The following is a 72,089-nucleotide window of genomic DNA, read 5'->3' as shown; positions in this document are numbered from 1 at the left end:
ACTATTATAGTATCATTTTATAAAAAGAGGTACGGTTCCACTGCCAGCGGCCAAGGCAGGGGGATGGGTTTAAATCACTTCAGACAACCATGATACGTTTAACAAGTGAAACTCCTGTGATACAAGTGTAATGCCTGGCTTACTGATTTTAATTTGCTCATAGAGTCTATTAGTCTGAGGCTATAAGTGATTATTCTCCCTAAGTTATTCCCAGTTGATGTTTGTTCTATCACATTCTTCGTCAGTACAAAGGCCATTACATACCTTAGCTGAATGATGAATCATTATAGAGCATATATGGCGATATCTCCTCGAGGGTTCAAAAAGTACATCCATGTAGTTTTATTATCCAGAAGTTTCTGTACTGAGTGACCAGATTTTCCACTTAAGAGCCTATGGGGCCTATTTAACAAAGGTCTGTTGGACCTGATCCGACGATGCAGATCAGGCCCGACAGACCTCGCTGAATGTGGAGAGCAATACGTTTTCCGTATTCAGCATTGTACCAGCAGCTCTTGTGAACTGCTGGTGCAACGCCACCCCCTGCAGATTCGCAGCCAATCGGCCGCCAGCAGGGGGGTGTCAATCAACCCGATCGTACTTGATCGGGTTGAATTGTGGCGATATCTGTTTGCCTCCTCAGAGCAGGCGGACAGGTTATGGAGCAGCGGTCTTTAGACCGCTGCTTCATAACTGCTGTTTCTGGCGAGCCTATCCGGAGCTTGATAAATGGGCCCCTATGAGTGTTTTTGTGTTCTATTACAGAACTATTATTTATTTTTTAATTGATATAGTTACGTTTGTGTATTAGTTTCAATCTATGCATATCTGTTTCTAGATACGTTAAAGTTGTTTATATAACGTTTAGAGAGGTCCATAATCATTAGTAAATAAATAATTACATACTGTACTTTGAGTCCAAAAGTGGTTATTTCTTTCTTTTTTGTTTTCAGCTTCCCCTAAAATCCCCCAATGTGTTATATTTAAACTTTGGGAGGTCCAAAGAGAGGCCTCTATATATCTCCAGGGTTATGTCACATTATTTTAAAAATATTTGTGACAGGGATTTATTATATTTGAAAAACTGAGGTTTATTTTTTATTTGGAACTGTGGGCGATGTTTGTCAATTAAAATATTCTAGGATATTGTCTTAATTTGTTCAATAATTTGAAACTGTGTCAGTTTAGTATTATATATATTTAAATGTATATTTTTCAATGCCTTGATATATTCTGCCTGTTAGAGTTTAATTTTAAAATCTCAATAATAAAAATAAAATGCTATAATGTGCATGTTCTAGGCTAGATTTCCCGTTAGCGCATGTTGCGATAACCAATATCACGCTAACTTGCACGGGTATTACAAGCTGAAAGTAAACACATTTCCTTGAGCGTAAAATAAATTAGCGTGCAGTGGGTTTGCGTGAGTGAAGACCTCGCTTAAAGGGTAAGAGTTAAAAAAAACTGTGTACCAAAAACAACATAATTACGTTAAAATAAAGTGTTACACTCATTTAAACACTATCTGATAAATTGTATTCATAGAAATATTAATAAAACTTTTAGGGCTAGATTACAAGTGGAGTGCAAAATTGAGCAGGTGTTCGCATTGCCTGGAATCATTGCGCTCACAATAGTGCGCTTCCATAGGCTCCAATGGTAGCCTCGTTCTGAAGCCATGAGACACAGCAAAGAACATTTTCTTCTATGTGAAGAACATTGGAATGTTAAATATTAATAGCTCCCTTTGGCTTTAGCACTGTTGGTCTAACGTGGTGTCAGGTTAGCACTAGTGATAAGTGTTTTTTTTTCTTATAGCATTCTCTATTGAAGTCTATGGGGCCTATTTATCAAATGTCTGTCCGACATGATCCTATCAGTTGATCATGTCCGACAGACATCGCTGAATGCGGACAGCATTATGCTCTCCGCATTCAGCATTGTTCTTGTGAACTGCTGGTGCAACGCCGCCCCCTGCAGATTCGGGTGTCAATCAACCCGATCGTATTCGATCGGGTTGATTTCTGGCGTTCACTGTCCGCCTCCTCAGAGCAGGCGGACAGGTTATGGAGTCTTTAGACAGCTGCTTCATAACTTGTGTTTCTGGCCAGCCTGAAGGCTCGCCAAAAACACGGGGCTTCAAGCTTCACACGGAGCTTGATAAATAGGCCCCTATGGGGCAAATGCATTAACGTAGTCGCGATATCCCTAGTCTTGATGTAAGCGCAAGTTGGGTTTCGCTTGCACGCAAACAATTTACTTTCAACATGTAATGCGTTAAAAGTTTATTTCCAGTGGTGTTTGCGTATGAGCGAAATCGCTAAATAGCACTCCACTTGTAATCTGGCCCTCTATGTTTAACCCATGCAAAGTGGTTAAATACAAAGTAAAATCACCCATAGAGCAGCAATGTTCTGTCAATATTGAGCTGAACATGGCTAGTAATTGGTGACTACTCACATATGGTGCTCCTGGTTGGCTCAGAAGCCGCGTTAAACTCCCAGATCAGTAGACCATTGCCAGTCTAGAGCTGAGTTTAACTATGTGCTTGAGTCCTTTGCAGGGGTTAAAAACACGTATAGCTAGATTACAAGTGGAGCGCTAATTTATTGTGTTTTGCAAACGGGCAAATACAAGTGACTGGCTATTGCTACGCAAGTTTACGTTTGCATTGCGAATTACTTGTAATACCAGCACACATTATCGTGCGCTGGTATTAGAAACTGTGCACTGAGTATGCTGTCGGCATTTATCGATGTGCGGCGGACATGATATGCTACATTGTATCATGTCCGTCCGCACTTTAATAAACCGACCCCTTAGGGGCCTATTTAACAAATGTCTGTCCGACATCATCCGATCAGTGGATCATGTCCGACAGACATCGCTGAATGTGAAGAGCAATATGCGCTCCGCATTCAATATTGCACCAGCAGCTCTTGTGAACTGCTGGTGCAACACCGCCCCCTGCAGATTCGCGGCCAATTGGCCACCAGCAGGGGGTGTCAATTAACCCGATCGTATTTGATCGGGTTGATTTCACGCAATCTCTGTCCGGCTCCTCAGAGCAGGTGGACAGGTTATGGAGCAGCGGTCTTTAGACTTGATAAATGAGCCCCTTAGTCTTTTCAGTTCTTATGCATAAAATTTCCTATAGTCTCTCACAGCGTTCAGATAGTTATATCTATGTACTGGTGGCCCTCGTTTTACAACGGTTCAATTTACACTGTTTCAGAATAACAACCTTTTTTTTCCAGTCATGTGACTGCTATTGAAAAGCATTGAGAAGCAGTGCATTTATTAAAATAGCCAGTAGGTGGAGCTGTCCGCTTGTGTTGCAGCAAAGCCAAGCAAGCGGAAATTAATCAGTTTAACCAGACCTGAGCTATCAAGCAGATTTCAAAGGAACAAGATCTTCCTTTCTATAAATCAGTCCAGATTGGAATGCATAGAAAGAACTGTTTGCTGAAAAATGCAAGTGAAGTCTGTGTTGTGTGATTATTTTATTAGGTTTATAATGCTGTTTGGCAAATGTTTTTGTTCATTTAACTTAGTTTAATTATATATTCTGTGTTGTGTGATTACTTTATTAGGTTTATAATGTTGTTTAGCATTTAAAGTCTTCATTTCAAAGCTTTAAAAATAATGTTTTAGGTGTAACTTATGACAATTTTGAGAGGGGCCTGGAACCTATCTCCCTCACGTCCCATTGACTTACATTATAAACTGGGTTTCAATTTACAACAGTTTTGATTTACAACCATTCCTTCTGGAACCTAACCCCGGCGTAAACTGAGGGCTCCCTGTATTGCTATTTGCTGGTAAATTATCCATTTTGAAGAGAGAGTTGCTATTCTTTCATTTGTATGATAGATAAAGTGAGGGTTCAATCTCCAGGTATTTCTTAAAGGGACAGTCTACACCAGAATTTTTTATTGTTTAAAAAGATAGATAATCCCTTTATTACCCATTCCCTAGTTTTGCATAACCAACACAGTTATATAAATACACATTTTACCTCTGTGATTACCTTGTATCTAAGCCTCTGCAAACTGCCCCCTTATTTTAGTTCTTTTGACAGACATCCATTTTAGCCAATAAGACAAAAAGGAAGAAAAGAGCGCAAGCCCGCTCTAAGAGTAACATTTTTAATAACACACAATATAGTGCAAGTAAAAACAAACGTACACAATAATAAATAAAAATGAGCACAAAAGTGAATCACCACAGATCCTCGACATCAAGTACAATGTGTTGCAGTCTGTGTCCGCTTGTTGCAGCCTGTGTGTTCCGTAAATCGTTGTACTTGACGTAGAGGATCTGTGATGATTCACTTTTGTGCTCATTTTTATTTATTATGAAGTGTGCTTTGCCCTCATTGACAGTCTGTACATTCTAAGAGGCTTAGACCTGAAGGGGGACGCTCTGGTTCCTGAATCTTCAGTGACGTCGGACGCCGGCTTCTGTTCGGCGGTCCTATTCAAACTTGGACAGATCTGCCTGATGATCGGGACTTAGATTGCTACTGCCACTGCCTTTGAACTTTCATTTGGTGATCGATTGTGCTTACTTTGATGTAAGTGTTTATGTTATTTTATTTATGTGCTTTAACATTAAATAACTCAAGTCTTTTTGCGCTTCTTGCACCTTTTTGTCCTAGTTCTGTCTCTATACTGGTGATCACAGGAATTATCACAAAAAAGAAGCGGCATCTGCTTGAGTTTCTCCCTAGGATCATCTTACAAGAATTCTGAAATTACCTCATTTGTTTATGGGACTCTTTTACTGAAATACATTTGGATTCTAGGTTTGAAATATATGTGTTAATGATTATATGTTTGTTTTTTCTTGTCCTTATCTTTAGATGTAATTTTTGTATGTGTATTTCTTCTATGCTTGTACACATTTCTTTTAATATTTTCATCTATATATATATATATTTATTTATGCTGACTTTGAACTGACATATTATCCTCACATTTTAGAAAATAGATTAGTATCAATACAGGTGATTTAGATTAGTTCAGTTGATTAGCGCTGATATTTTCTTTGTGTGTTATTTATTATCGTGTCCGTTTGTTTTTACTTGCGCTATATTGTGTGTTATTAAACATTTTACTCTTAGAGTGGGTTTGCGCTCTTTTCTTCATTTTTGTCTTATCAGCTCTCCTTGGGAGGTAAACCACAGCTCTCCCCGTGTTATTGGAGCAGCACACACTGACATCGCAATTTGAGGCTTTTTCCTGGATCCATCATTACCAACACCTGAGTGAAAAAAAGAAACCTAAAGTGGAAAGATATACTGGACAGCATACCTTACCCAGAAACTCACAAACACTCAGGTGTGACTGTTCTATGATCTGGTTTACAATATTTGTGGCCAGTTTTTTCACAATTGGTGATCTTATTTGTCATTTGTATTTTTAGGCACGGTCTTGTATTCACAAAATTAGACCTTTCTATTATTGTATTATTATTATTATTATTTTATACAGTAATCGGGAAGCACAGCTTATACAGGCTTTCTTTAGTTATCCATTTTAGCTAATCAGAGCTGGCTCACCTGAACTCCACGTGCGTGAGCACAGTATTATCTATATGACACACATGAACTAACACCCTCTAGTGGAGAAAAACTGTCAAAATGCCCTGAGAGAAGAGGCGGCCTTCAAGGGCTTAGAAATTAGCATATGAACCTCTTAGGTTTAGCTTTCAACTAAGACTACCAAGAGAACAAAACAAAATTGGTTATAAAAGTAAATTGGAAAATTGTTTAAAATTACATTCTCTACCTGAATCATGAAAGTTTATTTTGGACTAGACTGTCCCTTTAAAAAAAGGAAGCAATGTTTCAAACTGAGCAGGAATAGTGTAATTTTGTAGAAGAGGTGGTTACATTAAAATATACTTTTATTGGCTTTTTAGAGTGTACATCATAATACAATATTTTGGACAGATTTGCCGTAAATAATGATATGATTAAAGGGACAGTGTACTGTAATTGTTTTCTTCTTTTTAATGTGCTCCCAATTACCCCTTTTTACCTGCAGGTGTGCATAAAGTGTTTACAAATAACTGCTTTACCTTTATTTTGTCTGTGGGGTTTTCTGTTGAAACCACCACCTATAATTAACATTTCATTAGTGGAGTAATGTCTACAGAAAAGCTATGTAAACAAGATGCATTAGAAGAAATTAATCTCACAATGTATGTGGGGAGAGAGTTGGAAAGTCCAGCCCCTTTAAAAGTGTGTTCCTGCACCAGCTTTAAATACAAAAACCTCTTATCTGCTGTTTGCCTCAGTACACACTTTTTTAAGGGCATCTGTGTGCACAAAACTTTGTATTATATTGTAAGACCCAAAAAGCCAAGTTAATTTTGATTAAATTAGCCCTGCTCTATATTGCTGAGTTTATCTAAGAATAGGTCTAACAGTTGCCACCTGTACAGGAATGATCCGGACAGTTCGAGTTTCCATTTGTGACTCCAGGTTTGAAGCTGAGAAAGGCCCAGTGCAAACGTCAGGGTTTGGTCGCATTGTGCATTTGCAACATATTGCACATGCCTACAATTATTTCTATCCTGAGTATGTGTGTGAGAGAGTGCGTGTCTTTGTGTTTGTCACTGTCTTTGTGTGTTTGTGTAAGTCTGTGGGGTAGATTTACCAATGTCTGTCTGACATGATACGCTGTAGCGTATTATGTCCGACAGACATCACTGAATGCAGACAGCGTATGCTGTCGGCATTTATCATTACACAAGCAGTTCACTAGAACTGCTTGTGCAATGCTGCCCCCTGCAGATTTGCGGCCAATTGGCCGCTAGCAGGGGGTGTCAATCAACCCGATCGTATAGGTTGAAGACCGCAGCCTCAGAGGCAGCGGACAAGTTATGGAGCATTGGTCTTTAGGCTGCTGCTTCATAACTGCTGTTTCCAGCGAGCCTGAAGGTTCGCGCGGAAATAAGGGGAACACAGGCCATTTGGCTCTTGTTAAATCTACCCCTATGTGTGAAAGAGTGAGCGTATTTGAGTGTGTGTGAGAGAGAGTGTGTATGTGTATGAGAGCGTTAGTGTCTTTGTGTGTTTGTGAGTGTCTTTGGGTGTTACTGTGTTAGAATCTGTGTGAAAGTGTTAGTGTATAAGAGTGTGAGATAAAGAGTGTGTGAGAGTGTCAATATCTGTGTGCGACACTATATTTATGTGCAATTATACATAGAGGCCGAATTATCAAATGTCTGTCGGACCTGATCCGACAGTGCAGATCAGGTCCGACAGACATCGCTGAATGCGGAGAGCAATACGCTCTCCGTATTCAGCATTGCACCAGCAGCTCACAAGAGCTGCTGGTGCAGCGCCGCCCCCTGCTGACTTGCGGCCAATCGGCCGCCAGCAGGGGGTGTCAATCAACCCGATCGTACTCGATCAGGTTGAATTGTGGCAATTCCTGTCCGCCTGCTCAGAGCAGGCGGACAGGGTTATGGAACAGCGCCTTTAGACCGCTGCTTCATAACTGCTGTTTCTGGCGAGTCTGAAAACTCGCCAGAAACACGGGCCCTCAAGCTCCATTCGGAGCTTGATAAATGGGCCTCATAGTGTCTACTCTGCAAAAACATTGCTTTGCTGTTCACAGATCAAGAGTGTTTGGGTTTAGCCTGAACTAAAGGTGGCAAGTCAACCCTACAGCTTCAACTTGAAACTAAGGTGCTCTAAAAAGGACATAAAGTCAAAACTAAAATTTCATGATTCAGATAGCTTGTTTGGACTTCCATGTCCTTTTGTATATTCCTTTACCACGCAACAACCCATGGGAGTAAATGTGAGATCAGATTAGAATGCTAAAACCATTTTATTGAAAGCTTGTTGACAAGCACATCAGCTACTACAAGATTTACAGCACATCAACAAACACTAACAATAAATCCCAGCATCCCTAAGGTCTGCCAGAAGTTCCACTCATACTGCAGTAAAGTAAAGAGACATATTTGATGCAGCTGGCTGTATTCTCTCTCCCAGGGCATTGAGTTTAGCTGCTCTCCCCCAGGGTGTGCTTGTCGAACAGGTACTCGCCCATGCCGTTCTGGGGCACCCCCAGGCGCTTCAGGTTAGTGATGTAGTCTCCAAGCTTTTTAATGGACTTCACCTGCTCCTCCAGGTACTCAGACTCCAGAAAGTCACAGAGCTGCAAATAGGAATGAAATAAAATAAATGATTCATCTCTAGGCAGAAACAAATAAGACAAAGACAAAACACTTACGGCTAGATTTAGAGTTTTGTCGGTAAGGACCCGCATATCTAACGCTGGCTTTTTCCTGGCCGCACCTTTAAAATAACTCTGGTATTGAGAGTCCACAGAATGGCTGCGTTAGGCTCCAAAAAAGGAGCGTAGAGCATTTTTAACGCAACTGCAACTCTCGATACCAGAGTTGCTTACGGACGCGGCCAGCCTCAAAAACGTGCTTGTGCACGATTCCCCCATAGAAAACAATGGGGCTGTTTGAGCTGAAAAAAAAACTAACACCTGCAAAAAAGCAGCGTTCAGCTCCTAACGCAGCCCCATTGTTTGCTATGGGGAAACACTTCCTACGTCTGCACCTAACACCCTAACATGTACCCCGAGTCTAAACACCCCTAACCTTACACTTATTAACCCCTAATCTGCCGGCCCCGCTATCGCTGACACCTGCATATTATTTTTAACCCCTAATCTGCCGCTCCGTAAACCGCCGCTACTTACATTATCCTTATGTACCCCTAATCTGCTGCCCCTAACACCGCCGACCCCTATATTATATTTATTAACCCCTAATCTGCCCCCCACAACGTCGCCTCCACCTGCCTACACTTATTAACCCCTAATCTGCCGAGCGGACCGCACCGCTACTATAATAAAGTTATTAACCCCTAATCCGCCTCACTAACCCTATAATAAATAGTATTAACCCCTAATCTGCCCTCCCTAACATCGCCGACACCTAACTTCAATTATTAACCCCTAATCTGCCGACCGGAGCTCACCGCTATTCTAATAAATGTATTAACCCCTAAAGCTAAGTCTAACCCTAACACTAACACCCCCCTAAATTAAATATAATTTTAATCTAACGAAATTAATTAACTCTTATTAAATAAATTATTCCTATTTAAAGCTAAATACTTACCTGTAAAATAAACCCTAATATAGCTACAATATAAATTATAATTACATTGTAGCTATTTTAGGATTAATATTTATTTTACAGGCAACTTTGTAATTATTTTAACCAGGTACAATAGCTATTAAATAGTTAAGAACTATTTAATAGTTACCTAGTTAAAATAATTACAAAATTACCTGTAAAATAAATCCTAACCTAAGTTACAATTAAACCTAACACTATACTATCATTAAATTAATTAAATAAAATACCTACAATTACCTACAATTAAACCTAACACTACACTATCAATAAATAAATTAAATACAATTCCTACAAATAACTTCAATGAAATAAACTAACTAAAATACAAAAAATAAAAAAGAACTAAGTTACAAAAAATAAAAAAATATTTACAAACATAAGAAAAATATTACAACAATTTTAAACTAATTACACCTACTCTAAGCCCCCTAATAAAATAACAAAGCCACCCAAAATAACAAAATGCCCTACCCTATTCTAAATTACTAAAGTTCAAAGCTCTTTTACCTTACCAGCCCTGAACAGGGCCCTTTGCGGGGCATGACCCAAGAAGTTCAGCTCTTTTGCCTGTAAAAAAAACCATACAATACCCCCCCCAACATTACAACCCACCACCCACATACCCCTAATCTAACCCAAACCCCCCTTAAATAAACCTAACACTAAGCCCCTGAAGATCTTCCTACCTTATCTTCACCATACCAGGTTCACCGATCCGTCCTGAAGAGCTCCTCCGATGTCCTGATCCAAGCCCAAGCGGGGGGCTGAAGAGGTCCATGATCCGGCTGAAGTCTTCATCCAAGCGGGAGCTGAAGAGGTCCATGATCCGGATGAAGTCTTCATCCAAGCGGTAGCTGAAGAGGTCCATGATCCGGATGAAGTCTTCTATCAACGGCATCTTCAATCTTCTTTCTTCGGGAGCCATTATCTTCCATCCGACGCGGAACATCCAATCAGATTGAGCTCGCATTCTATTGGCTGTTCTGATCAGCCAATAGAATGCGAGCTTAATCTGATTGGCTGATCGGATTGAACTTGATTCTGATTGGCTAATTCCATCAGCCAATAAGAATATTCCTACCTTAATTCCGATTGGCTGATAGAATCCTATCAGCCAATCGGAATTCGAGGGACGCCATCTTGGATGACGTCATTTAAAGGAACCGTCATTCAGCTAGTAGGCGTCGGGAGAAGAGGATGTTCCGCGTCGGATGGAAGATAATGGCTCCCGAAGAAAGAAGATTGAAGATGCTGTTGATAGAAGACTTCATCCGGATCATGGACCTCTTCAGCTCCCGCTTGGATGAAGACTTCATCCGGATCATGGACCTCTTCAGCTCCCGCTTGGATGAAGACTTCAGCCGGATCATGGACCTCTTCAGCCCCCCGCTTGGGCTTGGATCAGGACATCGGAGGAGCTCTTCAGGACGGATCGGTGAACCTGGTATGGTGAAGATAAGGTAGGAAGATCTTCAGGGGCTTAGTGTTAGGTTTATTTAAGGGGGGTTTGGGTTAGATTAGGGGTATGTGGGTGGTGGGTTGTAATGTTGTAAAGTATTTAGCTTTAAATAGGAATAATTTATTTAATAAGAGTTAATTAATTTCGTTAGATTAAAATTATATTTAATTTAGGGGGGTGTTAGTGTTAGGGTTAGACTTAGCTTTAGGGGTTAATACATTTATTAGAATAGCGGTGAGCTCCGGTCGGCAGATTAGGGGTTAATAATTGAAGTTAGGTGTCGGCGATGTTAGGGAGGGCAGATTAGGGGTTAATACTATTTATTATAGGGTTAGTGAGGTGGATTAGGGGTTAATAACTTTATTATAGTAGCGGTGCGGTCCGCTCGGCAGATTAGGGGTTAATAAGTGTAGGCAGGTGGAGGCGACGTTGTGGGGGGCAGATTAGGGGTTAATAAATATAATATAGGGGTCGGCGGTGTTAGGGGCAGCAGATTAGGGGTACATAAGGATAACTTAAGTAGCGGCGCTTTGCGGTCGGCAGATTAGGGGTTAATTATTGTAGGTAGTTGGCGGCGACGTTGTGGGGGGCAGATTAGGGGTTAATAAATATAATACAGGGGTCGGCGGTGTTAGGGGCAGCAGATTAGGGGTACATAAGTATAACGTAGGTGGCGGTCGGCAGATTAGGGGTTAAAAAAATGTAATCGAGTGGCGGTGATGTGGGGGGACCTCGGTTTAGGGGTACATAGGTAGTTTATGGGTGTTAGTGTACTTTAGAGTACAGTAGTTAAGAGCTTTATGAACCGGCGTTAGCCCAAAAAGCTCTTAACTACTGACTTTTTTCTGCGGCTGGAGTTTTGTTGTTAGATTTCTAACGCTCACTTCAGCCACGACTCTAAATACCGGAGTTAGAAAGATCCCATTGAAAAGATAGGATACGTAATTTACGTAAGGGGATCTGCGGTATGGAAAAGTCGCGGCTGAAAAGTGAGCGTTAGATCCTTTTTTGAGTGACTCCAAATACCGGCGGTAGCCTAAAACCAGCGTTAGGAGCCTCTAACTCTGGTTTTCACGGCTACCGCCAAACTCCAAATCTAGGCCTTAGATATTACAATGGGGACCTTTAATAAAAAAAGAACTGAGCTTGCTTTAAACAAAATATGCTTTAACAGATTGTGCAATTGTTCATTACTCAATGTTATGTCTAAAAATAGAAGCTTGTATTACAGGAAGTGAAAGTCATGTGTTAGGGGGAAATTCCCACACTTGTCTTACCATTGCAAAATGTTATATTTTAAAGGGACAATGTACTGTAAAGTGTTACCCCCCCCCCTTTATTTGTTCCCAATTATCCATTTTACCTGCTTCAGTGTATTACATTTTTACAAATAGCTAATTTACCTTTATATTGGCATTTTAAATGGCTGTTTTTGTCTGTAGTGTCCCAACCTATACTGACAATTTTTATACTTAAAGGGACAGTCAAGTAAGAATTAAACTTTTATGATTCAGATAGGGAGGGCAATTTTAAACAACTTTCCAGTTTATTTTTAACACTACATTTTCTTTGTTTCTTTTGGTATTCTTTGTTGAAAGCTTAACCTAGCTCATATGCTAATTTCTAAGCCCTTAAAGACAGCCTCTTATCTAAGTGCATTTTCACAGTTTTTCACAGCTAGACAGCACTAGTTCACGTGTGTCATATAGATAACATTGTACTCACTTCCGTGGGGTTATTTATGAGTCAGCACTGATTGGCTAAAATGCCAGTCAGGCAGAAGAACTGAGATAATGGGGCAGTCTGCAGAGACTTAGATACAAGATAATCACAGAGGTAAAATGTGTATTAATATAACAGTATTGGTTATAAAAACTGTGTAATAAAGGGATTATCTATCTTTTTAAACAATACAAATTTTCAAGTAGACTGTCCCTTTAAGTATTGGCTAGTGGGAGGTAGGCAAGATACAGATACATTGTTCTCTCTATTAAGTATGGGCTTTGGTATACAGGCAGATATATAAGATAAAGAAGCAGGTGTGTGTATAGAAAGTGATAAGAGATCCAGTTTCCCTGCAAATTTAGACCATTTTAACTGGTTGTGGTGTCAAATAACAACACCAGCTATTTCATATACAAAAATAAATCTTAAAGGGACATGAAACCCAAAAATGTTCTTTCATGATAATTTGTTGAAGGAACAGCAATGCACTACTGGTTTCTAACACATGGGTGAGCCAGTGACAATCGGTGTGTGTATATATATATATATATATATATATATATATATATATATATGTGCAGCCACCAATCAGCAGCTAGAACCTAGGTTCTTTGCTGCTCCTGAACTTACGTAGATAAACCTTTCAGCAAAGGATAACAAGAGAAGGAAGCAAATTAAATAATAGAAGTAAATTGGAAAGTTGTATGCTCTGTCTAAATCATGCATGTCTAATTATGATTTTATTTTCCCTTTAATGAACATTTTACATATATTTTACACTCTGATTCTGACATAACAAGTCATTGGAAACACATTAAGAGAAAACAAATTTGACAGTACATTGTCCCTTTAAAGGGACAGTCTAGTATAAACTAAACTTTCATTATTCAGATAGGACTTTTAATTTTAATCAACTTTCCAATTTACTTTTATCATCAAATTTGCTTTTTTCTCTTGGTATTCTTAGTTTAAACTAAACATAGGTAGGCTCATGTGCTAATTTCTAAGCCTTTGAGGGCTGCCTCTTATCACAGGCTTTTTAAATCTCTTTTCAACACAAAGAGACAGAAAGTACACGTGGGCCATATAGATAACACTGTGTTCAGGCACAGGGGGTTATTTAAGATCTAGCACAATACAATGCTAAATTTAAGACAATAGATAATAAATAGTCACAGTCATGTGATCAGGGGGCTGGAAGAAGGTTCCCAGATACAAGGTAATCACAGAGGTAAAAAGTACATTAATATAACTGTGTTGGTTATGCAAAACTGGGGAATGGGTAATAAAGGGATTATCTATCTTTTAAAACAATAACAATTCTATGGTAGACTGTCCCTTTAAGGGATTATCTATCTTTTAAAACAATAACAATTCTATGGTAGACTGTCCCTTTAAGGGATTATCTATCTTTTAAAACAATAACAATTCTATGGTAGACTGTCCCTTTAAGCTCTGTCACTCCAAGGAGGGAAGAATATAATTAAGTCCATAGTACAGCTTTGGTTCCTTGAACAGGACAGTTTTTTCTTGCCCTTTTATGATATTTATACTACCAGGACAACAAGACATAGATAAGATCAGTCTGGAGCTATATTACTTTGCTGCTATCATGAGATAAGACTTTAGTTTTTATATTACACGTCTGTTTTATTGAAGACTTTCTCTAACCCCATATTTCTAACATCTAAAATAAAATCTGCTGTTTTGTAACTGCATTTCCTTCCTAAGCTATATTAACTTTTAACATTTTTATCCATTTTGCAAATTGTGTATTTCAGTAACAATATTAAGCTAATTAATGAGGGTTTTCCTATAGTAAGAAGCCTTTGTTACTATGGGTTATACATTATGCTGTTGTATTATTTTGCCTAAAATATATTTAAAGGAACATTAAATGCCACGTTCTTTTGTGTAAAAGTGGTCCTGGTCCCACGCTCCCTAGAGAGGCAATAAAACAAATACACTGTCCACATACAGATACATGCCCCAAAAATGTCTGGAAGGTAATTGCAAATTTGCAACATTGGATGAGGAAGAGAACTGCAGCCTGTGTTTTAAGAGTACAGTACAGTGAGTTCTTTCACTTCCTCAAGTCACAAAACCTCACTACATGCGTCACTATAGCAGTGACATCCAGGAAATTGTAGTCCACAGGTTCACAGACCTCGAGTCCCAACTGTTCCTCTTTGAGAGGGACCGTCCCTAATTCTGAGCTCTGTCCTGCTGTTCCTCTAAGACAGCCATATGTCCCTAATTGCAGAATTTCCTTTAGTTCCACCCATAGACAGCCACAATATGTTCACAAACTGCCCAGGCACACCCATAATCCCATCCACAACCTCTAAAGTCCCTTATATCTAGATTTTATTACTGATGGTGGCCCTGGGGAAAATTGCCACCCTGGCTCAGTCCACACCTGAAGTATGTGTTTGCTCTCTTTGTGGGGTTTAAACACCTAGTAACCAAATAACATCTGCGTAAATTAAAATGTCTCTAATATGGTAATTGCGTAAACATGTCTACTTAAATCTTATATAAATACATTATAATTAAATTATATTTAATATTCCAATGTTCTTCACATACAGGAATGTTATTTTTTTTATTTAATTCCATATATATCTGTATATACCGATACCTATATATCTATTCCTAGATATATATGTATAAATATCTATTTTACATTAATATTATCAGATATCTATGTAGAAATATACATTTAATAATAATAAAAACATTTTCTATGTGAATAACATAGGAATATAAAAAATGCGTAACTAATTCTTCATGTGCGCTAACCCGACACTGCGTTAGAACTAAAGCACGAATCACGTTATGCATATTTTACACTCCTATGTTCTTCACATAGACATTTTTTATCATATATATATATATATATATATATATATATATATATATATATATATATATATATATATATATTATAATAATGTTAATGTAAAATGGATATCTATTTGAATAACTCCTGTAAGTGTTAGGTTTTTTCTTCTGTATTATATATATATATATATATATCAGGAACGTGCACTCAAAAGAGGCAGGTGAGGAAGTGCTTACCCTTCCATATGTTTCCAAAGCTTAATTAAATTTTAATTAAAACAAAAAAAAAAAAGAAAAAAATAATATTTTCCACCCATGTAATGCTATGGAGAGGCAGGTACAGGAACGCTTCTCTCCATTGCAGTACATGGGTCAAAGGAAAAGCTGTGCTGCAGCGCCACCGGTGTTCTGTCAATATATTAGCATCAAAAATTGGGACCAATAGGAGGCACCCCTCTTGATGCCTCCTAGCAAGTGAAGGATATATAGATTAATCAGGAGGAGGATGCAGTGAGCAGGGTCATGCGACACAACTGGAAACTGAGGTAACCTAAGAACAGTTGACACCAAGCAGAAGAGTAAAGTAGTATTCTACATCTCTTGTGATTCACAAATTGTGTTCAGATGCAGCTCATTAACAGGGGGACAGTAAGTGAGCATAACCCAATACTGACAGGAAGTCAAAGGGTCAATTCAAATTTAAATCTATAATTTAAAACCCAGAGTTTGAAGTTAAGTGTGCAGTGTCCACATTATTTAAATTAAAGTTTTTGACATTGAATATTGCTAAGCCTCCCTTTTTCATGGTTATTTGATTTAATTAAATATAAATGTTATGTCTGTTCAGTCAGAGGATGCAGTATTTATTTTTATTTTTCTCTCTGTCTCCATTTATTTAAAGACTGCTGTTAACTTTTAATTCACAAATCAATTGAAAGCTGTTGCATTGTGTTTTTAATATGTGCTACTTTTATACAAGTTTATATTAATAAAAAGGAGAAAATTAGTAATTTAAAAAATATATGTAATTATTGCAGTTAAATATTTTTAGAAATAATGCCACTGTAAAGTAACTGGTTAAACACATAGTCAAAGGGAGACATTTAAAATTAAACTTTCATGATTGAGGTAGAGCATGCTATTTTAATAGACTTTTCTAGTTATTTATATTTTGAGAATTAGCATCAACTGTTACTGGCCCCATGTCAGCAAATCAAATTAGTTTTTGAAAGGAACATGAAAGTCATAATTACATTTCCATCATTCAGATAGAAATTACACACAAAAAATAAATAAATAAATAAACTTTCTATTTTACTTTTATTATTATGTACTTCATTCTTTTGGTATCCTTTGGTGTCCTTTGTTGAAGAGCATACCTAAGTGGGATGTGCACGTGCGTTTCTTGAACAACATATTGCAGCAGCAGCTGTGTTGGCAGTATTGATAACTTGTCCTTTGTGTAAAATTTGTATGGTAAATTATTTCTATTTTTACAATACAGTAGTGAGTAGAGAAGAGATTGTGTATTATTCTAATTGCTTAGTAACTGGCACTGTGCCACAGAATTGTGTGAGTGTGTCAGTGAGCAGAGTGTGTGGGTGTCAGTGAGCAGAGTATGTGTGTTTTATTCTCCAGGTAATCAATACATTTCCGATGAGCTGGTGCTTTAGTGCAGTGTTTCTAAACAATGGTCCTCAAGTACCCCCAATAGGCCAGGTTTTCATTATAGCTGAATCAGTGCACAGGTGAAGTAATCAGCTGATCAGTAACTCAGTGATTACTAACTTGCTCTCACCCATCACCTGATTATGTCACCTGTGCACTGGTTTAGCTATCATTTAAACCTGCCCTGTTGGGGGTACTTGCAGCCCTCTTTACATGTGTTTCTCCATCGTATCATATCTAGTGCCTCACCAGCCTCTGACCTCACTGCACGTCACTGAGTATATATATATATATATATATATATATATATATATATATATATATATATATATATATATATATATATATATATATACATACAGTATATATACTCACATGTGGGTCGACTTTGTCAGTTGCCAGTTTGTGCAGGTCCAGAAGAGCCTGGTTCACAGTCTTCTCCAGCTGGATGGCAGCTTGCATAGCTTCCAGGGTGTTGGACCACTCATCTTTCTCTGGTTTCTGAATAAAAATAAATTAATTGGTAAATAAGGAATTTCAGACACCCCTAGAGCTATAAAAAAGCTAAACCTTTGTTCTTATTTTTATAATTTTAATGCAAAGCTCACATTGCAACAAAGTTAGACTGGTTATCTGCAGACTATAATAGCGCATATATTAAAGGAGATATTTACAACCATTTATGTTCTCAAACTCTTCCAATGAATATTCCATGAATATTATACAATGCAAATGTAAAGTGACTGCATTATTTAAAGAACAATACAAACTATCATGTGTATGAAAGAGCACTATGTAAACATACTAAACATATTTTTGCACAAAGAAAAGTTAATGTTAAAGCTTCTTATTTTAAATTTCAGGAAGTGCATGTCTGTGAAAAAGTAATTGAAAAATGACATGCTCTGATCAGTTAGACTCTAGTCTAGAGCATGTGATTTTAAGACTATCGACCAGGGGCGAAACTACAGGGGGTGCAGAGGTTCGCAATTGCGACTGGGCCCCCAAGGGTGGGGGCCCAGCTTCAATTTTTTTTTAATAAAAAACGTTGACCTGCCACTGCATGCACTGGTATCATGTGAGTGTGACGTGATGCTTCACTAGTGTCTCTGACTACAGGGGTTAGTCTTTCTGTTTTACCCATTGGTGTTTATGTGTGTGTGTGTGTATGTTTGTGACTGTGTGTGTATTTATGCATGTATGTGTGTGTGTGTGTGTATGTTTGTGACTGTGTGGGTATTTATGCATGTATGTGTATGTTTGTGACTGTGTGTGTGTGTGTGTATGTTTGTGACTGTGTGGGTATTTATGCATGTATGTGTGTGCGTGTGTGTATGTTTGTGACTGTGTGTGTATTTATGCATGTGTGTGTCTGTGTGTGTGTTTGTGACTGTGTGTGTATTTATGCATGTATGTGTGTGTGTGTGTGTGTGTGTATGTTTGTGACTGTGTGGGTATTTATGCATGTATGTGTGTGTATGTATGCATGTGACTGTGTGTGTGTGTGTGTGTATTTTTGTGACTGTGTGGGTATTTATGCATGTATGTGTGTGCGTGTGTGTATGTTTGTGACTGTGTGTGTATTTATGCATGTGTGTGTCTGTGTGTGTGTTTGTGACTGTGTGTGTATTTATGCATGTATGTGTGTGTGTGTGTGTATGTTTGTGACTGTGTGGGTATTTATGCATGTATGTGTATGTTTGTGACTGTGTGTGTGTGTGTGTGTATGTTTGTGACTGTGTGGGTATTTATGCATGTATGTGTGTGTGTGTGTGTATGTTTGTGACTGTGTGTGTATTTATGCATGTGTGTGTCTGTGTGTGTGTTTGTGACTGTGTATGTATTTATGCATGTATGTGTGTGTGTGTGACTGTGTGTATTTATGCATGTATGTGTGTGTGTTTGTGACTGTGTGTGTATTAATGCATGTATGTGTGTGTGTGTGTGTGTGTGTGTTTGTGACTGTGTGTGTATTTATGCATGTATGTGTGTGTATGTTTGTGACTGTGTGTGTATTTATGCATGTATGTGTGACTGTGTGTGTATTTATATTTGTGACTGTGTGTGTATTTATGCATGTATGTGTGTGTGTGTGTTTGTGGAACCAGCAAATTACAGACATTGTTACTACAGCATGGGGGAGGGCGTAAACAGTGTCACTATACAGTACCACTATATACAGTATGGGGGGCTGGACTATGTCACAGACTACTGTGTTCACTTTATAAAGTACTGGGACGGGTAGTGTCAGTTAAAACAAGCAGAAATGGATACAGCACCCTCTACTCACAAGAGCACGGAGGGGGCTTACCAAGCCCAAGTAGATCAAATGAAAAGATAATCTCCAGCTGTAGTGAGCAAAGTGACTTTTTTTATTTTTCATACAAGGTCAAACACAGCAACGTTGCGGGCTTACAATAAGCCCTTTTTCAAGCTTGAAAAAGGGCTTATTGTTAGCCCGAAACGTAACGGGTAGTGTCAGGCCAGCCATCTCACCGGCAGATTACAGACTGTGTCACTAACTCACTATATACAGTACTGGTGGGTTAAACAGTGTCAATATATACAGTAATAGAAAGTCAGACCATCTCACAGATTGTGGGCACAGGGTACCTCCTTTTGCAGACATGTAATCGGATTCACATTTTTTTTCTGTGTTAAATGTTAAAAAAAAGATATGTATCAAATTCACTTTTTTGGGGGGGGGCTTCTTAAATTCTTGCACCTGGGCCCTGTGGTTTCTAGTTACGCCTCTGCTATCGACCCTGCTCTACTGTGTGTTTAACCCACGAACAGAACCCACCGCTTATCCAAACAGCAGCGCTAGTCGCTTTAAATAGGGAGATTAAACTATTTCTGGTTAACTAAACAACCTTTAATAAGGGGCAGATTTATCATTCTCTGGTTGGACAATTTTTGCAGTCTAGTTTGCTGCTTCTTAAAGGGACAGTGAAGTCATAATTAGACAATTATGATTTAGACAGAGCATACAATTTTAAACAACTTTCCAATTTACTTCTATTATTTAATTTGCTTCCTTCTCTTGTTATCCTTTGCTGAAAGGTTTATCTAGGAAAGCTCAGGAGCAGCAAAGAACCTAGGTTTTAGCTGCCGATTGGTGGCTGCATATATATACTGATTGTCATTGGCTCACCCATGTGTTCAGTTAGAAACCAGTAGTTCATTGCTGCTCCTTCAACAGATGATACCAAGAGAATAAAGGATTTTTTTAATAGAAGTAAACTGGAAAGTTGTTTAAAATCGTATGTTCTACCTAAAGCATAAATATAGACAGAGTGGCAGCGCTGTATCACCCTCCAGGGATTGAAGCTGACCACGTCCTCAGAGTTTTCTCGCTCTTCTCACCTCCAAAAACAATGTCTCACAATAGTTCAAACAATATGATAACAGCTTGTTTTATATTGTTCTTAATTTTTGCTCTTGAAAAAGGCTATTGCTATAGCCGAAACGCTGTTTAATGGTTTTAATAAAGGCTGATTTTTAACTGACAGCCTTTAGTATGCACTGATTTTGCGCCACCATATTGTTTGAATTTGCTACACTATTGTAAGCCTTTGATTTTGGAGGTGAGAAGAGCGAGGAAACTCTGAGGACATGGTCAGCTTCAATCCCTGGAGGGTGATACAGCGCCGCCACTCTGTCTACATTTGTTTCTTCTACATACGGTGTGGGAGAACCGGGGCTGGCAGCGAGCACCTTACAGGAAGTGCTAACACTGCTTTTACTTCATCTACTACCTAAATCATGAAATAAATTTTTTTTGGTTTCATGTCTCCTTAAATTAGAATACAGATTCGCATTAATCTGCAACTTAACAGTCATTCTCAGTTTGATACATTTTCCCGTAATTATATTTTTTCCACAATTTAGCCATATGTCAACTAATAACAAATTTGCAAATTTATTTTGTAATATATTATTTCTAAAATGTATAGCAAAACTGTAATAAACTATACATATTTACAGGTCAGTGCTCCTTGTTTGGGGTGTAGATACCTCATGTTTCACTCACCTTGATATCCTGCAGGACAACACGCCCACCGCGCTTGTTCTGGTATTTGAGGAACTTCTCTGCGTGCTCCCTCTCTTCATGACTTTGTTCCTTGTAGAACTTGGCCACGTTATGAAGGGCAACATCATCACGGTCAAAGTAGTAAGACTGGAGCAAGAGGAATTATTAACAAGTTAGATACAGTAAGTGGAAGACAGATGCTTTATTACAAAAGCATAGGATATCTGTATAGAGTCTGCCATTAAAAATGTATCAAGGAGGACTGGTCTACTAAAGTGCTGTCAAATTTGTGGTACAATAATATTGCATTTAACCATTTCTCTATATCTCTTTCTCTCTCTTTCTCTCTCTTTCTCTCTCTCTCTCTCTCTCTCTCTCTCTTTCTCTGGGGAATGAGTAGTAAAGGCGTAATCTATCTGTTTAAACAATTAAAAAAAAAAACAATTAGACTGTCCCTTTAAGACAGGACACTTCCCATAAGCTATTCATATGTAAAGGAACAGGAAACCTATTTTTTTATCAGCAAATAGCACCCAGGTGATGAGCCTACTTATCTATGCTTTTCAAAAAGGATACCTAAATAACAAAGCAAATTAGATAATAGAAGTAAATTGGAAAGTTGTTTAAAAATGTATGCTCTATCTGAATCATGAAAGTAAAATTTGTGTTTCCTGACCCTTTAAATACATTATAAATGTACAAATACAAATATACTTACCATGGATAAATAGACGTAGGACGCATACATCTCCATGTTCACCATGCGGTTGATGGCAGCTTCACAGTCACGGTGGAAGTTCTGGCGCACCTGGGAGTCCATTATGATGTTTTTGTGGTTGCGGGTGGCGCAAAAGAGTTACAAAGTAAATAGTAGAGAGAGAAAGGTTTTAAGAACAACGGGGACTGAGAGAGGGTTCCGTTCAAACACTGTTGAAGCAAGAACTCTACTCTGAGCCAAACGTGCTTTGAGAACTGTACAAAAGAGCTCTGTATTTATAGCCAGCAAACCCAGAAAACTGTGAGTAGCTGCTCCTCCCTCCACTTACAGTGTGTGCAAGCACCCAATCAGTGCTGTGCATGTAACCTCATCTTCTGCTTGTGTAATATGAGCAAGATTTTCTACAAGTCACTTGTGTCATATATTATTAAGCAGGTCACATGTTCTTGTTATTAAAGGGACAGTCTAGTCAAAACTAAACTTTCATGATTCAGATAGGGCATGCAATTTTAAACAACTTTCCAATTTACTTTTATCATCAAATTTGCTTTGCTCCCTTGGTGGTATTTTTGAAAAGCTAAACCTAGCTAGGCTCAAACTGATTTCTAAACAGTTGAAAACCGCCTCCTAGCTCAGAGCATTTTGAAAGTTTTTCACAGTTAGACTGTGCTAGTTCACATGTGTCATATAGATAACATTGTGCTCACTCCCGTGAAGTTATTTAGGAGTCTTCACTGATTGACTACACTGCATGTCAGTCAAAGGCACTTAGATAAGGAGGATGTCTGCAAAGGCTTAGATACAAGGTAATCACAGAGGTAAAAAGTGTATTAATATAACTGTGTTTGTTATGGTAAACTGGGGAATGGGTAATAAAGGGATTATCTATCTTTTTAAATAAGAAAAATTTTGGTGTAGACTGTCCCTTTAAGGCAATACAGTTACAAAATCTGTCAGGTTTATATTTACTTATGTAAGCAAATCATTCACACTACAAAATTACAGAGAAAGCGCTGCTAAAGGGATCATGTAACAGAAATCTTAATCTGTTTAACAAGTTAGCTGCAATTTAATCCATAGCATTTTTATTATATATAAAAAAAACAAGAGAGAAAAGGTCATGAACTAAACATTAAAGGGATATGAAACTCACACATTTTCTTTTGTGATTCAGTCAGAGCATATTATTTTATAAAAGTTTCCAATTTACTTCTATTATCAAATGTGCTTCATTCCCATGATATTCTGGGTTATAGAGATACCTAGGTAGGCATCTACAGCACTACATGGCAGGAAATAGTGCTGCAATCTAGTGCTCTTGCAAAACTGCTGTCATATATGGCTCCAAAAATGGTGCGGCTCCTAAACTTACAATTCTGCCTTTCAACAAAAGATACCAAGAGAATGAAGAAAATTGATAATAGAAGTAAATTAGAAGTTTTTTCTTTACATCATATGCTCTTTCTCAATCATGAAAGAAATAATTTGGGTTTCATATCCCTTTAAGGAAGAGTTTTTAGTGATAATTTGTAACATCTATTTCTGCAGACTGGGCAGTACATTGGGGGAATCTTTCTAGTGGATACAATTAAGTATATACCAATAAAGCTAAAAATGTTTTCCCTTGGTAGAGGCTCAGCAAAGCTGTGTAATGTGCTAAATGTCACCCCCTAGACAAAGAGTTAAAGGGCTAGATTACAAGTGGAGCGCTAAATATTTCTTGTGCCCAAGCGATACTAGGTCTCCACTAAGCAAACGCTAATGTGTGCTGCTATTGCAAGTTAAGCGTAATGCGAATGTGAGCTTGCGCTTGCTTTGCTAGGAAGCATGGCGCTCACGAGAGTACTATTCCATAGGCTCCAATGGGACCTAAGCGCAGCAAATATAAATATATATGTATATAAGCATATACATATATATTTACTGGGAACACACAGTTCCCATAGACCGCAATGTAAAGCACATCCGACAACTTTAAAGCCCCAAAACTGCCCAGTGCAGTTGTTTTTTATTTTTTAAAAAAAAGCTATTTTTTTTTATTAAAATCTATAATGCCCTATATTTTGATGGCTTTTAGAAAATTTACCAGAGATTTTGGGCAAGATTACATATGCAGCGTTGCCCCGCACTGCATATAAATGCGGCGCATATTTTTTTACCCGTCGCCTGCAATTTTTATAGAACCGCGTTGCAAATCGGTATCACATTCAGTGGAAGGAGTTACAGGGCGAAAATGGAGATATTTTACTCCATTTTCACCTCGCCACACATAGGCAGGAGCAGCAAGACTTGCGCTGAGTATGTGGATACCGTAACCCCCTGAAAATAATAACTAACACCTAATGCATGTGCAATATCTATCTACCTGTCAACCGCCAATCCCCACCGCAATAACTAAATAAATGTATTAACCCCTAATCTGCCAACCCCCACATCGCAATCTAACCTTATAAATCTATTAACCCCTAATCCGCCAAACCTACACAATGGTTTGGCGGTTTAGGGGTTAATAGTATTATTAGGATTATTGCGTTGTGTGGGTTTGGCAGATTAAATTCCGTAGCGCTGGGTACAATGATAGGGGTATACAATGACAAGTATTTGTGCTAAAATACAAAACATAACAAAACTAAACAAATCTAGTACAGGAGGAAGAGGGCCCTGCTCCGGAGAGCTCACAGTCTACAGGTTTAGGATGCAGCGACATAAGGTTTGGGGTAGCTTGTCACATCGGTTGTAGTTGCAGCAGTGAGTCAGGTAGTTCATGTATTAGTTTGGTTTGGATGAGGGATGGAGGAGAGATGGTAAGCCTTTCTGAATAGGTGGGTTTTCAAGGAGCGTCTGAAGCTGTACAAGGTTGGAGACAGTCTTATGGAGTGTGGTAGAGAGTTCCAGAGGACAGGAGCAGCACATGCGAAGTCTGGGGAGAGAGGAGAGTGTATTCATTTTTCTGTGTGCACAAACACAGTTGGATACATTTGCTTTCAATAATTTGAAATAAAACAAACAATACTGATTGCCCGAGGGTAAGTGCGAAGTAATGCTCTGTTTACAATTTGTATTGTTCATATTGAAATCTAGGCCTTTCTTAAAACTAAGGCTTTTAATCCTGCCCCTCACAGAGGCTGTTTTATTTAAACACAACACAGAGCAAGTGTACAGCTGCACTTTTATTTTTTAACCAATAAGGGTTTTAGACAATGCTAAAAAGCATAACATTTGTAACTCAACGAACCTCAAAGATGCTAATAGCTTTTAATTTGAATCCTGTTCACGGTTCTGCCTACCTCTTTAACTTCTTGTTTACAGTACTACGTAGCTGTGCTTTTCAGACAGTGAGACAAGAAACAGCAGCAACAGCAATATGGCAAATTCTAATGGATTAGAATGGGGGCCTGCTGCTAAAATCATTGGATAAAATAATATCACATACTTCACCTTTATTACAACTGAAAAATACGCAAAAATAGTGTTTGAATACGTCTGTAACAGCTTTTTAGAGAGTGAAGGTCTTAGCATTATGGGTAAATTTTCTGACTTTCAATGAATATTTTTAACTGTAGCACAGAAGTTAACAAATCCCTCTGTCACTGACACTGAGATTTATTACATTATTGTTCTGAAGAAAAACAAGATGCAGGACAGAAATAAACATGACTCAGCAAGTGCAACAATTTGAAGCTAACATGACTTAGCATAATTAGAAAACACAAAGAAACAAAGGTGTAAACGAGAGAATGACCGTGACAGCACATTGTTGCCTTGGAGAGCCTGAGAGGTCTCACAGGAAATGCTGTATGTAATATATATGTCACATACTGAATTATTTACATTAATGGCAGGTGTTAAGTTCCCCGCTAATAAAAGAATGAGTATTATTAAGGTTTTTGGTTTTGCCTAAAGGTTACACCAGACTGTGACAAACTGATATCAGATATGTTTTTTTTTTTTTTTTTTAAATATCCAGTTTTACTGAATGACAGTGGAGGGCCCTCTAATGGGACTGTAACAAAACTAAGGGTTAACAATTTAGAAGTCTGGAGTTTGCAGGGGAAATGTGTTACTTTGTTGCAATATGAGGGGCGGAGAGTGTGCTTACCTTTATAGGTCCATGCTGCAGTGATCCCGGCCTCTTTTCCTGCTTCCAGACTTCGAGAGGATTTTCTGTCTGAGATGGAGCGTGCTAGGAGAACTTCAGCTAGGCCCAGGAGGTTCAGGGAGGAAGAATCAGGTCCAGTAGAGGTCCGGAGGCCTGCAGGAGAGAGCAGGGACAGTTCTGAGGAGGTTGTACCGCCTACCCCCTAATCCAGGTCCCCAGTTTCCCACATCATTAATGCTAAGGGTGGAAGAGGGAAAGGCAAGGGTCCTGCAAGGCCCAAAAAAGTTAATTCCCCATCTGTCCTAGAGGCGGGGGGCTGTCAAGGGTCTAATAGGGCTGAGGAGGTAGAGCGGGGCAGTAGTTTAGGCCCCAGTCAGGTTTCAGGGGCTGTGGAACTTTCAGGACCCAGTAGGGCTGGCACCGAGGGGAGTGGGGCCTGTACGGGCCTTGCTCGCACCTCGAGGGCATTAGACATGCCAGTGCCACAGGTGGGGGTCGTTGTTACCCCACAGCAGTTGCCGGAGGAGTCCGACCTGGCGCGTTTGGCTGCGCTACCCCCCGACACTATTACCGCGCTTCTGGCACTGGCTCGGTCACTGTCGCCTCAGGCGGTGGGGGCTGGGCCCGTTCCGGAGGGCCGTGGTTGCGGGGCTGAGGCACGAGGGCTTGAAGGCCTAAGGGCACGTAGGCCCGATCCGGGGCACGCCTCCTTTGATGACGCGTCACACACGACGTCATCATCGGAGGCGGACTCGGATGTTGCTAGAGGGAGGCGCAGGACTAGAAGCAGGAGCGCTTACCAGCATGGAGCCCCCAGTAAGTTGGGGAGGCTCCGGGGGGAGGATGCGGCCTCAGGAAGGTCACCGGGTGGGCCTGTGGATAGCGGTGTGTGCTTGAGTGGCAGAGCGGAGGTTCCGGTGGGGTCACAGCAGATGCTTGGCACAGGCATTGTTACAAACACAATCGGGAGGTCATCGGGTGGGCCAGGGCGCAGCGGGGTGTGCTTAAGTGGCAGATCAGTGGTTCCGGGGGGGTCACAGCAGGCGCATAACGCGGGCCTAGGCCTAAGCAGTAGCATTCAACAGCAGCAGGCTATGGGACAGGGTGCGAGCGCAGCTGCGCAGCGATCCTCTGAGTATGTGAATGAATGGCAGCAGAGGGGGCACAATGCTAGTGTGAGTGTGGCTAATTTTGCAGGGCCTCATATGGCTGCTAATCAAACGGGGGCACAGTATGTGGCACAAGGGGGGGCATAGTCTCCTCGAGCCAGATTGGAGTGACATCTTCCCCAATTATGTCAGTGGGAGGTATGACAAGCACAGTTCCTATAGAACAGCATGGGCAGACATCCTTTTCTATTCCCCTGGGGGCTGGGGGGGCAGGTTTAACCCCTAGTGATCCAGTGAGGGGTGTTCAAACTGAGAATGTGAACTGGCAGAGGGTGGTCTCCACGGCGCTAGGCGTTAGCCTGGGTGGGAGCACAGGGATGAATGACAGGGGGGGCCTCACTGGGGCTCCATCCTTTTCCCAGAGTACTCCCCATCTTTCTGTTTCTTCACAGGGAACTATGGCAGCCCAGGGCCTCCAGCTCTGCAGGGAGGTAAGGTGCATCACAACCGCAGGTGGCTAATCTGCAGGCTCCAGTAACAGCAGAAGCGCAGGTCGAGATGCCATCAACTTCAGCGGCAGGAGTGCAGCAAACAGGAATAGGTGAGCCCTTATTTCCTGTACACACACATGCTGATTTAGGTTCTTCATCCAGTGGGTCTGACTCAGATAGTGGGAAAGCTTTAGGACTAGTGGGTAAAGGACAGCAGCGTATGTTTAGGATGATCAAGAAGATGTTTGCTGCGCAGGAGAAGGCAAAGCTGGGGGTGGTAGAGATGCCGGTGGTGCTGGCTAACAACCAGCTGCCTATGTTGGACGCGGGGCAGCCGGGTCTCCCTATGTCGCGTAAAGTGGCTATGCAAGGGGATACTTACCCTTGCTTAGTACACTCCCTCTATGGACACTTGAAAACTAAGGTTATCAAGAAGATCCAGGAAGGGAGATATGTTAATATTTTCGAGCTATCTGCTGAGGCATATAGGGAGAAAGAGAAGGCGGAGGACGGTACCGGACCAAAAAGGGTTCGGCGGCCCGAGACCTTCGAGGAGTGGCAGAAGTGTTTTAGGGTCTTAGCCACTTGTTATGTGGATAAGTGGCCGGCCCAGGGGCATAACTTGTTTAAGTATGCCGATACCATTCAGTACGTGCATGAGCACTTTAAGGAAGGAGCATGGAGGGAGTATGATATGGCCTTCCGAAGAAAAATGGTTGGTAACCCGCTGCTGCACTTTGGCACGCAGGAGATGCACTTGTGGTCTAAGTTGCTGGCGGATAGATCTCCATCCCCACCTGCTGGTAGTAGGTCAAGGAGTGGAAGGTCAGTACAGAGGGCAAGGAAACGAGGCAGGGAATGCTGGAAGTTTCAAGATAAGCAGTGTGACAAGGGGGCAAGTTGCTCCTTTCGTCACGTCTGCAAGTTTTGCGGTGGACCACACTCAGGGATTGATTGCGCAAAGCGAAAGGAGCATGGGGGTGACAAGGGAGCCCCTAGAGATGGCACTGGTGGAAAGGGCCCCAACGCCTCTTAAGGCGGGGGCTATCATCCCGTGGCTGGGGCGCTATCCTAACCAGGAAGCAGCTGGGGTGCTGCGGGAGGGGCTGACTCAGGGGTTCAGAATACCTGTACAACAGTTTGTGAGGGGTTCTACAGTGCATCGCAACCTTAAGTCAGCATACGAATTCCCAGAGGTAGTGCGAGAGAAGCTAAATAAAGAGGTGGCTTTAGGGAGGGTGGTTGGCCCATTTTTGCGCCAACCTTTCACTCATATGGTGGTCTCCCCATTGGGGGTAGTCCCCAAAAAAGAAGCTGGGAAATATAGACTGATACACCACCTTTCGTATCCGAAAGGGGGATCAGTTAATGATGCAATAGACCCAGGAATGAGCTCCGTACATTATCAGTCATTTGATGATGCGGTGGAGCTTGTTAAGGCGGCAGGGAGAGGGGCAAGTTTGGCAAAACTGGATATCGAATCCGCTTTCAGGCTGCTCCCTCTGCACCCGTCTGCCTTCAAGCTGATGGGCTTGAAGTTTGATGGGGGATTTTATGTTGATCGATGCCTGCCCATGGGCTGCTCTCTGTCCTGCGCATTGTTTGAATGCTTTAGCTCCTTCTTACACTAGGTGGTGCAAGAGGCTGCGGGCACGGGTAGGATTGCCCACTACCTGGATGATTTCTTGCTGATAGGACGTGCAGGGTCAGGGGAATGCGAGCACCTCATGAGAGTTATGCGAGCGGTGACTTCAGAATTTGGTGTCCCGCTTGCCGAGGACAAAACTCAAGGCCCATGTACATGCTTAACTTTTCTGGGAATTGAGATCGACACCGTAGCAGCGGAATGTCAGCTTCCACAGGAGAAAGTTGTCAACTTGCTGGCAATAGTCAGGACAGTTGCCAGCTCATTTAGCATTACTCTGAAGCAATTGCAATTGCTCTTAGGTCTGCTTAACTTTGCAGGAAGGGCGATCCCTATGGGCCGCGTCTTCAATAGAAAATTGGAGGAGCAGTTAAGCGGTCAGGGGGCAAAAGCAAAGAGGTTTAAAGTAACCAGTGAGATGAGGGACGATCTCAAGGTTTGGGAGGAGTTCCTTTCTCATTTCAATGGAGTCTGCTTATGGAGAAGAGAACCTTTGTCGAACCTCGCACTGCATCTCTTTACAGACGCAGCTGGGGGCTTTGGTTACGGGGCGTACCTTGATGGGGAATGGAGCGCGGGTGCGTGGCCTGTTTCGTGGGTTGAGACTGGACTCACAAAAAACTTGACTTTATTGGAATTATTTCCAATTGTTGTGGCGGTTGAATTGTGGGGGAACAAGCTAGCAAACAGGGAGGTAGTGTTCTGGACTGACAACATGAGCGTTGTGTACGCTATCAACAGGTTGTCTGCTGCTTCACCTGTGGTGGTCAGGTACCTGAGGTACCTTGTACTACGTTGTTTGCGGCTTTACGTGGTTTTTACGGCTCGCCATGTGCCGGGAGTAAACAATAGCTTGGCTGACGCATTGTCTAGATTCAAGTGGGTGGAGTTTAGGAGGCTGGCGCCGAGGGCAGCATCCCAGGGTTTAATTTGCCCATTGTTTCTCTGGCAGCTTGCAACAAGTGGGCATCAATCATTCAGTTGCTGAAGGTGTCCTTAGCACCAAAGACCTGGTTGGCATATGAGAATCATTGGAAGGCTTGGGTGGCATTCTGCACCGAGAAGGGCTTTGGGCCACATCAGGCCAATCAGGTACATGTGTTGGAATGGCTGGGTTGCTTGAAGGAAAGAGGGTTGTCCCGGCCAGCTGCACAAAGCCGCTTGGCGGCAGTGGCATTTTTTAGTAAAACCTTGACATTGCCGGAGTTTTCCAACTCCTTTTTGGTGAGGCAGGTGTTGAAAGGATGGGGCAGGTCTGAGCCCAAGACGATGGATAAAAGGGAACCTATCACGCCTCAGCGTTTGAGGCTATTGGTTGGGGCACTCGAGGGCGTGTGCACAGGCACCTATGAGGTGTTACTGTTTAGGGCAGCGTTTGCGCTGGCTTTTGCGGGTGCGTTAAGAGTAAGCGAGCTAGTATCTTCGGCGAGATTTAATGGAATGGGAGGTGTTCGAGTAGAACATGTAAGATGGGCGGAAGGAAGCTTGTTGCTGTTCATTCCGTGATCAAAGACGGATCAGGCAGCCAGAGGGGCCTGGCTTCCTTTGAAAAGCTGTGACATACCGGAATGTTGCCCAGTAGTTAATGTAGGGAACTACATGAAAGTGCGACCGTCGGGTGCTGCGCTGTTTCTAGTGCACGAAGACTCGTCCGCTCTGTCAATCTACCAGTTTCAGAAAGTGCTTGCTGCTGCAGCTGCCGCGTGCGGTTTAGATCCAGCTAGGATCGCGTCACATTCCTTTAGGATTTAGGCTGCGACAAGCGCGGTATCGCAAGGGGCACAAGTTGAAGAGGTTAAGCGTTTGGGGCGTTGGAAATCCAATAGGTACAAACTGTACGTAAGGCCGTTGAAGGCTCCTAAGTAGGTTTGGTTAAGTTGATGGAAATGAAAGGGACGGGGGGCAATGGTCTATTGGGGTTGTGTGCATTGATTTCGATATAGTTCTGTGTTTTTCCTGTGCTGAATGTCCACATGCTGTTGTTTTAGGTAAGGGAAAGGCACCGGTGCGCATTTGGATTGTGGGGCACTCATTTGTGCATTGGGCGGCTATCAGGGCTCTACGCTCACCAGGAGGCCAGCAGTTGGGCTTTGCGGCATCGAGGGCCAGTGTTCGCTGGCTCGGCCGTCGAGGTTTATCCTGGAACGACCTACCCTCCCTTTTGCAGGATGCCTACAGGAGGTGGGGTTTGCCAAAAATAGTGGTTCTGCATGTAGGGGGGAATGACCTGGGCTCTGTACCTGCCTTAGACCTGATCAGGCGTATGGTTTCCGATGTGAATTGGTTGTGTGCTTGGCTGCAAGGCATCAAAGTGGGGTGGTCATTTGTGGTCGCACGACTGCAGTGGAGATTTATGGTGTCGCAAAGAGCGGCCTATAATGTCAGGAAAAAAGTGAACAGAGAGTTGGGAAGAGCGGTCATGGCAGCGTCAGGGTTTGTGATCAGACATGAGAGCATTACGGCTGACAGGAAGGAACTATATCGCCCAGACGGGGTGCATTTAACGGATGAAGGGCTGGATATATTCTTAGCAGACATTAGGAGAGCATTGTTGGCTCAAATGTAAAATTTAAAATAAATAAATAAAATTTGGTTAGGTTAATGCAAGTTTGTTTAACAATCTTGTGGTTGGGGGGTCTGTTATGTCAGTTGGGTTGGCGGCAAGAGTGTTTGTTCTCTTGTGGCGGTCGGTCATTGCCCTGGAGCGAGCAGTCCGAATGATGAGTGACGGCCTAGGGGAATGGGGAGGGGTTACGCCCGCTAGGTGCCGGCCTAGGGGTTCCCCTCCTCAAAGTTCGGCCGAAGAGCTCAAATATTACATCCATTCCATGCAAATGAGCGTCAGCAATCCGTGCTACGCTGTAGGTACCGTATGGGGCTTTGACCGGCTGTTGGTAGGGGATAGTTAGTTAGGGATATATGCCGCCAAGAGTTATGGAACTTTTACAAAGTTCAGGTTTTAAAGTTGCTATGAAACTATAGAATAGTTTCATAAAGTTTTACGTTTTAATAAACGTGACCGTGACCGGTCTTTTTCCCAACTCAGTTGTTGTGTCTTTATTGGGGAAAGGGGGGGGGAGGGGGGGGGGGAGGGTATGGGATATGCTTGAAAACTAGATGACGGATTAAGAAGTTTAACCCCTTATGACAGTGGAGGGCCCTCTAATGGGACTGTAACAAAACTAAGGGTTAACAATTTAGAAGTCTGGAGTTTGCAGGGGAAATGTGTTACTTTGTTGCAATATGAGGGGCGGAGAGTGTGCTTACCTTTATAGGTCCATGCTGCAGTGATCCCGGCCTCTTTTCCTGCTTCCAGACTTCGAGAGGATTTTCCCCGCCCACCCGTCCCTGTTGAAGTAGTGGTTGGCGGCAGGTGAGTACTGGTGGCAGAGAGTAGGGCTCTTCCCCTGGCCTGGGTTGGTTTAGTTGAATTAGCTCTGTAAGCCCAGGTTGTAATTTAGTCCATCACCCTTTACCGGCGGGTTGTATGACAAGCTGGTGGGGGTCGCCCCTTTTGGGCTGATGGTGGTGCCCCAGCTGGCGGTCAGTCATTGCCCTGGAGCGAGCAGTCCGAATGATGAGTGACGGCCTAGGGGAATGGGGAGGGGTGACGCCCGCTAGGTGCCGGCCTAGGGGTTCCCCTCCTCAAAGTTCGGCCGAAGAGCTCAAATATTACATCCATTCCATGCAAATGAGCGTCAGCAATCCGTGCTACGCTGTAGGTACCGTATGGGGCTTTGACCGGCTGTTGGTAGGGGATAGTTAGTAAGGGATATATGCCGCCAAGAGTTATGGAACTTTTACAAAGTTCAGGTTTTAAAGTTGCTATGAAACTATAGAATAGTTTCATAAAGTTTTACGTTTTAATAAACGTGACCGTGACCGGTCTTTTTCCCAACTCAGTTGTTGTGTCTTTATTGGGGAAAAGGGGGGGGGGGGGGGGGGGGGAGGGTATGGGATATGCTTGAAAACTAGATGACGGATTAAGAAGTTTAACCCCTTATGCAAATGAAACAAATCTTTGGAAATATTAAAGCAACAAATAATAAAGAAAGTCACTTATAGAGGAAACACCCACCACACATATAGTTATTTAATATTATGCCACTTTAATAAAAAACTATAATATAGGGCTAGATTCGGGTCAGACGTAGCATGCGTATTACAGGTTGAAAGTAATGCGCAATTGAATTTGATGTGCGTCAGCATAGCGCAACCTCAGAGCTTTGATTAACTGTTACACTCAACAAAAATGTTTCATAGAACACATCAAAATTATATTTAAAAGTACAGTTACACTCATAATAAGACTATCTAATACAAATATTTAAAAAATATTCCACAAAAAAGTTTAATGTATAAAAGATATGAGATCCCAGACGTTAGAAAATAAAAGGGTTACAAAGGACTTTAACATAGCTACATACATATATACACGTATGTCAAAATATGTGTGTGTGTATATATACATACATATATACATATTTGTACATATGTATTTACAGACATATATACACATATAAATACATAAGTATACGCATATATAGAATTATATAAAAGTGCATTGGAGCCCTTTGCAGTCAAGTAGCTGAAAACATGAAAAATCATATTTCTGCAATATTCATATTTAATAACGTGTTTAACTGTGCATTTCTTGTAAATATTTCAGATTCCAATGATCAATATATTCTATGCTTTTATAAATAGATATCCCTGTATATCTGTATATATAGATAGATAGATAGATAGATAGATATAGGTATAGATATATATTTTACAAAAAAAACATCATATTTAATACTTCATGTTGAGTTAGCGTACTTGAGAAAACATGATCAGGTTTTGTAATATTAGATTTTTTTTATTTTCATGTAATCTTATGTGTTTTTTATTTTACTGTAATTTTAGGATTTTTTATTTTAATGTGAAGTTAGGATTTTTTTATTTTGGTAATTTTTTATTAATTTGTTAGGGAGATAGTCTACTTTTATTTTATGTAATGGTAGTTTAATTGGGGTTAACTTAGGGGGTGTTAGGTTAGGGGGCCTAGTTATTAGATTGATACTTTGCGTTGTGGGAGTTGGCGGTTTAGGGGTTAATGGTTAGTTAGGTATTTTGAGTTGTGGGGAGTTGGTGGTTTATGGCAGTGTTTCCCAACCGCGGTCCTCAACTACCCCCAACAGGCCTTGTTTTCATTATGAAAGTGATTGAGGAGCACAGGTGAGAATGAGTTGCAACAAAAAGGTTTATTTGAAACGGCTTGCAATGTTACAACGCAAATGAGTGAAACAAAAAACAAACAGTGTGAGGGGAGAAAAACATGCTCCCCGGGGCTAATACATGACAAACAGAATCTACTGTAGGAAAGCAGACTACAAAAAAGACAGCAGAATGCCTTACTCATTACCTGGTTAAAAGTAAATGTGTGTGCTCTTTAAAAAGACTAGTAGGCAGCTTCCTATTGGTTACTAGGGACCCACCCCCTTGTTGCTAGGTGTAAACAACAAACCAATTACGAAGTTCAGTAGATACACAGAAAATCACTACCAGTGTTAACATTGAAACTCCTAAAGTATTATGTGATAATCTGAAGAACAAACAAACTAACAAACTTATCATTACTGCATAAATTAAATAAAATAAAGGGGCACCAATTTATCCAAGTTATTTTAACTATCTGGGTAAGGGTGACCTAATGCAGGAAAATACAGATGAGGGTTTGAAATCTAACTATGTCATGTGTTTCATGGGTAATATGCAGTTCATCATTTTTTTCTCTTTGATTTAAAGTGGAGCTTCTGCTTCCATACACTCTGAAACATAATACAGAAAATTATATGAGAATAGTTATTCAAGACATTATACAGATTATCATTTGAATTCTAAATTCTAAATATTTTAAATGCACAGTCGGTGAACAACACTAATTAGTCCTAGATAATGTTCCTGGAAGGGAGGGTAAAATTTAGGTTATTCTAGTGTGAACAAGTATCCACTAGCAAAATAATGGTATTGCATCAATAGCAATTGTTGTCTAGATAACCTTGCTAATGAGGTTTACCGGGAACAGGGGCCAAGAAGATGGTGAGAATATGTGGGCAGTAAACTATAGTTCCACTTACGTGAAGCTAGCCCGAGATGTTGCTTACTCGGTTTTGGATGAAGAGGCATAGAGAGGTGAGCAGGACCTCGGGCTGGGAGAGAAATAAGTAACAAAGGGGAGAAAAAATTCTCACCAAAAGTTTATTAGGTCATATTCAGAATTGAGACCTTCAGGAACTCTTGTCCTGAGTTTGAAAATCCAAAATACTTCTCTCTCCCCCAGCCTTCGGTCCCTATCTTGTCCCCTCTTCAGTGGGGGGACCTTTTCTATGACGGTCCAAGAGAAGTTAGAGGTATCTTTAGCATGTATACCTGCAAAATGTTGTACCAGAGGGGTGGATAATACTCCCGCCCTAATATCTGCTAAGTGTTCTTTTATTCGGACCCTGACTTCCCTGGTCGTGAGACCCACATATTGAAGTGAACAATTCCTACAGCTAATGAGATATATCACATAGGTGGATCTACAATTTAGACATGTGTCTATTTCAAAAGCTTGGCCAGTTGTTAGTGAATTGAACTGATTTCCTGTTGTCACTTTCTCGCATGCCACGCAAGTTCGATGGTGGCAGCGGAAAGTGCCCTTACAGCTCAACCATGATGACACATTTTGGCCTTGTGTTTTCAATCTAGTAGGTGCTATTAGGTTGCCTATGGTTTTATTCTTCTTATAGGATACTCTCAAGCCTCTCTCTACTACCTCCTTCAATCTGTCATCAGCAGACAGCATGCAGAAGTTTCTCTTGATGATTTGACAAATATCATCATATTGTTTAGAGTATTCTGTTAGGAAAATGATCTTGTCATCTGTCCTTTGTTGCGGACTCAGTCTTTCCCTCGAAGCCCTAGATGGTCCAAGGAGTTTGTCCCTAGGTATACTCTCTACAATTTTCCTAGCCTTGGAGATGACCGAATCCCTATAGCCTCTCTCCCTAAGCCTTCTCTCTAGGTCATCCGCCTGTTTATTGTAAACTGCTGCATCGCTGCAGTTTCTCTTCAGGCGGATGAACTGTCCCTTTGCAACCCCCTTGAATACTCCTTGCGGGTGACAACTTTTTGCATGTAAAAGGGAATTTCCCGAGATTGGCTTCCGATAGGTTTCTGAGGCTATTGTCTGTCCTGGCTCACCTACCAATGTTACATCTAGAAAGTTGATACTCCTACTTTGTACTTCATGGGTAAAGTGGATTCCCATGGCGTCATCATCAAGGCTGTCCAAAAAGATCTGTAGGTCAGACCTATTGCCCCTCCATATGAACAAGAGGTCATCTATAAAACGGCCATACCAAATAATACATCCTTTGTGGGGATTGCCATCTCCAAAGACGTGGGACAGCTCCCACCAACCCATGAATAGGTTGGCATATGAGGGGGCAAACTTTGCCCCCATCGCTGTCCCACGCCTTTGGAGAAAGAAATCCCCTCCAAATTCAAAATAATTGTGGCTCAATAAAAAATGTGTTACCTCTACTACATAGTCCACAAAGGCAGAGTCTGACCCCCAGTATCTTTCCATAAAGAAGCGTATGGCCTCCAATCCCCTCTCATGTGGAATGGAGGTATAGAGTGACCTTACGTCAGCTGTTACCCATAAGAAATCTTCAGCCCACTTCACACGTGAGAGGAGATTGAGGACATGCTTAGTGTCTGAAAGGAAGCTCCAGAGTGAGCTCACCATTGGTTGTAGCACCTGATCAAGCCACTCTGACAGATGCTCCAGGAGGGAGCCAATTCCACTTACAATTGGCCTCCCCTGCACATTCTGGACAGACTTGTGTACTTTGGGCAAGTGATTGAAGGTAGGTATTGCTGGGTTGGACACCAACAGGTAATCCCTTGTATTGTCATCAATAATGCCCATCTCTACTCCATTATCGACAAGGGAGGCCAACTGCCGCCGATAGAGCCTTGTAGGGTCACCTGCCAGAGTGGCATAATCATCCTGATTCCTCAGTTGTCTATAAGCCTCATCCTTAAACTCCTCTATACCAAGTACTACTATAGTACCCCCCTTATCCGCGGCCCTCACCACAATATTAGCATTGTTAGCCAAGCTATCCAGCGCTTTCTTGTGGTTAACAGAAATGTTCGGTTTTTGGCCTCTTGTGGAGCTATAATATAACCTGGTGAGGTCTTGCTCTACCCTTTGCTGGAATTTCTCAAGAATTGATCCCCTGTTATGTAGGGGATAAAAAGTTGACTTACATTTAAAGGATGGTGCTCGAATAGACATCCCAGTGGTGTGATCACCCCCTGTTGCCCCCAATGTTTCCAGGGCTCTAATATCACAATACTCCTGGAACTCAAGGTCCCCTCCATCCCCATCCCCCCTGATTTCAGGAGGCCTAAATGTAGGAATGGATTCGGGACTCTCACAATCTCCAGCCTGTTGGGAGTGGTAGAACTTTTTTAATGTTAACTTCCTTATTAACTTGTTCACATCAAGCAAAGTTCTAAATAGATCAAAGTCCACGTCTGGTGTGAATGATAGTCCCAGACTGAGTACCTCTAATTCGTACTTGTTTAGTACCTGGTCTGACAGATTCAGAACATTCTGTAGTTGCCCCTTCGTCGGCCCTTCCTCTGGGGGTATCTCCTCTGCTCTTTGAACTGGACGCTTGGTTCCATTCTTTCTCCTCCCCCCCCGTCTGGTGTTCTTTGGGGGGCCCGAAAAACCTGTTCCAATTGGGCATTTTCCGTCTCTCTGGTATCCCTTGAGGTTGCTCCTACACATTCTTGTTCTTCTCTGTAGTGTGAATGTGACTGGACTGTATGGGTCTTGAGTATAGGTGGTGGGAGCGCCGTTGCTATTGTGCTCTCTTTGGGTCTTGTTACCTGTTCCCTTGGTGGTAGCTCTTCCCCACCAGATCCAGAACCCTCGTCATATGACTCCCCCTCACTCTCATAGAAATTGACCCTTCTTCCTCTGTTTCGCCTTTGCTTATTCCTTCCCCTCTGTTGGTTTGGAAAGTAAGAATTTTTATTATGGTCCTTTTTCAAAAGGTACCTATCCCTCTTGTTCCAAATATATACCCGGTTCAAATCATAATCTGATTGATCACGCAGGTATTTATTGTGTTTCACTTCTAGAAGTAAGGTTTTAGCCTCCGCTATCACTTGTTGTAGTGTCGTATCAAACTTAATATAGCTTGCCTCCTTGCTTCTGTTATTGAGTTCCCTTTGGATTTCCTTTATTTTGGTTGCTAGTTCATCCAATGATTTCCTCTTGAACTCACATATTAAGTCCATTAATTTGAGTGAGCAAGTGGTCAAATGGCCATTCCAGAGCTCAATAAATACCTTATCATCCGTTACGAATGTGGGGAACTTGTTCAGACGTAACCCCCTAGGTATAATACCCAGTTTGATGTTTTCATTATAGCTGAACCAGTGCACAGGTGAAGTAATCAGCTGATCAGTAACCAACCTGCTCCCATCCATCAGCTGATTATTTCACCTGTGCTCTAGTTCAGTTATAATGAAAACCAGGACTGTTGGGGGGACTTAAAGACCGCGGTTGGGAAACACTGGTTTAGGGGTTAATAGTGTTAATAGGTAGTTTGCAATGTGTGGGGTTGGCGGTTTATGGGTTAATAGTGTGATTAGGTACTTTGCGTTGTGGGTGGATGGCGGATTAGGGGTTAATAACTTTATTAGGTGGATTGTGATGTGGGGGGCTGGCAGTTTACTGGTTAATACTTTTAATAGTCGATGCAATGTTGGGGGGTGGCAGATATAGGGGGTTTGACGTGTCGGGTTGCTTTTTTTAGGACGGGTTAGATTTTTATGTGGTATTTTTTTTTTTTTTACTTATGCACCAGCAGTTCATATACGGCAATAAGTCACTGGTGACTGCAGAAATGTGTATTTCCACTTATTTCTTTACCTCGCCAGTTTATCTGACTAATGGCCATATATGATCTGCCGGCGCCGTATATGTGATTCACCCGATGTGCGAGGTGAACTTACGGGCAGCATAGGTTTCAGCAGTTGCGCTGAAACCTGCGCCGCATATGTAATCTCGCCCCTTATGGTCGATTCCAATCAATTGGCCACTTAATTTTATCAGGTTTTTGGCTGCAAAGGGGCACTTTTTCTTTTCGACATGATCACAAACTGGCCTTTTGACATCTTTACAAGTATTCCAAGACAATTTGGAATGATTCTATTATGTTACAAATGTGCAATACACTCTGAAATGGCCCAAGGCAACATTTTAGAGTTGTTTTTGCATACATGATCTAGATTCATTAAAGCTGTATTCATTGCTATTGTATAGTCCGTCTGCAGTGGGCAGGACAAAAATTTAAATATTATTTAATACGTTATATCGTACAGCTAAGGTGGTCTTCAGGACCCCAACATCTAGAAATAAAGTGTAGCAATCACTTTCTGTAAATGTTTGTTTCTAATTCACACTTACATTGTTGTGATTGTCACTTTCATTACAGGAAGCTTTATAAATGGGCTTTCAAACTGGATTGCTCCCTCATGATCGAAAAGAGAATATTTATTCAAGACGGTGCAGTTTCAGGTTTTTGGAGCTACATTATTGAAATCCATTGTCTTGTATTGCTATTCTACTCTGTGTAACTCAAGTTTGGTATGTGATTGTAAGCTGTTAAATAATTGTTGTACTCACTGTGATGCTATTCTGTTTTTAAATATCTTGTCAATTGCTATGTGATGCTGAAGCCTTGTCAGTACTTGTTACAATTCCCAAATTTTCCAGTTGATTAATGGTATAAATTCAACCTCCTCCAAATTCTATTGTCTGTTTATCTCGCTCTGATCTGGCCTGAATAAAACATTCCCATTTGGCCTTTGACAATCTGTGATCCTGTCACTAACTAATTTAGTGGACCCAGCTTACTGCACTGCCCTATAAATGTAACACTTGTATATGGAAGCATAGCAAGGGGTTAGCATAGCAAAGGCAGTTAGAATTATCTTAATATGCTCACATTTCTTAAAGGGACACTCAAGTCAAAATTAAACTTTAATCATTCAGATAGAGCAGGCATTTTTAAACAACTTTCCAATTTATTTCCATTAACAAAATGTGCACAGTTGTTTTATATTTACACTTTGTGAGTCACCAGCTGCTACTGAGCATGTGCAAGAATTCACAGACTATACGTATATGCGTTTGTGATTCGCTGATGGAGGAGGAGTGGAAATACACAAAACTTTTAAATTTGTCAGAAAAAAAATTGCTACTCAGACTAAGTACTATTGCATAGTCTTTTTATTATGTATGTGTTGATTATGCAAATCTACTGTATTTACTGGTCCTTTAAGTGAACATTTTATAATCTTATGTCACTCTCCCTCATGCTTATACTAGCTGATAGTGATATCTGCCCTAGTCCTGGTCCTTCACAACTTCCTTATCTCGTCCACCCATGTATGCCTTTCCATAGACCTAGAAACCAGAACTATAGAAACCTAATTTACTTGTATATCTAAAGCCAACACCCCCTTTATTTGTGCACACTGGAACTCTTGCTTTGTTTGTAACAAGCTCACTTTCATGCATGACCTCTTCATTACCTATTCCCTCAACCTTCTGGCTCTCACAGAAACCTGACCTCAGACACAGCCTCCCCTGCTGCCTTGTCACATGGGGGTCTCCACTTCAGCCACACCCCTAGGCCTGGAAACAGACAAGGAAGTGGTGTAGGTATTTTACTTTACTCTTGCTGCACATTTTAACAAATACACCCCATTTCTTCCCTCACATTCTCTTCCTTTGGAACCCACATAGTTAGTCTATTTTCTCCTATCTCTCTACATGTTGCAGTTATATTTTGCCCCCTGGCTCTCCAACCCAATTTATTGATCATTTTGCTGCCTGGCTGCCTTATTTCCTTTTCTCAGACACCTCTGCCTTCATTGTTAGTGATTTCAACCTTCCTGTTGACAATTACACTTCTCCTGGAGCAAATAAACCTCTCCAGCCCACTTGATCTTATGGTCTGTCACAATGGACTGATTCTCCCACTCACAAAAATGGACACTCCTTGGTCTGATTTTCAGCTGTGGATGCACTATCCCACAGTTCACAAATTCCCCTTTTCTACTTTCTGACCACCACCTTCTCAGTTGCAGTACCACAGCACTCCTTACCACTTTTCCACCATATAAACCTCTGGGCTATAAACAAGTCCCTAGCACCCCAAAATAAGGACTACAGAGGGACAAGTGACACCCTCTTTTTAAAAAGAAGAGGCCTCTCTTTTAAAAGATGGGGTCACATGCCCAGGTGGCTATAAGTTGATGACCATGGCATATGGAACAGCATCAGACGGTAGGCCCTAAGTTGCTCCCCTTAATATATAGACAACCTTAAGACCCCTTATTTGAAAACAGCAACCCTGCTCTTTCAAATTAATGGTCCTGTGTCTGTCACGCAGCAATTTTTAAGAAGCCTTTATTACCCTTTCACTTTAGAAATATACCTTTAGACTTTTAATTTAAAAGAGTATGGTCCCACAATTCAAAAAAGGGGTTTCATATCCTTATAGATATGAAGTTATTGTAATAATGATAACCTGGCAGTAGCTGCTAGCCTCATTTTGTTGTATTGTTGATGTTAGGACTCATAAACCCATGTTTTCTCTGAACTAATAAACACTTTGAAGAATCGGGAGAAATGGGAGAACTTGGAGAATGTAAAAATGTGACATTTAGTGAAATTCTATTTAGGATAACTTTTAGTACAGCTATTTTATGTCTTTTGTTTTTAAATATTTTTGCTTCACTGATTGAGTTTGGACCGGGATAACAGCATGCATAAATTGTCCCACCACTCTGGAAAATCAGATTATTGTGAAAGTTATTTTCTAAAAATGCTAGATCTGCTGAAGAAAACCCCCAAAAATGAAGTATAATTTATGTGGGTCCCTCTTAGAAAAAAAAAAGTTTAAATTTATATGTAATTGACGAGGACCAAACAACTAAAAACAACTCCAGCACATAGGTGTGAAATGGTTAAGGAGTGAAGATGTTAGCAATATAAGTAGATTTTCTGACCTTTTTTATATATACTGTGTATTCAGCTATCACATTGAAGGTAACAAACCTATAAGATATCTCTCTATCAGTGAGATTTATTATATACTCTGAAATAAAGCAATATAGAGGGAATAAAACATGACTCAACAAGTTCCCATAAGGGAGAAGGGAAAAATCTGAAGCTAGCATGACTTAGCACAAATAGGAACTGTAATGACAGAATGGCGTGTAAGTCTTGCCTTGGAGGTTGTTGGAGTCAGATTTCTGCTAGAAGAATGCAATAAGTGTCTCATCTGATGTAAGTTGTTTGTAAGTGTCTGCTATATGACAAATAGCCTGTAGGTCCCAATAGCATACAAATAAATAAATATATAAATAAGTATTCTGCCGAGCTCTGCATACACATTTAATGCGCCAGCTGCCTGGGATTTGTTCCATACAGCCACATAAGCAGGTCCATCAACAAAGCACTCACCGGGAATTAAACCAATTTTCTTGAATAAATAAAGTGACATTTCAGGGATTTAACCCCATCGTCCACCATAAAAACATAAAGTGCACATACCTTAATATAGCCTTATCCTCACAACAACACCCGTGTCGCATCCAGAAGTCCCGTGGGGCGTCACCGTACCACTGCGCAGGTCTGGTAGCTGCCATGGGAACTTGAAGCAGTGTCTGTTAAAAGTTTTCTTAAAACAAATAAAGTTTTCTTAAAACAAATACAATTTTTTTAACCAAAGTTTCTTTAAAGGGAAGGTCTACTTGAAATTTGTTATTGTTTAAAAAGATAGACCATCCCTTTATTACCCATTCCCCGGTTTTGCATAACCAACACTGTTATATTAATACACTTTTTAGCTCTGTGATTACCTTGTATGTAAGCCTCTGCAGACTGCCCCCTTATCTCAGGTCTTTTCACAGACTTGCATTTTAGCCAATCAGTGTTGACCCATAAATAACTCCACGAGAGTAAGCACAATTTTTCTATATGACACACATGAACTAGCAGTGTCTAACTGTGAAAAACTGTCAAAATGCACTGAGATAAGAGGCGGCCTTCAACGGCAAAGAAATCAGTTTATGAGCCTACCTAGATTTTGTTTTTAACAAAGAATACCAAGAGAACAAAGCAAATATGATGATACAAGAAAACTGGAAAGTTGTTTAAAATCGCATGCCCTATCTAAATCATGAAAGTTTAATTTTGACCTGACTGTCATCAAGATCCTAACATAAACACAGCCTAGGTAAATACTACAGTATTATATATAACACCTCCTGCATATGTATCCTACATGTTTAATAATTACAAATCCTGTCTCATAAGAAACAGTGCCAATCTAGGTGGGTATTTAGACCCTTGAGTACCAGGGTATCAACACAAAAATCCACCGAGATTCTCGCTGTATGAGTAATTTACCCTTGTCTTCTACCCCCCCCCCCGAGGTAGAAGAGGCACATGACACGTTTACACACCCATGGACTAATAAAAAAATACTATATTTATCACCAAGTATGTAGTTTATGTGGTATACTGTCCATGTGGTTTGTTTTATGTAGGAAAAACGATAGATGACCTTTGAACTAGAATGGCTAGAATGACTTACCCAATGCTAAGAACAGCAATTAGAACAGCAATTAAAAATAGTGACTCCAACCCAGTTGCTAGGCATTTTGCTAAGGTTGACCACTCTGTCTTAGATTTAAGATATATCATCATTGATCATGTGACTCCTCTACCTGGGGGGGGGGATAATTGCTCATACAGCAAGAATCTAGGTGGCTCTTAAAGGAAGTGTAATACATAATACTGTAGTATTTACTTAGAATATGTATATGTTAGGATCTTGATGAGACTTGTACTTATGCCACGGTGTTTAAAGACACTTTGGCTAAAAAAAAACAACATTATTTGTTTTAAAAAAAAACAAACCCTATGTTTCAGATGCTGCTTCCGGTTCCTATCGCAGTGACTGGGCCTGCACAGTGGTGCGATGAAGACACCAAGGGACTTCCAGATGCAACGTGCTGGTGTGGGGATATTGCTATAAGGGATATATTTTATCATTACAGCATACTGTAGTCACATATATAATCATTAAATGGTCCAATACCTTGTGCTGTTGCTTTTGTGCAGTTTTGCCGCTATCCTGCCTGCAATTTTGGCCCCTTTCCAAACCCATTGTGAGGCTAATTTGCATTAGCCAATCATGGGGGGCAACCTGAATGCTCTCTATTATACAAACTCCTTTGAGTAGGTGTTCTTTCGAAAACTCCAATACATCAAAACCTCCAATATGACATCACTTCTGGTAAATTAAATTTTTCACTATTTGTTTTGCCTCTGTCTGGGGGTCGCACCGCCGATCCTCTGGCATCCACCCCAAGTGAACCTTGGAGAATGAGGTTTACTAGGGGGGCTTTGCCCCCCCTTGAACCCCTGCAGACGGAGGCAAAATAGATAGTGAAATAGGCTATTACAGTGCCCATCTGATTGGTCTGTATGTCCATGAGTGACAGGATGCACAACCAATCAGATGTATGGAATCACCGGAAGTGACATCATATTGGAGGTTTCAATGTATTGGAGTTTTCAACAGAACACAAGCACATACCTGCGCATGTGCTGAAAGTGCCGAATCTACCACGCATGCACATTTGGAAGAGATTGTCAACCCTGGAAATCTTTGCTGACTTCACCATTCTTGCGGTTTCTGCAGAGCTGGAGACTCAGTATCAACAGCAGTGCAGGCAGAAAAGGGAGAGATTCAGGATATTTGTCGTACATACAGGGAGTGCAGAATTATTAGGCAAGTTGTATTTTTGAGGATTAATTTTATTATTGAACAACAACCATGTTCTCAATGAACCCAAAAAACTCATTAATATCAAAGCTGAATAGTTTTGGAAGTAGTTTTTAGTTTGTTTTTAATTATAGCTATTTTAGGGGGATATCTGTGTGTGCAGGTGACTATTACTGTGCATAATTATTAGGCAACTTAACAAAAAACAAATATATACCCATTTCAATTATTTATTTTTACCAGTGAAACCAATATAACATCTCAACATTCACAAATATACATTTCTGACATTCAAAAACAAAACAAAAACAAATCAATGACCAATATAGCCACCTTTCTTTGCAAGGACACTCAAAAGCCTGCCATCCATGGATTCTGACAGTGTTTTGATCTGTTCACCATCAACATTGCGTGCAGCAGCAACCACAGCCTCCCAGACACTGTTCAGAGAGGTGTACTGTTTTCCCTCCTTGTAAATCTCACATTTGATGATGGACCACAGGTTCTCAATGGGGTTCAGATCAGGTAAACAAGGAGGCCATGTCATTAGATTTTCTTCTTTTATACCCTTTCTTGCCAGCCACGCTGTGGAGTACTTGGACGCGTGTGATGGAGCATTGTCCTGCATGAAAATCATGTTTTTCTTGAAGGATGCAGACTTCTTCCTGTACCACTGCTTGAAGAAGGTGTCTTCCAGAAACTGGCAGTAGGACTGGGAGTTGAGCTTGACTCCATCCTCAACCTGAAAAGGCCCCACAAGCTCATCTTTGATGATACCAGTCCAAACCAGTACTCCACCTCCACCTTGCTGGCGTCTGAGTCGGACTGGAGCCAATCCAGCCACGGGCCCATCCATCTGGCCCATCAAGACTCACTCTCATTTCATCAATCCATAAAACCTTAGAAAAATCAGTCTTGAGATATTTCTTGGCCCAGTCTTGACGTTTCAGCTTGTGTGTCTTGTTCAGTGGTGGTCGTCTTTCAGCCTTTCTTACCTTGGCCATGTCTCTGAGTATTGCACACCTTGTGCTTTTGGGCACTCCAGTGATGTTGCAGCTCTGAAATATGGCCAAACTGGTGGCAAGTGGCATCTTGGCAGCTGCACGCTTGACTTTTCTCAGTTCATGGGCAGTTATTTTGCGCCTTGGTTTTTCCACACGCTTCTTGCGACCCTGTTGACTATTTTGAATGAAACGCTTGATTGTTCGATGATCACGCTTCAGAAGCTTTGCAATTTTAAGAGTGCTGCATCCCTCTGCAAGATATCTCACTATTTTTGACTTTTCTGAGCCTGTCAAGTCCTTCTTTTGACCCATTTTGCCAAAGGAAAGGAAGTTGCCTAATAATTATGCACACCTGATATAGGGTGTTGATGTCATTAGACCACACCCCTTCTCATTACAGAGATGCACATCACCTAATATGCTTAATTGGTAGTAGGCTTTCGAGCCTATACAGCTTGGAGTAAGACAACATGCATAAAGAGGATGATGTGGTCAAAATACTCATTTGCCTAATAATTCTGCACTCCCTGTATATATGGATCAACCCTAGAGAAACGAGCATAAGCATTTCATATCTTTCATTCTAAATATAATATGTAAATATTTATTCTGCACAGTATTGCCTTCTCATGACAACAGGCTACACTTTATGTACTGTACATCGCTTCGCTCAGCAAATTTAACAAGGAGCTGGTTCTGGCATATTTCCAATATGGCAGCAACAACTGCGCATGCATCAGGGAGCATGCATTGTATGCAAATATTTCTGCAATTGTGGGTGTGATAATCGTTGTGTTGGACAGTCCATAAATGTGGACTCTCGTTTAATACGTCATACTCTAAATAATAATTATTATTTAAAATATCTTACAGGCTTCATTTTTTAAAAATAGTAAATGGGAAATGTTTGATATATTTAGTTTATATAACTGACGCTTCTAATCCTTTAGGTACAGTGGGTATTAAAAAGAATCACCCCCCTTGAAAATAATCACATTTTGTTGCTTTGCAGCCTGAAATAAAGACAGACACAGTTTTTGTTTATCCAGTTGTAATTACTTAGTGCAACTTATAACATCCCAGTGAAAGATATAACACCAACATGTCAGGCAAAAAAGACAATTCAAAAACAGAATCACTGAGTTGGAAAAAGGATCACCCCAAGTGTCAGTATTTTATTGAACCACCTTTTGCTTTAATTACAGCCTTTAGTCTGTTGGGATATGTCTCTACTAACTTTGCATATCTAGACTATGCAATATCTGCCCATTTATCTTTGCAGAACTGCTCCAGTTCCGTTACATTTGATGGTGACCGTTTGTGGACTGAAGTCTTCAAGTCATGCCACAGATATTCAATGAGTTTAAAGGGACAGTCAACACCAGAATTTTTGTTGTTTAAAAAGATAGATAATCCCTTTATTACCCATTCCCCAGTTTTGCAAAACCAACACTGTTATATTAATACACTTTTTACTTCTGTGACTAACTTGTATCTAAGCATCTTCTGACCGCCCCTACTCACATGACTTTTAGTTATTATCTATTGACTTGCATTTTAGCCAATAAGTGCAGTGTCTGCCACTAGCCACGGGCGTGATTACAATGCTATCTATATGGCCTACAAGAGCTAGCTCTCCCCTGCTGTGAAAAGTAAATAAAATAGAGGCGGCCTTCAAGGGTTTAGAAATTATCATATGAGCCTTCCTAGGTTTGCTTTCAACTAGAATACCAAGAGAACAAAGCAAAATTGTTGATAAAAGTAAATTGGAACGTTGTTTAAAATTGCATGCCATATTTGAAAAATGAAAGTTTTTTTTGGACTTGACTGTCCTTTTAAGTCTGGGATCTGACTAGGCTATGCAAAGACATTTCAAGATAAATGAGAAACAGGAGCACCGGTAGATGTACAAGTAGCGTTTATTCTCCACAATATCGCTACATATAAAAAAGCTATACGCTCATGCTGTAGGAATGTCAAATATCAGCGTATACATACAATGCTTTTGAAACATTGACAGCAGCTGGTTGGTCAATAATGTGAGGAAGGATTTAACAGCTGATGCGTTTCTGCTTCCCAGCCGTAGTCCTAGCTAAATAAAAAGTTAAAAGCAGGCACCCTTTTTCAAGGGCTATCCTTCTTCTTATTGGTCAACCAGTTAAGCCAATCATTACACTTTAAGCAAATGCAAGCCTCTAATTCATTTATAACAATCCACCTGATAGATACGCATGTTTGAATATAAAGTAATATTACAAGAATTCAAACACATGCAGTTAAATTTCTTTACTATAATCAGGTTTCTATCTGCAAAACCCTTAAGTGTGCTTCTACTCCTAACAACCTTAATGCATAGAAAAAATATATAGGAGACAGAAGAAAAGAAAAAAGGAAAGAAACATGTGGACCTATTTATATTTATTAGTACCTAATTTACTCAAAAATAGATACTGTTAATAACGGTCTGAATTTCTACAGATATTACATATCCTATTATGGTATGGTGCCCTAGCATACTAGATCAAATGCAGCTTATATGTATTTAAAGCTATAGGTTATATCTATGTATCTGAAGTAAGCACTCCGTGTACATACAGATACAGCTTCATGAGATGATATACGTAAGACCCATGTTGTTACACCCATCCTAGTGATCAGGAATATGTATAACTTCAATCTTGAAACATATATATGCTCGTCTTCCTGTATTCTTAGGTATATATTATTGCTAAAGTCCCTTAAAATGGCCTATATTTCCTTAATGATGCCCTAAAGAATGGTCACATTACAAAATGTTTTTTTTTTTTTTTTTTTCAAATAATGTTTATTGAAAGTTTCAAAGTTGCAGTAAAAGAAAACATTATAAAACTTCAAAAGAAAGAAAAGTAAATGCACCGTTCCACATTCAAAAATGGCAAAATCATCCAGCACACATCTTTGCAGAATAATATTTTAGGTCAATGTCAGGATCCAGGATTGACGGAACATAACCGTCTAAACCCAAAGTGAACTATGATATGGTGGACGTGTGTAGAGACGACAGTGGTCGGTAAGTAAAAGAAGTTGTATATCCTGTTTCGCGGAAGCAGTGTATGTGTTTTGTGAAGAAGTGGAGAGTAAGAAAAAATAGAGAGAAAAGAAGTGAGAAAGAAGAAGAGTGAGTTAAGAAGGGAAGGGGGGAGGGTAAGAGGGGGAGAAGGGAGGAGAGATGAAAAAAAAGGGGGGGGGGAGGAGGGAGGGAATAAATAATTCTCACATGCGTGAGCGTGCACACATGCATGCGGGGCCACACTTATGCGATTATATGTAGTACCACTGTTACCATCAATGCGCTCCTTTATGGGTTTTATCTATTTGCTGGAAAACTTGTGGGCTATGTCACTTCACTCGGCCGAGGAGAGCACTACAAGGAGAAACACAGTCTTTTTATGGGTTTCCAGTCAGCGGGAGCACGGCCAGCCCAGCAGGTGAGTTATATTTCTCCCACATCTCGGTCAGCAAACAATGCAGGTCTAGTTTGTTCGTTTTCATGAAGTAAAAACATTCTAACACAATCAAATCCGTTACCTATGTGCGCCAGTCACTCAGCGTCGGGGGGAGCTGCTGATTTCCAACGTTTTGGGATGAGCTTTTTTGCCCCATTAATCATTATCAGGAGTAATGCCCTTGTGGCTCTGTTTGGAATTTTGGGGATACCCTGAAACATTAGGGGGTATAAATTGGGTGGCAGGGTAATTTCTATGATTTCTGAGACTGCAGAAAATACTGCCTCCCAATATGATGTTATCACTGGGCAGGTCCACCATATGTGGTACATTGTGCCACTCTGGGCACAGCTCCTCCAGCACATATCAGTGATCTGTGGGTTAGTTTTATGTAGTTTGGCAGGGGTTAGGTACCATCTACTCAATAGTTTAAAATGCATTTCCTGTATGTTAGCAGAAGAGGATGCCTTAGTTGCAATCTGGAACGCCCTGCTCCAGTCAGTAGGTTGGGTGTCTGTGTTAGTCTCTCTGTCCCATGCTTGTGTGTAAGTGGGTAGTGCTTGATCGTCACTTACCATCAGCAGCTTATATATAAGGGATATGGTATGTCTTGGGGGGTTCTGCTGTACGCAAAGAAGTTCAAAAGGGGTGAGTTCCCTATTTAACCTGCTCTTGTGTCTGTGTGTGATAATGAAATGTTTGATTTGGGAACGAGCAAACCAAGATGAGAACAAAATCTCGTCCCATTGCTGTAGGGTTTCCAATGGGGCTATGTCCCCCCTGTCTAATGCAAAATGTAAGGCCCCAACTCTCAACTTGTACGGTTGTCTATGTGCCAGTCTTTGGTGTGCTAATGGGATCCCAGGATGTTCTCTCAGGGATAAAAGCGGGGAATAAGGTGTAGAGATATTACCAGGGGCTGAAATGGTTCTATCCCATTCTCTAAATGTCTCCCGCGTGATGGGGTAAGATTTCAAGATCAAGGGTCTATGACATGGTTCGGTCCAGGCCATGGTGGCCATGTTACCTTTAGAGAAGACCTGATTATCCAGCTGCACCCACGCCTTCTGTGTGTTATTGTGGCTCAAGTCCACTATGTGCTGTAATATTATCGCCCTGCGGTATAATTTGAGATTGGGGAGACCCATACCTCCTCTATGCTTTGGCATGTATAGTGTTTGCCTACTTATCCTGCTTTTCTTTCCCTGCCAAATATAGTTTTTTGTAGTTGGATGAGATAGGTAGACGGCAGTGGGACAGGTAGGGCCTGAAAGATGTACAGGATCCGCGGAAGGATGTTCATTTTTATTATGCCCATCCTACCTAACCAGGAAATGGGCTTGTTGCCCCAAAGTTGAAGGTCGTTTGCTATCTCATTCTTAAGCTTTTGATAATTGTACAGAATAATGTCATTATCTTTGCTTGCTAAATTAATCCCTAAGTACTTCATGTGTTTTTTAGCTATTTGTATATGAAGGGTATCTTCCATTTGGGCAATGGTTTGTGATGTGGCAGAAATATTTAGGAGTTCAGATTTTGTAACATTAAGGTGGAAGTTGGAAACCTGGCCGTATCTATGTAGTTCCGCTAAAATGTTTGGAAGTGTAGTTTCCATGTTGGAAATAGTAAATAGTATGTCATCAGCATACATGATCATTTTATGCTCCCTGTCTCCTACCACAACTCCCGTTATACTTTGATTGAGCCGTATCGAGACAGCTAGGGCCTCGATTGACAGCACGAACAATAGTGGGGAGAGGGGACACCCCTGCCGTGTACCATTTGTAATAACAAACGGATCCGACAGCGTGCCATTGGCCCTAATTCTAGCGCTGGGGTTGGACGAGAACAGTGTCAGCGGGACGGAGTGTTGTTTGGCATAGCTGATTAACTGGAGGACTCTTAGGGTGTTGTCCCTGGCTTCATGTCCTGGAACAAAACCAGCTTGGTCAGTGGATATTAGATCGGGGAGGAACTTATTAAGTCTAGTTGCTAGCACTTTTGCCAATATTTTGACATCAGTGTTCAAAAGGGATATAGGCCTAAAGTTCCCTGGTTTATCTGGCTTCTTACCGGGCTTCGGCAAGACTGTTATATGGGCCTCAAGCATGGATGAAGGAAGGGTTTTAGTTTCTGCTAATTTATTGAACAAGGCTTGTAGGTGGGGAACAAGGGTATCTTTAAATGTTTTATAGTATTTAGGTGTAAGGCCATCAGGGCCCGGGCTTTTCCCTGTTGGGAGGTTTTTTATCGCTTCACATATTTCTTCTGGAGTAATGGGTGCGTCCAGGGAACCGGAGTCCTCTGTTGTCAGTCTGGTTAATGGCAGATTCAATAAGTAGTCTTTAGTTAGTAAGTCCTTTGTGTTTATGTTGTCCTGCTCGTTAAGTGCTGGCGGTGGAGGGTCTAAATTGTACAGGTTATTGTAAAAATCTCTGAGGGTATTTGCTATCCCCTTACTGTCCTGAACTGCCATTCCCCTCCCATCTATGAGTGTGTGAATAAAGGTTTTTAGTCGTTTGTGTTTTATTGACCTGGCCAAGAGTTTGCCTGGCTTGTTCCCCTGATCAAAATACAGCTGTCTCAAATATAGGGCTTGTTGTTGAGATTCGATTGTTAGTAGGTCCCTAAGCTCATGTTTGGCCCTCTGTAGCTTGTGTGAGACATCTGTGTCTCGTGGGTTTGCTTTGTGTGTTATTTCTAACTTAGAAATTGTGGAATGGATTTGGTCGTATCGAATTCGCCTTTCTTTCATTTTTTTAGCTTTCAACTTTAAAAATTCGCCTCTAATGACGCACTTGTGCACCTCCCAATTTGTGGTGAGAGAGGTGTCAGTATGATTATTGAATGAGAAATACTCTGTCAAAGCAGTATCAAGTGAAGTCACTACAGTCGGGTCTGATAGTAAATGGTTGTCCAGGCGCCAAATGTAGTCAGTCAAAGGGGCTTCCGGCCATACAATATCGCATATTACCGGGGCATGATCTGTCCACGTGATTGTTCCTATATGGTATGAGTGTATTATAGAGAAACTAATTGAGTCTGTGTTAGGTGTAAAATACCACGGGGGGGGTGTCAATGCAGGCCAAAGCCTTGGGCCTACGGTACCACGAGAGGCAGATGCAGATTTATCTGATAAGGAGCTCCCAGAACAGATTCAGACCACGCAGCTATATGATCTAAAGCTATTCATCTTTATTGAACAGTGCAAGCATTTCTTATAGACTTCAGTAACAGCATACAGGGTTAAGGGGATGACACGTTTGGACCACGTCATCTCATACCATATTTCATGAACAAAAGAAGCTTATTAAAATATATGAGAGAAAGAGGAGTATGAAGGAGTGTTTCTTATAACAGTAGCAAAAATACATCTGTGCGCATATTTCAGCCTATAGCAAGGTCATTTGTCCATCTTACCTCAATAACAGACTTCCAGGCGCCTTGCCAGGAACCTTTGAAAGGCCAGTAATAGTAATACAATTTTTACTAACATCGGCATATTTCTCACTACATAATAACCCAGTATAATAAAGTAAAATCATTACAAAATGGATGCTAATCATCACAAGATGGCTGCGAGGAACAAGATGGCTGCAGTCAGGTTCACCTTACCCCTAACATACCATCCTTTTATTCTAACAGAATAACATAAAAAACTAAAACAACTTAACGAATATAAAGAACTTTATAGCGAGATGGCTGAGCGGTGACATTGTGGAAAAAAGAATGGTGAGGGTTAGCATGAGTACTGGTAAGCTTATTAATCAAACACACAGTAAGCTTATATATGAAAAAGAAAACAAGAAACAGAAAAAGAAGAAATGCAAAACCCATTAAAATTTTCATACCAAGAGCTCCTAGCCAGGAACTCAGACCAAAGGTCCAATCTATACCATCAAAAAGACCTTTGAATGTCATGCAAAGTATCAAGATCATGGTGTATTCTACCAGTGTTATTCCAGATAAAAACACAGCAAGAAGAACCTATGCGCTTACATACTCCTCCTTCTGCGGCTAGCAAATAATCTAAAGCCATACGATTCAGGAGAGCAGTCTGAGCGATCTGCTCTTGTCGCATAGTCAAGGACTCTATGGCGTCTGCAGTAGCATTAAAAGCTGCATCTACCAGTGTGGCAAACAAATTGAGCTTATAATATAATCGCATGACAGCTACAGTAGGAAACCAAGATGCAGTAGCTATCTCTGCATTGCTAGTCTTAACTGTGAAATCAGAAGCTCTACGTGTACGTGGTTTATCATTAGGGAGTGTGTCATGAATACTTAAGGCTGGGAATATGTAACCCAAATAACAAGGTGAGAGATGGCTACATGGTATAATTTTAACTGCCCATCTTTCACAAAGCCAATAATAACCATAGGGTAACTTAATAACTGGAGGACATGAGGGAAATCTTTTCCTCTTAGCTTCAGGAGAAGCACCTGTCTGCTTACCTATATTTCTGTTGTTACGCCAAAACCAATTACGAATTGTGTTATGTGGTTCAGTGTACTTAGCAGTAAAATTATGAATATACTCAAAAGAAAGATAAGACCCATCCCATATATTTGACAGTGTAGCATTAACTGGTGTAGCTGCATTGTAGATTAAGGCAACTGTAATAGGCATTTGACTAAGTGTACGGGGGTGAAAAATAGTACCATTAAGATTATGGGAAATAATAACACCATGATTTACACAATTAGCTAAGTGAACTCTATCCTTTTCAAAACCTTTATCAGTGTTAACTATTGGTGTAAAATTCCACATAGTATCATCATTTATCATTTGTGTGAGATTGTGTGCGGTAATAGGAAAACCCACAAATGGATAACCCAATTTCTCCCCATGAGGCACATAGCCACAAACCCAACAAGAATCAGTCTGATTAGTCACTTTGTATAAGTTCGTGGCAGCTTTGACAAAAGCATTGTCAGTTTCCCATGCCGACATATGCAACTCTCTGGTATCACGGGTGAGAGGAATGGATAAGGGATTAGTGACATTGTCAATTACACTTTTATTATCATTGTGCCGGGGCGCACCAGGACTAGGGAATGGCCTGAGTTTGTGCAGGGGCGCACCAGGATTGAAGATCAGGACCAGGATGACAATAACGGATGCGAAGAACGCTCCTGGCAGGAGGTACCACACTACTCGATACTCGATGGAATCATGGAGCGGCCAGGGTTGATGTCGTCTGGGGCCCTCTTGATCCGATTAGCGTGGATCCATACCGGAGCTTCCTCCGTGAGAACAGCGGTTCTCGTCACAGTGATCACTGTAGTTGGAAGGCCAAAAGGAGGGTCCAACGACTTATTCTTGTGGAGCTGTTTCACCAAGACAGTATCTCCAGGCTTGAACGGGTGTGTCGGGATACCTGTAGGTTGAGGGAGAGTAGAAGAAACATCACCATAGATGCCATTCAATGTTTCAATCAGATTACTCACATATTCTTCCCTTACAACATTGATATCTCCCCTTACCACAGGAGAACATTTCTGTTTACACCATGGGGTTGGAAAAGGTCTGCCCATCAAAATTCCAAAAGGTGAATAACCCGTAGTGGCACTAGGGGTCATTCTGATTTCTGCCAATACTGCAGGTAAATGTTCAAGCCAATTAGTAAATGTACCACCAGTTCCCTTCCTGAACTTATCTTTAATGGTTCTATTCATGCGCTCTACCTGTCCTGATGACTGTGGGTGATAAGGAATATGAAACTTCCAGTCAATAGATAACATAGTACAAATCATTTGTGTAATCTGTGAAGTGAAAGGAGTACCTTTGTCGCTGTTCATCTGTAATGGACAACCAAAACGAGGAATAATTTCCTTGCACAATATCTTTGCTACAGTACGTGCATTTTCTTTAGTGGTTGGAAAGGCCTCAACCCACTTACTGAATTGATCAACAATGACTAAAAGATACTTGTAGCCACCTGGAACAGTGGGCATGTGTGTAAAATCAATTTGCAATACCTGCATAGGACCATCAGGGGGCGGTAAAGGCTCAAGTTGTACAAGGTCTCCATGATTATTTCTGGCACAAGTTAGACATCTATCCAGTTGTCTATCAATCATGCGCAACAAATCTTTAATGACATATTTGGATGTCATCAGATTCTTGGTCTGTTGTTTACTTATGTGGCCAAAACCATGAAAATGACTAATAAACAAAGGTGCAGCAATTTGTGGTATCCCCACTCGCCCCTCCTCGTCTGACCACAGGCCATCTTGGCCTTTGGTCAGACCAGCAGACATCCAAGTCTGTAAATCAGTTTCAGTTGCGCCAAACTGTAGGTGCGCCACATCCACATCAGATGCTAGGGCAGGAATCATTACCATGTGTAACTGTTCCTGTGTATTAGTGCTGAGATAGTCAGGGTGTGGTGGACCCTGAAGTGCAGCTTCCTTAGCAATGGTGTCTGCAAAATCATTGCCAAATCTAACGTCAGTGGAGTCAGTACTGTGGCCTTTACATTTAACAATTGCTAGCTTATGTGGTAATTTAATTGCATCTAAGCGTTCCTGTACCAGTGTAGAATGTGAGATACTCTTACCATCAGCTGCAACAAAACCTCTGTTCTGCCAAATCACTCCAAAATCATGCACAACTCCAAACGCATATTTTGAATCAGTGTAAATGGTCACATCTTTCATTGCAAACGCTCTACATGCCTGAGCTAGGGCTACCAATTCAGCTGCTTGGGCTGACACAAAAGGCAGAGAACCAGCAGTAACCACTGTGTCGGGTAACTGTACCACAGCAAAGCATGTAAGATAAACACCATCAGCAGGTTTAGAACATGACCCATCAACAAAAACAACTTCTCCCTCCTCTAGTGGAGTTGTTTGCAAGTCCAGACGCGGTGACGTCTCTGTGTGTACAGTGTCTATGCAATTGTGGTCATCAGTGTGTTCTAAAGGACATTTAGAAATTAATGCATGCAATAAAGGTGCTGGGCCTCCTGTGGGTGCAATGTATTTGATAGTGAGATTTGCAGTAGATGTGAGAATTGTTTCATAGCCTGACCTTCTCTGTGCAGTCATATGTTGTGTAGTGAGATTATTTAGCACTTGCAAGACTTGATGTGATGTATGCAATATTAAAGAATGTGACAGTACCAATGTTTGTGCCGCCTCCACCATCATAGCGCATGCTGCTGTAGCTCTTAAGCATGCTGGCATACCCTGTACCACCGTTGGCAACAATTTTGAAAAGAAAGCTACCGCTCTGTACCCATTACCGTGTTCCTGAGCAAGGACCCCTGCTGCTGTACCTCCCCCTTCTGTGCCATACATGTGAAATGGTAGGTTATAGTTCAGTAAACCTAGGGCTGGAGTGGAACAGAGAGCCTGCTTGAGGGTGTTGTAGGCCTCATCAAGAGCCTGTGTCCAGTGGATTTGTTCTGGTTCATGCTGACCTGTAACTGAGCGTAAAATATGATCATAATATGAGCAGTCTGGTATCCATTGCCTGCAGTAAGTAACCATACCCAGAAAAGATAACATAGCAGTCTTTGTTTGTGGTCGAGGAAGAACCATGAGAGCCTTAACTCTTTCAGGGTATAACAGTCTCTTGCCTGCTGAAAGAATAAAACCCAGGTATGTTACTTGTGGAAGACAAAATTGCATTTTTCTCAAAGTCACTTTGTGCCCTGCATCTCCTAAGTGCTGAAGCAAATGGAGAGAGTCAGTTTTACAAGTCTGTTCATCAACACTGCACAACAACAAATCATCCACATACTGTATCAAAGTGGAACCTTCAGGAGGTGTCCAGGATTCTAGGGTCTTACGAACTACAGCTGAGTACGCGGCGGGGGAATCGATGAAGCCCATCGGTAATCGATTCCACGTATATTGATTCCCTAAATACGTGAAACCAAACAACGCTTGAGTGTCGGGATGCACAGGGATGCTAAAGAATGCACTGCAGAGATCAATGACTGTAAAGCAAGTTGCAGTACTTGGGATGGCTGTTAAAATAGCATTAACATCTGGCACTATCGGCGCAAGTGGCTGCACCAGAGCATTTACTGCTCGCAAGTCTTGTGTAAATCTGTATTCTGTACCCCCAGGCTTAGGAACAGGATTGATAGGTGTATTGTATGGTGACAGTGTACGCCTAATGACTTTCTTATATAATAGGTCCTTAATTACAGGAGCTATTCCCTGTTCCTTTTCCTTTGACAAAGGGTACTGCTTAATGTATACAGGTTGAGCACCTGGTTTGAGAGTGGCTTTGTATGGTGTGCATGAAATGAAACCTGGATCATTAAATCCAGTAGCCCATAAACTCTGTTTTAAATCATCAAGTGCCTCTGGCACGTCATTAGTGATGTGTGAGGCATGTGTGAATGCATCTGGCTTTAATTGTACATGTATAACCTTAGGATCTTTCACAATATCCCTGCCATATTTCCATGTCCACAAATGTTCTGGTGTTTGCACATATACTGTATCTGGTGTGAGTACAACTGCATGAACTGGTGCTTTCCACATGTCTTTCTCAACATGGTCAGTAATCCAGGGTCTGTAAAAAGCTTGTGTCACAACTTTGTCAGGATGTGAGGCATACTCAAACACATTCTCAAGAGTCTGTAAACTGAGTTTGTCAAGGTACAACTGTTTAGTAAGGGCAGGTTCAGGATCAGCTGCATACAGCAACGGAACCGAATCCCAGGGAGTATCAACATGCAGTCCACCCTTGTAATCAATGTTAACAGACATTTGCATCTTAGCCATTAAATCCCTTCCCAACAAATTAACAGGACTATTGGGTATTATGCGAAAAGCATAAACAAATCTGTTTGAAGGGCTGTCATTTGGATACACCTCCAAAGGAGGCGTCCTGGGACACAAAATTGGGACTCCTGTAATGCCAACAGATTTTTCACATGTATTAGTTACTGGCCCATTGTATTCTCTAGCAGAAATGCTAGATTTAGTTGCTCCGGTATCTACCAAAAAATCATGTGGGACACCTTGCACAACTAAAGACATTAATGGTAAATCTTGCCAATGATAAGACAATTGAGCAGTATAACATGTGAGCAGTCCCTTCTGCTGGCAATCCTAGCGGGTATTATTCTGATTCTGAGAAGGAGACTGAGTCCAGGGAATCTGATATCTAGGAGTGTTGCTGGGATTCTGGGAGGAATTATTATACCCACCATACTGATCATTTCTATCCCTCTTAGGCTGTGGGCAGTCCTGTTGCCAATGATCATAAGACCCACAATTCCAGCAAGATCTGTCTGTGGAGTTATTTACCTCTCCTCTCCTATTACCATTCCACTGAAATCTGTCTCTACCCCTTCCTCTAAAACTTCTATGCTGTCCTTTATTCTGTCCTCTTCATCTCCTATAAACTGAAGCATTAAACATACTCTCTTGACCTTTCTCATTACACATACGAAAAACATCTGCCGCATCTTTCTCCCTTACAGCCTTCTCAAATTCTTCCACTTTCATTGCATGAATACCTGAAATTGTCTGTCTCACCAATTGCGCAGTTTGCGAATGCATATTATTCAACAAATGTTGCACATACACTTGTGCCAACTCTCCGTGCGTACCTAAACAACATTCCTGTAGCCAACAATCACCAAACCTCTTCAGAAAATCAGACACCTGTTCACCCTTCTTTTGCTTACACGCACCAGCTTTCGTAATATCTTTACGATCACCATGCTGACTTTAAAAGAATTTGTCAACTGCCTCCCACATTGCACTTACAGCAGTCGCATCTCTCCACACATAATCCTCACCCACTGGAGCATCATACTTAGTATCCAGGAACTTGCACACTTCAGTAAAATTCATATCTGTATATTTGGTAATCACATTCAACAAAAACCTATAGTCTGGACCACCCAGACACATATCATTAGTGACCCTTTTAAGATAAGTTATTGCTCCCATCGGATGCTTCACAGGATCAGGACATTTTAATGCCCAATCCATCAAGCGGTCTGTGTCGGGCGGACGAATCATCGTCTGATCCCCAATTGTGACAAACGGTGCATCTATGTCTACATCACCATCTGAATCAGTGTCTGCTCCCTGCGTGTGAGATCTTGTATGCTTCCCTACAGGACTGGGATCTGTGACAGTTGCAATTTTTACAGCTTTCGTTTTACCAGGTGTCTTTGGAGTGCTCTGCAGCCCCCCTTCCTTACCCCCACTGCTAGTGAAGGTAGGAGCTGATTTCTGTGTGCTCTTACTCACACTGCTCTGAGCCTGACATTCCAATCCCTCTTCCCCCTCCTTACTAGACATTCCTGTATCTACACTGCTGTGAAGAGAATCAGTTAACCCTTTTCTAGCAATTAAAGTGGCAACAGCAGCATCTTCCAGCTGCTCCATCTCCCTAACGCTGTGTGTTCTTTCTTAAGCACAGACAACGAAGGGTACAGTGCAGACGGAGGAGGCGGTGGAAGTGTCGGAGCAGGTGGGGGAAATGCCGGTGCCGTGGTCACAGCGGCTGATGCTGTGGGCACAGCCAGATATGGCGGAGGCAGGGTATTACATTCAGTCCAAAACACAGACAGTTTTACCCAAACCTCTCCACATTCTCTCATGTATTTTTTATCCCACATAGGATCGCCCTCTGGCCCCTGATAAGCAGGATCCTTTAAACACATACCCCTTATCATAGTTACATGCGGTTCACAGAGAGAGCCTATACGGGGGAACGGATTTTGTTCCTGGGGATACAATGATTCACTCCATCCACTGATGTTATCGGTGAATGGCATTACGTAAAATTGGCCTGCAATTCTAGCTACAAAGTCTTTTGGAGTTTCCCCTTTAACTGGCTGAGGGTTTGTAACACGCACAGTATTTTTACCAGCACTGGATGGTACACGCTGCACAGTCTTGTACTTAATATTACATTTCTGATCAGCATTTTTATCACATTTTTTGCTATGGGCAGACCCCATTTTTACAAACAATAATCACAGCGAAAATAGCAGCAGCAATGATAAAATGCACAATCACTTAATATGTTCTAAGCACAGCACAATTATATAGCGAAATAAGCAAAAGCAAAGCCTCAGATAGCAACACCAGCCTCAAGTGGGTACCAAAACTCTATAACAGGGAATAAATCTGGAAAACTTCAACACACGTGAGACTCACTCACTGCCAACTTTCCCGGGGGAGCTTAACTTAAAATTTTTCCGTCAAATGGCATTCATTTATTTCTTGTGCGCTTATCACAGACAAGACTCACAATACCTGTCGTACACCAGCACAGGACTCTTAACCTGTCTGGAGGGGTTATCACAACTGCCGGCAGGACTATAATCCTCCGCAAACCTGCGCTTCAACCACAGGAACCCCTTTAACTCTTTATCATATATTACACCTTTTATAAAATACAACCAACTAAATTTAGGTTTAGATTCACAGAAGGAAAGCAGCGTAATAAAAACACGAATACTCACCCACTGCGAATCCCACTTTGCTGACACCAAGAATTGTTAGGTGTAAAATACCACGGGGGGGTGTCAGTGCAGGCCAAAGCCTTGGGCCTACGGTACCACGAGAGGCAGATGCAGATTTATCTGATAAGGAGCTCCCAGAACAGATTCAGACCACGCAGCTATATGATCTAAAGCTATTCATCTTTATTGAACAGTGCAAGCATTTCTTATAGACTTCAGTAACAGCATACAGGGTTAAGGGGATGACACGTTTGGACCACGTCATCTCATACCATATTTCATGAACAAAAGAAGCTTATTAAAATATATGAGAGAAAGAGGAGTATGAAGGAGTGTTTCTTATAACAGTAGCAAAAATACATCTGTGCGCATATTTCAGCCTAAAGCAAGGTCATTTGTCCATCTTACCTCGATAACAGACTTCCAGGCGCCTTGCCAGGAACCTTTGAAAGGCCAGTAATAGTAATACAATTTTTACTAACATCAGCATATTTCTCACTACATAATAACCCAGTATAATAAAGTCTAATCATTACAAAATGGATGCTAATCATCACAAGATGGCTGCGAGGAACAAGATGGCTGCAGTCAGGTTCACCTTACCCCTAACAGTCTGTAAACCAGTAGTCGATGCGGGAGTATTTGTGAAAGACATTAGAAAGGTAAGTATAATCCCTCCTCGTTGGGTGGAGTGTTCTCCATATGTCATGGAGGTTTAAGCTTGATACTGAAGTTTTAATCAATTTCAATATCAATTTGGGGACACTGGATCCTGAGTTAGATGTGTCTAATGTTTGCTGCAATGGGACGTTAAAATCACCACCCAGGAACACTGCGCCCTTTGCGTGATCTAGGAGCAACCCAGATATTTTTTTGAAAAAGCGATGTTGCTGTGCGTTAGGAGCATACACGTTTAGAAGAGAAATAGGCCTTCCAAAGAGGAGGCCCACTAAAATTAGGTACCTGCCCTCTGGTTCTTTGTGTGTGGATGATATTTGGAAGTCAATTGAGTTATGCATCAGAATGCCTACTCCATTCTTCTTTTGAGGGCCCGATGCAAAAAAAGCAACAGGATATTTCTGAGATGACCATTTAGGCTCCCTCCCCCTCTGAAAATGGGTCTCCTGTAGGAAAACCATGGAGCTATGAAGCTTAGAGAATTCTCGCATCGCTACTGAGCGCTTTCCTGGGCTATTCAGTCCGTGTGTGTTAATTATCACCAGAGTCAAAGTGTGGTCCCGTCTGCGGGAGTGTGGGGTTTGCATTATGACAACAACAAAAAATAAAATTAAAATTTAGGGATGGGAGGAAGGGGAAGACTTATGGGGAAGAGGGATATAGAAAAAGATAAGTAATAGGTAAGAGAAAGAAAAGATATGGGTAGCCTCTAGACCAAGTAACTCGGAGCTGTTGACGTAAGCTCTAGGTTATTGATCCAGACTACTTAACGGTCAAAAGATCTAGAAGAATAGAAGTGCAAATGAGAAATAGAAAATCTCCTTGCTGGAGTGCACTATAAGAAGTAAGTACACTAGTGGGGATGTGTCCTGGCAAAAGTGGAGGGCCACTATTTATGAGTTTAAGTTTTATTTAGGGATGTGGCTTTGAGCTATAGTCTTATAGTGATTTGCAGCGCATTGTTTAACTTAACAAAGGCATGAGGTTTATCGTCAGGCATGTGTGCTATATATGTTCCATATGTTCATCATGCCATGATGGCGTGGTGCAGGTGATTGCTGGTAGTAGTGTATATGTGAATAAAGATAGGAGGTGTACATGTTTCCTGGATTCCTGTTAGAATGTCTTGAGTAGAGAAAAAAAGTGTTAACTATAAGCGATCTATTCATAACATTATACATATCTTGGCACAGTAAAAATACAATAAAACAGTTGAAACAACATTCAAGGTAAATAAGAAGACTATATTTTCGAGTAAAATATAACTGCTCTCAAATTTGTCCCCTCCTTGAAGGGTATTCCCTGCAACCAGCGTACAGATCGCGGGAAGGAGCAGCATTATTCCTATGCTGCTATCTTAGGGATAAGCCTGTCATGAATGTAACCAACATTTAAAAAATAACTAAAATAACCACATTTTCAACAAAATTATAACTGGTTCCGTGCTTGTACCTCTGGTTAGATGATGACTCAAATTAGGCTTTATTACCCTAAAGGGACAAGGTCTGGGAAAAAGCAATACTATTCCTGTGCTTATTGTCTCTATAACTGGTCTATGACAACCGAGCAAACATATCAGGGTTCATATTGCCAATATACTTGCGCCTCCAGAGCAGGGCTGCGGCCTCCAGGAAGCAGTCATTAACGACACTGAGGGGATCCAAGTTTTCTGATCTGTTTCAGTCCCCAGTCTCTGTGTGCAAGATTGAAGCTTGTGTAGATGTGCCATCCTCTTCCTGTGTCCCTTCCTGAGACCCCCGTGCTGCCTCTTCGGCAGTCCGCGGGGGAGTTGGTATTTCGATAGAGAGTTGTGTGCAGAATCGGGCAAGATCCTCCTTCGTTTTATACATGACAGTCTTATTGTCCCTGGTGGCAACTATAGAAACGGGGAATCCCCATCTGTAGGGTATTTTGTGCGCCTGCAGAAAAGATGTGAGGAATGAAAGGGACCTTCACTTTTGCAAGGTAGTTGGGCTGATGTCACTGAATATTTGTATGTTAATACCGACATGGCTGATTGGCTGTTTTGCTCTTGAGTTTCTCAGGATATCTTCCTTGTCAGGAAAGTGAAGTAATTTAACAATAATGTCCCTAGGGGGTGCCTTGGGTGAGGGCTTAGCCCTGAGTGCTCTGTGGGCTCTTTCAATAGGAACGTCAGGGGCCCCAGGTGTCCCCCTAATGGTCCGGAAAAGGTCTTGTAAATATCCCATAATCGCAGTGGGGGCTATTGACTCTGGTGTCCCCCTAATCCGCAAGTTGTTACGGGGCTGCGATTTTCTAAGTCCTCTATTTTCTCATGTAGTGCTTCAATAGAGATCTCTTGTGCTGTGACTTTATTTGTGAGTTGCTTGAGTTCAGCTGAGACTGTAGAACTTTGCTCCTCTACTATTGTGACTCTGCCTTTAAGGATAGAGATGTCCCTATGAAGGTCTTTATACAGGGTTCTAACCTCATGCATTGCCACCCTTATATCTTCTTTAGAGGATAATAAACTCAAATCAGCTTTAGTGACATAACCTGTAAGTAGTGTGTCCATTATGGGTTCCTGTGCTGATATTATGGTCTGTCTGTCCTCTAATGCATCAGGCTGTGAGGGTGCAGAATGTTCAATAGATTTCAGATACTGTCCTATCGTTTTGTTATTGGTGCCCTTTTCCATTTTTTGGCCCTTCTTTTCAGGCATAGCAATGTAAAAAGAGGAGATGCCCTTTCCTACATGTCAATTAGTATATATCAGGGACCACAAGTGTATGTGTCCAGTAAAGGGATGTTGCTATATGCGTATGTGGGTTTACTAGGGGCAAGGAAAGAAATTGTTTCACATTCTCTACTTGCGGTCTCCCCCTTGCACCGCTGCAATGCCTTCTTTATGGCCAGGCAAGTGTACTCTGCAAGGTCCCAGTCTGTTTTTAACGTCTCCTCTGTGCTATGGTGTTTGTTAGTCAGGAGGTATAACGTGTGGACCGCCCCTGCTGTTCACCTAACGGTGTATATGTGCCCCCGTGTACCCGGTGTACCGGGTGATTGGTGAGTATTATTATTGGCCAGATCGTGGTATGTATACTAGCACTTGCCTGTTGCACTGTCCGGTGCTTTGAGTGCCCCCGTAATAATCCCTGTCCGTGTCGCACAATGTGGGAGCTGTGAGGCTTGCGTGCGGTGGCCACGTGGTTTGCCGATATCAGTGAGGAGGCCCCTGTAGTAAAGAAAAGCTGTCCACTTGCCGGTCATCTGTAGTTGTGGGCTCCGGTGTTATCCCTCCAGGTGGTCTAGTTGCTCAGACCATCACTGCTTCCAAGTTGAGATATTTTAGCCACAATTGCATATTATATGCGGCCCTCCAAGATTGCCAGGCCTAGGAGCTCTAACTTTATGCTGCCATTCAGCTCCGTGGCTAGGCTCCGCCCCCCCAAAATGTTTATTTTAGTTGGTTTAGCCAATAATGTGTGGCCAAGGGATTTGTTCACTGCCAATAATTAATCAAATCATAGGTTGAGTTTAATCCTGAAGGTGTTCTGGTCTTTAGTTTAAAGATCCAGAACACCTCCTGTCTGCCCAAAACCCTTTCCCTGTCCCCTCCTCTAGAGGGAATAGGAACATGTTCAATGGCTGTCCATTTGAAACTTTCTGTGCTTTTTTCGTGGGTTTGTACAAAATGTTGTACTAGTGGGGTACTCAATTTACCCGTCCTGATCATGGAGAGATGCTCCCTAATACAGGATCTTATCTCGCTGGTAGTTAGACCTACATACTGTATTTTACACATTTCACAGGTTATCAGATAAATGACAAATTTTGACCTGCAAGTTATGCAAGAATTGATGTCAAATTGCTGTCCTGTGATGGTTGATTGGAAGGTCCTACCACAAACCCCTTTTTCACAGGCCACACAGACTCTGTAATTGCACCTGTGCATTCCTTTTACCACTAGCCAAGCTGATCCTCCTGGTTCAGCCTTTTTGAGTTTGGTGGGGGCTACCATATTGCCAATGGTTTTATTTTTCTTGTATGAAAAATAACAGCCTTGTTTGGATATGTCTGCCAAATGATCATCAGCAGAGAGCATTCTAAAGTGTTTCCTAAGGATATTGCAGATTTTTGCATATTCCACTGAATAATCTGTTACAAAGAGAAGACCTTTATTAAAAGGTTTCTTTGTACTTGCTGTTTCACTTTTAGGCAGTAATATAGCTTCTCTATCCATATTCTCAATGGATTCTCTTGCCCTTTTGGTTATCTTGTGTCCATAGCCCCTGTTCCTAAGTCTGTTAGTTAACTCTTTACTTTCTTTTTCATACTGGTTTAGATGTGTACAATTTCTCTTGACCCGTATGTACTGCCCCTTAGCTACCGCTTTGAACACATTCTGTGGATGGCAGCTCTTTGCGTGTAGCAATGTGTTCCCTGTTATGGGTTTTCGGTAGATAGAGGAAGTCACCTTTCTACCTGGTGTACCCAATAGGGTGACATAAAGATAGTTAATACTATCATTGTTACATTCAAAGGTGAATTATATGCCCCTATAATTTTTGTTCAAGTAGTTGATAAAAATGGGTACATCAAGCGGGTCCCCTTTCCACACAAACAGAAGGTCGTCTATAAATCTTTTATAGAAGACAATGTTCTGTCTGTGTGGATTCCTCTCTCCAAATATGTGTTCCTCCTCCCACCAACCCATAAATAGGTTAGCGTAGGAGGGGGCAAACTTAGCCCCCATAGCCATACCACACATTTGGAGAAAGAATTGGCAATTGAATTTGAAGAAGTTATGGGTCAACAGAAAATCCGTGACCCTATGTACGAATTCACATAATATAGGGTCATCCATGCGGTATTTGTTCATGTAGTAGTTCACAGCCTTCAATCCCTGTTCACGGGAAATTGATGAGTATAGTGACTTGACGTCTACCGTTACCCACATATAGCTGTCATTCCAATCAATGTTGGATACCAAATTCAGAATATATTTGGTGTCCAAGACAAAACTTGTCAATAGTCTAATCATAGGTTGCAGTAATGCATCCAACCACTCAGACAAAGGTTCAAGGAGTGACCCAATGCCACTGACAATGGGCCTCCCCTTGACGTCTGTGAGTGATTTGTGCACCTTAGGGAGGTGGTTGAATACAGGCATTCTGGGGTGACTGACGTATAGGAACTCACTGGTTCCCTTGTCTAATAATCCCAGTTCAAGGACATCATCTATCAGATCTCTCAGTTGTCTTTGGAATGCTCTTGTTGGATTTGAGCTCAGCACCTTATACTCCTGTGTATTTGAGAGCTGTCTTAATGCCTCTTTGACAAAATCATTCTTGTTCAAAATAACAACCGACCCCCCATTTGTCCGCGGATCGAATCACCAAATCCTGGTTCTTACTTAGGTTTTGTAGTGCCTGTCTCTCTGCTAATGTGATATTAGGTTTATGCTGTCTCTCATGATAGTAAAGATTAGTGAGATCTTTTTCAACCCTTGAATAGAATTTTTCTATCACAGGGTCTCTGTCCTGAATGGGATAAAACTTAGAGGGTTTTTTGAATTTTGGTAGGGCAGTATGGCCCCAATCTGCATCCAATCCTCCTTCTGTTAGGAGGGATTCCAGGACTCTCACATCACACTGCTCCCCAAAATCCAATACATCCTCTTGTGTAAAACCTTCCTGTTGTGTCTGAGAGGGACTAATTTCCATATCCAATTCCCCCCTATGTGTTTTTTTCTGGAAATATTTACGATAAAGTAATTTTTATTATTATATAATATGAGCATACAAGCACAAAAAAGGTGAAAAAGAAACAATCCAAAATAACATAAATCTTGGAACACATAAGTTACATGGTAGTTGCAGTGGAAAGAATTACAAAACATAAGGTCAACTGAATACCATGTCATATCTTGTAGGGCCTCTCGTTTCATCAGGAGCCCAATTACATTAGCCTCTATAATACCAAAGTCAATATAACGTAAAAACACAGCTTGAAAATGAATATTTAGTATTACTATAAACGTTAGATTATATTTTGACCCTGCCAAACAACATATTTCCAAGACATGGAGCAACATAATAAAAACCAAACAGAAAGAGAAGAAAAGTCTCCTGACCCAAAGCTCCGATAAAGGAGCATAGTGTATACGCAGTCTACAATTTTTCCTATTTACCTATGTTTTTCCGGTCACAACAGGGGGTCATTTGCACCTAAGGGGCAGGTGTTCTATGGGGTATGTCTCATTGGCCTGGGTTGGAGTGCTAGGACATGTTATGTAAGATCCAATAATACCAAACCTTCTGGAAGGTGTCCTGGGTGTCCAATAGAATAGCTGCCTGTGCTGACATATTATAGTAAAACTTTATTTTGAGTTTGATTTCCTCCCAAGAAGGGGCACCCTCTTTCCAATGACGAGCTATACATACCCTTGTGGCTGTACAAGCTATCTTAATGAATAGGTTGATGTGTTTATTAAATTCCCTAAGTCTAACGTGAAGTAAGGCTTGCTCCATAGATAGATTAATTGGGCTATTTAAAATGGTGCTAAGGAACCGGGACAGTTGGTTCCATACTCTGTGTGTGTGGGAGCAGTTCCACCACATGTGTTTGTAGTCTCCTTCCTCTCCGCAGCCTCTGTAGCACAGTCTGGATCTGTTACTGGAGGAGTGAGAGGTTATCTGTGGTGTGAGGTACCAACGAAAGTTGGTTTTAATGCAGTTTTCCCGCATGTCTGCACTCAATAAACCTTTCCCCGCGCTATATAGAATATTGTGCCAATCCTGGATCTCTTTTTCCCTATTAATATCGTTTTCCCATTTAGTCTGCAGTTTGGATTTAGAGTTTCCTGAGGCTGATTGGATTGCGTGGTAAAGCCTAGATATAGTACTCTTGGGCCTAGATGTGACACTACAAATGTTCTCTAATATGGAGGGAAGTTGTTTAGTGATAGTTGGCAAGAGAGGGTGAATAATAGTGGTGAGTTGTAGGTATAGGAACCATTCTAATTTAATTGGCTGTAGTTTATCTTGTAGCTGCGTGTAACTCATCACTTTGTCCCTGTCCAGGAGGTCTGCTATTCTATAGAGTCCTCTATTTTCCCATTTCTTTAAAGTAGAGATTAATTCCTGTCTGACTAGACATTTAAGTGTGGTTTTGGTGGAGTGCTGGGGAAGTAGAGCTAAAGAGGTGGTCAATTTGGACCATTGTTTGATCATGAAATCTATCACAGGGTATTTGTGATACTTGCTACTAAGGCACTTCCTTGGGTCCCAGAGAATCAGATTGCGTGGTATGAGGCCTGCGATATCTGACTCGAGCTGAGTCCATATGATGTCCTTGTCAGGGTCGTTGAGAAGGGCTGTCTGTGCCAGTCTAGCTGCTTGGTAATATTGTATGAAGTTTGGTACTCCCACCCCTCCCAATCTTCTGCTCCTGGTAAGGATTGCCGTGGTAATTCTAGCTTTTTTATTTCCCCTTATAAAACTGTTTATACGCTTTTGGAGATAAGTAAGTAAGATTGGTAAGGTACGGAACAGGTATAGGATCCTTGGCAACAAAATCATTTTGACTGCCGACAGTCTACCAAACCAGGAGAATTTTAGTTTACTCCAATTATTCAAGTCTTGTTTAATAGACTTAAACATGGGGGGGTAATTTGCACAATATAATTCAGTAGAGTTTTTAGTAAGGTATCTGAGAAGGTGTTTAGCCCATTTGAATTCAAAATTAGCCTCTATCATTTTTTCTGGAAATATTTATAAAGTGTTAATTTCCTGATTAGTTTGTTTACGTCAAGGAGTGTATTGAAGAGGTTGAAGCCCACAGTTGGAACATACCCCAAGCCTAATTCTAAGACCTTCTTTTCTTGGTCACTTAACTCGTGGGTAGATAGATTAATGATGCTCATAACCACTGAATCATTTATTTCTTCCTTAGCGTGTACCTTCCTTTGTGAGTATCTCTTGTATCTTGCCCCCCATGTCTCTTCCTGGGGGGGGGGGCAATTGAAAAAACCTGATTAACCTGTGCTCTTTCTACATTAGTTACATTGCTAAGTGTGCCCACTGTTGTTTCTGATCTTTGTACATTATATTTGGAATACGCATAGGGCTTTGCATTTTTTAGTATAGGGACTGCAGGCATACTGCCTTCTTTTGGCCTAACTACGTCTACTTGTGTTGTAACATCATGGCCATGTTGAAGTATGGTAGCACCAAGGGGATAAGGGGTGTAATTACTGTCTGTATCCTCCCCTCCTGATCCTGAACTGTCCCCTTGGGAATCCATTTCATTATCTGAGAATTGTATTCTGCGCTGTCCTCTCCTGCCCCTGCCCCTATTTCTCTGTCTGTTTCCTCTCCTTTGGTTTCTTGTGTCACTTCTGACATTAAACTCCTTTCTTCTAGAGAACCGTTCCTTCCGGTTCCAGACATAAACTAAGTTATTATTGAAATCTGTTTGATCTCGTACATACTTATTATGTTTCCTCTCTAACAACACTTGCTTTGCCTCAGCTATGGTATCATGTAAAATCTGATCTAGTGCTGGATAATCCATGTCACCACTACATGTATTTAACTTATTTTGTATGAGAAAGATTTTATCTGTAATTACTTTTAATTGAGTAGTCTTATATTGCACTAGTAAAGCCATAAGTTTTACTGAGCATTCAGACCACGCAACATTCCACAGTTGTATAAACTCTCTATCTTCAGTTAGGAATGTGGGGAATTTGTTAATACGTAGACCCCTGGGAATAAGTCCCAACTCAATATATTTATTCAAAGTTATAATGTCCCACTTCAGTCTATTTTCTTTGATTAATAATTGTTCCATGTCCTCAAACAGGGCGGTCAGGGTAAACTTAGTTGGGTCCGTGGTAAAGATGGCCTCTATTTCTCTAGTGTGCTCATCTCTCTCTGAAGCTGTCTTTAGGGAATAAAATGTATGTGCTTGCATTTGCAAACTGCCGTCCGTGTCAGACATCTTTAGTAAACTCACAAATCCCCTCTATAGTCAGGAATGTTGATACTAGTTGACCTGGTGTGTAGTATGAGCGGGATTACACGCTCCGAATGTAAATCCAAAAGTCAAAGTTCTACACACTGTATGGTAAACTGTGTAACAAGTATCGCAGTAATATGGTGTACTCTTCGTGTTTTTACTACTCCGTCAAGTGCTTACAACCCAAGGCAAATATATATCTATGTACAGTCATTAAATCAAGTGTGTAGAATTTTGACTTTTGGATATGCAAAGACATTCACATTTTTCTCCTTGAACTACTGTGTGGTCATTTTTGCTGTGTGCGTTGGGTCATTGTCATTGTGATGGTTTGGTATGAAATTGTGTTAAATAATGGAATTGTAACTCTTTAGAAAGATAAGCAAGAGACTAATACTTGTAATAACCTGCTTACTTCAATAGTGAGTCAGTTTGCTTTCAGATAAACATCAAGTATATTTCAGTGTAACCGACTTAGGTATACACAGAGTTAATATGAGAAGTATGTAGAAACTTTGAGAAGTTTACTGAGGCATCTTATTGAGACAATTGTTGCAGATTCACGAAATAAAGTGTCCCTTTGTCTTCACGCACTCACACACAAACAGCCTAAAATATGTACAAATCCATCCATCCAAGTAGTAATAACCAGAAACACACGGTATGATAATAATCAGGATAATGACAGACCAGCACAAAGTTACAGCAGCGGTAAATAACAGGTCACTTATGAGGCAAGATAAGTTATACTCTGGTGCTGTGCTGAACAACAGAGAAGTGTACCTGAACGCTGCAAGGCTGCGGTGCGAGTGCGACTTCCGGTCGCTGGGTTGGAAGTAGATCCGGCGCCCACTGTCAGGGAAACGGATCAGTCCGGTAAGAGTGAATGAGCTGGAAATCCTTAACAGAATTCTGCCAAAAAATAATATAGGATCAAGGTAACAGTTCAAAGGGAATAAGGCAGAGGTAAACTGCTTCAGCAAAAGTTTCAGTAACCAACGAAGAAAGCTTAGAATGAGCTTTCTAGTAAAGGTACAAAATTTTCAGGCACTGATGATCAGCACCCAACCCCTTTTAAAGGGAGGTTCCCTATACAGTGCGGGATGCACCTTAAAGGTGTATCACACACTCCCCTTTTCAAAGCCCCCCTCACCATCAGTGGGCGAAGCCATATGAGGATAACGGCGATGGAAAGCACGGATAAGACGAGGAGCGTGGACCTCAGAGTCTCGTATCCAAGTGTTCTCCTCAGGACCAAAACCCTTCCACTTCAGGAAATATTCCAAATGGCCACCTCTTAGTCTAGAATCCAGTATTCTTTCTATCTCAAATTCTTCTTGGTCGTCAACCAGGATAGGAGTAGTATCCTGTGTGGTTGAGACATTGGATGCTCGATATGGTTTTACAAGTGACACGTGAAACGTTGGATGAAACTTGTAATGTGTAGGTAGCTTCAACTTCACAGTACATGGATTTAATATCTTTTCAATGACAAAAGGTCCTAGAAATTGATTAGCCAGTTTCTTTGTGGGTACTCGTAATTTAAGATGTTTTGTGGATAATAAGACTTTGTCCCCTATCTGA

The 72,089-nt window shown here is 41.2% G+C and overlaps 2 protein-coding genes and 1 long non-coding RNA gene across 3 annotated transcripts; 1 reads left to right on the top strand and 2 right to left on the bottom strand.

Annotated features, from left to right (window-relative positions):
- Window positions 1-7,828: 7,828 nt before the first annotated feature.
- On the bottom strand, window positions 7,829-21,884 carry LOC128638670 (ferritin heavy chain B). Its single transcript, XM_053690784.1, has 4 exons — window positions 21,628-21,884; window positions 20,910-21,056; window positions 17,252-17,377; window positions 7,829-8,180 (listed from the first exon to the last, which is right to left on the bottom strand). Exons 1-4 carry the CDS (start codon window positions 21,727-21,729, stop codon window positions 8,025-8,027), a joined length of 531 nt encoding a protein of 176 aa, XP_053546759.1. The 5' UTR covers window positions 21,730-21,884; the 3' UTR covers window positions 7,829-8,024.
- Window positions 21,885-40,603: 18,719 nt separating this feature from the next.
- LOC128638089 (uncharacterized) lies at window positions 40,604-44,211 on the top strand. The gene is made up of 2 exons (XR_008399044.1): window positions 40,604-40,752; window positions 44,039-44,211. It is a non-coding gene; the product is annotated as an uncharacterized LOC128638089 (long non-coding RNA).
- Window positions 44,212-53,284: 9,073 nt separating this feature from the next.
- LOC128638928 (endogenous retrovirus group PABLB member 1 Env polyprotein-like) lies at window positions 53,285-54,340 on the bottom strand. Its single transcript, XM_053691054.1, has one exon. It carries the CDS (start codon window positions 54,338-54,340, stop codon window positions 53,285-53,287), a length of 1,056 nt encoding a protein of 351 aa, XP_053547029.1.
- Window positions 54,341-72,089: the final 17,749 nt, after the last annotated feature.

The sequence above is a fragment of the Bombina bombina genome, chromosome 8, assembly GCF_027579735.1.
Source record: "Bombina bombina isolate aBomBom1 chromosome 8, aBomBom1.pri, whole genome shotgun sequence".
NCBI lineage: Eukaryota > Metazoa > Chordata > Amphibia > Anura > Bombinatoridae > Bombina > Bombina bombina.
Note: the sequence above shows the minus strand (reverse complement) of the source record. Positions and strands in the feature narration are given on the sequence as shown.

Excerpts from the sequence above, each read along its gene's own strand:
- LOC128638670 (XM_053690784.1), bottom strand. The coding sequence starts at position 21,729 with ATGGACTCCCAGGTGCGCCAGAACTTCCACCGTGACTGTGAAGCTGCC. Across the intron at positions 17,378-20,909 it reads TTGTCCTGCAGGATATCAAG|AAACCAGAGAAAGATGAGTG; the intron begins GTGAGTGAAACA and ends ATTTTTATTCAG. Across the intron at positions 8,181-17,251 it reads CTGACAAAGTCGACCCACAT|CTCTGTGACTTTCTGGAGTC; the intron begins GTGAGTATATAT and ends TCCTATTTGCAG.
- LOC128638928 (XM_053691054.1), bottom strand. The coding sequence starts at position 54,340 with ATGTCGGCATGGGAAACTGACAATGCTTTTGTCAAAGCTGCCACGAAC.